This window comes from Camarhynchus parvulus, chromosome 20 (assembly GCF_901933205.1).
Source record: "Camarhynchus parvulus chromosome 20, STF_HiC, whole genome shotgun sequence".
Taxonomy (NCBI): Eukaryota; Metazoa; Chordata; class Aves; order Passeriformes; family Thraupidae; genus Camarhynchus; species Camarhynchus parvulus.
The window spans coordinates 6,906,479-6,973,519 of NC_044590.1; the positions used below are offsets into that span (position 1 = coordinate 6,906,479).

At 57.7% G+C, this 67,041-nt stretch overlaps 6 protein-coding genes across 8 annotated transcripts in view; 3 read left to right on the top strand and 3 right to left on the bottom strand.

The window, feature by feature from the left end:
• Positions 1-10,829: 10,829 nt before the first annotated feature.
• STK35 (serine/threonine kinase 35) lies at positions 10,830-27,517 on the bottom strand. Its single transcript, XM_030963567.1, has 4 exons — positions 27,108-27,517; positions 25,657-26,270; positions 19,643-20,389; positions 10,830-13,445 (listed from the first exon to the last, which is right to left on the bottom strand). Exons 1-3 carry the CDS (start codon positions 27,515-27,517, stop codon positions 19,677-19,679), a joined length of 1,737 nt encoding a protein of 578 aa, XP_030819427.1. The 3' UTR covers positions 10,830-13,445; positions 19,643-19,676.
• Positions 27,518-30,839: 3,322 nt separating this feature from the next.
• Positions 30,840-35,033, top strand: PDYN (prodynorphin). 2 transcript variants are annotated; one of them, XM_030963431.1, is made up of 3 exons: positions 30,840-30,985; positions 33,891-34,038; positions 34,282-35,033. In XM_030963431.1, exons 2-3 carry the CDS (start codon positions 33,910-33,912, stop codon positions 34,834-34,836), a joined length of 684 nt encoding a protein of 227 aa, XP_030819291.1. In that variant the 5' UTR covers positions 30,840-30,985; positions 33,891-33,909; the 3' UTR covers positions 34,837-35,033. The 2 variants fall into 2 exon arrangements, with proteins under 2 accessions (XP_030819291.1, XP_030819292.1); XM_030963432.1 differs by lacking the exon at positions 30,840-30,985 and adding an exon at positions 33,102-33,154.
• Positions 35,034-36,341: 1,308 nt separating this feature from the next.
• On the bottom strand, positions 36,342-47,610 carry LOC115912107 (tyrosine-protein phosphatase non-receptor type substrate 1-like). Its single transcript, XM_030963491.1, is given in 9 exon segments — positions 36,342-37,829; positions 38,482-38,521; positions 38,905-38,926; positions 39,344-39,442; positions 39,703-40,031; positions 40,033-40,051; positions 40,172-40,483; positions 40,692-41,051; positions 47,295-47,610. Coding segments are annotated over 9 exon segments (1,509 nt in total). The 5' UTR covers positions 47,368-47,610; the 3' UTR covers positions 36,342-37,574.
• Positions 47,611-60,215: 12,605 nt separating this feature from the next.
• LOC115912109 lies at positions 60,216-63,250 on the bottom strand. Of its 2 annotated transcripts, none has more exons than XM_030963493.1 (5): positions 63,042-63,250; positions 61,782-62,141; positions 61,453-61,654; positions 61,036-61,075; positions 60,216-60,707 (listed from the first exon to the last, which is right to left on the bottom strand). In XM_030963493.1, the coding sequence occupies exons 1-5, from the start codon at positions 63,223-63,225 to the stop codon at positions 60,582-60,584; spliced, it is 912 nt and encodes a 303-aa protein (XP_030819353.1). In that variant the 5' UTR covers positions 63,226-63,250; the 3' UTR covers positions 60,216-60,581. The 2 variants fall into 2 exon arrangements, with proteins under 2 accessions (XP_030819353.1, XP_030819352.1); XM_030963492.1 differs by having other exon boundaries at positions 60,216-60,710; positions 63,042-63,248.
• Positions 63,251-63,412: 162 nt separating this feature from the next.
• Positions 63,413-66,131, top strand: LOC115912160 (signal-regulatory protein beta-1-like). The gene is made up of 7 exons (XM_030963569.1): positions 63,413-63,520; positions 63,926-64,065; positions 64,391-64,507; positions 64,638-64,750; positions 64,960-65,271; positions 65,392-65,739; positions 65,893-66,131. Exons 1-7 carry the CDS (start codon positions 63,413-63,415, stop codon positions 66,009-66,011), a joined length of 1,257 nt encoding a protein of 418 aa, XP_030819429.1. The 3' UTR covers positions 66,012-66,131.
• A 683-nt stretch (positions 66,132-66,814) lies between these two features.
• Positions 66,815-67,041, top strand: part of NSFL1C (NSFL1 cofactor) — a 6,591-nt gene continuing 6,364 nt past the window's right edge. Inside the window, 1 exon segment of the mRNA XM_030963433.1 lies at positions 66,815-66,947. Coding sequence (XP_030819293.1) covers positions 66,846-66,947 — 102 coding nt within the window. The 5' untranslated portion in view covers positions 66,815-66,845.

The following is a 67,041-nucleotide window of genomic DNA, read 5'->3' on the forward strand; positions in this document are numbered from 1 at the left end:
GGTCCTTTCCAACTCAAACCATTCTGGGATGATTTTATATTTCATTTACTGGCAAAGATATGCCCTGCCTGATGGTGCCATCTGTGCCAAGGTGGAAGGTGTTTCTGTGTTGTGCTTTAGCTGAAGTGCCTGTGGCTCACACAGCTTATGTACCACAAACAGCAATTAGCTAAATAAATGCCTGTGTCCCTGTTGTCAGTGATACTGTAATGAAAACCCAGATGGATATTTAGGTGGCTTTCACAAGCTGAATACACTTGATTTGAAAACAAAATAAATATAGCATTCTGAAACCAAGATCTAATTGGGATCTCTTAATTCTTACATGCCCTGTAGAAGCTAGATGGTGAGATCTACTTAACAAAGCAATTTTTCTTGGCCTCATTTTCCCTAAATTCATAACAGAGCTAATAACACTTCCTCATAGGAATTCCAAGCATTTGTAAAGCTTTCAGCTGTCTGGCCCTGAGCTGCACCACAGTTTATAGTAAGTCATTCATTTGCAACTTTATCTTCCAAGAGAGCTGTCAACTGAAGAAAAACAAGCTGTATTTCCTTTTCACTTTTTTCTTTCCACAAAAAAAACCCGACCTAAACCAAAGCAGTGCCAGCTCCCGGCATCGTGTATGAAGCAGCAGGACCAGCACATGTGCCAGGTGACATTCCCCACTCTTGGAGGGATTTGGCTCTGCTGAGCAATGTGTTTGCCCACAGACCGAGCTGTCATTGTGCTTATTTTCCCTTGCCTTTCCCTATGTTTTCACATCCCTATTTTTTCCTCCCGCCAGGGAGGGCTGGCTGTGTTCCCTGCTGTTCTGTTTGCAGCCAGGAGGAGCTGCATCACCCAGGGAGGGGGCTCTGTGTTCACCCAGGCCGGGCTTTGGAGAGGTCTCAGGGGCACCAGGGGCTGCCCCCTCGGGCCCTGGCCCACCTTGTCACATCCCGAGAGCAGTGTCCAGTTGCTATTCACCCCCGGGAGCAGTGTCCAGGTGCTGTTGACACCCGGGAGCTGTGTCCAGGTGCCGTTCAGACCACGGGAGCAGACACTATTCAGATACTATGCCGTCCAGATACTATTCACACACCAGGAGCAGCGTCCAGTTGCTATTCACACACTGGGAGCAGTGTCCAGTTGCTATTCACCCCTGGGAGCTGTGTCCAGGTACTATTCACACTCCGGGAGCTGTGTCCAGGTGCCGTTCACCCCCGGGAGCTGTGTCTAGTTGCTATTCACCCCCGAGAGCAGTGTCTAGCTGCTATTCAGACCCCGGGATCTGTGTCCAGGCGCTCCGGTCCCGGCGCGGCCCGGCCGGATCCCCCCGCGGCCTGGCCCGGCCCGGCCCGGCCCCGCAGGTCGCGGCCGTTGCCACGGCGACCCCTCGACCTGGGGAGCTGCGGCCGAGCCGGGGCAACCCCTGGAATCGTTCGTACCCTCCCCTCCGTAATCCACGGAACCGTTCGGCTTGGAAAAATCATAAAGCTCATCCCGTCCCACGCCCCAGCCGTGGGTAACGATGGCAGTGAATCCCACTAATCTCCTTCCCAGCCGCTTCCCCCCCTGCCCGTCACCCGGACCTTCGGAGGGCTCAGGCTCGGTGACACCGGGCGTCGTGGGGAGAGCGGCTCTGCTCTGCCCGTGCAGCCGGATGTGTCCGCGGCGTCTGCGGAGCGGTGACACGGCGGAGACACGGGCCAGCACCGCGGCACTCGGTGCCCGCCGCTGCATCACAATGGCACCGATGGTGGAACCAGGGAAGGTGGAACGCTGCCTGATGGAACCGTGAAATCACAGGTTCACAGAAGGGCTTGGGCTGGAAGATCACCCTGTTCCATCCCCCTTCCCTGGGCAGGGACACCTTCCACTAACGCAGGTTGCTCTGTCGCCCTGATTTTTTAAGATTTTCTAAGCTTTCTGATATTTACATTCTTGTAGCAAACTTTCTCACACACTTTCTGTAAATAACTTATTGGTTTGCATTCTTTTATGGAGGAGGAGAAATTTGATGGACTGTTGGTTTGTCCAGTGTCATTGGAGAGGTGGCACCTTCACCCTCCAATGCACTGTCACTTTTGGAAAACTATAAATGTTGGAGTCAGAAAATAAACTTCCCTTTTCTTCACCTTGAGAGCAGCAGTGTATGGCTTGTGTTATTTTGTGTCCTATAGTGACATTGCTCCAAGGCCTGTCCAACCTGGCCTTGGATGCTTCCAGGGATGGAGCAGCCGCAGCTTTTCTGGGCAGTCTGTGCCAGGGCCTCCCCACCCTCACGGGGAAGAATTTCTTCCTAATATCCCATCTAAATCTCAGATGAAGCCCTCTGGGCTTTATGGCATTGCTGCAAATGGGGGCTTTTTGGGGGAGAATCTTGCAAAGTCCATCTCAGGCCAAACACCAGCGCTTCACTCTCCACAGTGAGACTGAGGCTGTTTCACAGTGTCAAGAGTTTTGTTAAACACATAATCCTTATGAAAGAGCTCTGTTGAAATAGGATATAAAATGCTCCATTAAGTGCAGCGAACTTCCTTCTGGGAAGGAAGGGATTTTCCTGCTCTGCTTTCCTGTGGGACCTGGCTGCCCAGTCAGCTGTGCTGCTGTGGAGAAGAGAGTGGCTGGTCTGGTTCAAGGTGGCAAGCTCCATACCACAACTGGTGAACTCATCAGCAAGCTGGTCAAGCCTCTGGGGCTGCAGGTGCCTTCGTACTCCCTGTTATTAAATCTTTGGGTCAGGGCTCAGCCTTAAGGCTGTCTGGTGTGCTCAGCTGGAGCATCTCTGCTAAGCTTTTTTAATTGAATGACAGGCAGGATTCATAACGCCAGCCCTGGGCTCCTGCTTGAACATCAAGGGAGGAGGTGATGTGTCATTTTAAGAAATCAATGCATCTTCTCAAGGCAGCCAGAGCTTACCGTTTCATTTCACAGCTGCCAAGAGATTAACTATACAACTGTCAGGTGTGATCCTCTAACAGGCAAGGGAGATAACAAATATGAGTGAAAGCAGCTTGGTAGCTTTGTTTGGAGAGGAGGAGCAGCAGAGATTAATATTTGATAATTACACAAAGTTTCTGTGGGAAAAGAATGTTCGTGCTCGTGTCGTGGGTCTTGATCCTGTTGGTTGGACTGTGTGTGCTGGGAAATGGAGCTGTCCCTTCCAATCAGCCTTGCTGGTCCAGCTTACCCTGACTCCTGTTTCAGCTGGGCCCTGTGCCAGATGCCCAAGGAGGAATCATGGAATCATAGAATCACAGGGTGGCTTGGTCTGGAAGGGGCCTTAATGCTCATCTCATTCCACCTGAGCACAGCACGGTGCATGTTTGAAATGGGCTTTATTGTACTGAGAGGCTTGCACTGAGCTTGCTTGTACTTCTATTGCCATAAGTACTAACCTGAATCCCAACTTTGGCGTGGAAAAAGGGAATCCCTTTGGCTGCCCCTACCCTGATCTGCTTCTTCGTTTTAGGGATGGTAGAATAAACCTGCTTAGAGTCCAAAGCTGAAATTTTAGTGTTTTCCATCCCTTTGCAACAGGGATCAATTCAGGTATAGGATTTTATAGCATTCTATGAATCTCTTTGAATGAATACACATACAAATGTGTTTGAAGCCTCCAATACCACGTAACCCTTTGCCCCCCTCATCAGCTGAGCTGTCTCTGTGACAGAGCTGACAGCCACTGTCACCCTTTTGTCGCTCTGCCTGTTCTGTCCACAGCATCAAAATAAAGAACTTGTTAGTCCTGTCTGAGATCAAGATATAAGCAGACAATTGATTTTCCTCCTTCCTCTCATTAGTGAGTTCTGACACTTAATAAAACATATATTTCCACACTCAGGGTAAGCAAAACATCCAGATAGTGCCTGTCAGAGAAGGCTGGGAGCAAGGATTAATCTTTATGGAAAATCAATAGCTGGAACAGAAAAATTGGCAGAACCCAAATTAAAAGTCACTGGCAATTTCTGTCTTCATATTTCACATCTGCATTTCTGAGAAAGAGATTTGCTGTAAAGGTAACAACCACAGAGGAAGGGAGGAGGGTAGACTTTGTACCTGGTGCCTCTTCTGCTGTTTCCAAGTGGTACCTGGCAGGTGGAGGTGGGTGCCAGGTTTGGAGCAGCTCTTTGGGCAGCACCTGGTTCAATGTGATCTTTGTTCCAGGACAGAGGGCTGTACAACACTGACCTTTCTGCTAGAGGTTGTGTCCCAATGGCAGCACTGACATTAAATCTCCCAACACTACCTCCTCCAGGGTGCCTGAGTTATCCCTGCAGCCCCAAATTTTACCCATCCTTCATGATATTCACCTGGCTGCGTGGAAGCAGGATTTTCAGAGCAACATAAAGGCTCCAGCCCCCATCATCACAAGGGTATGACTGATTTACTCACTGCTCGCTACCAGTTTCACTGGTGCCTCAGATACCTGAAATAAATTATACATTCCAAATATATTCCAACTATAAATCACAGCCACACATCAGTGAACTCGTGGCGTTCGTCAGACTCTGATTCAGAGGCTCACTTTGAGAAGGAAGAGGAATTGAAGTTTTCTAAAGAACCCGGGGGAAGGAAGGAGGGAATTGCTCTTGTGGGATGCAAAAGCCCCAGCTGGACCAGGACAGGAAAGAGTTAATTGTGTCCCCGAGGCAGCAATTATCTCCAGCTCATTACACCCACTAATGGCACCCGAGGAGGGAGCCCCAAAGCCTGGACGTGCCAGAGTTTGTAGTGGCTGTTTGTCAATAAATTTGGGGGTTTGAAGGCTGGTTTGGGACAAAAATCTTCTTTGGTCTGAGCCCCGCGATCACGCAGGGCCGAGACCCCGGATTTCCTCAGCAGCAGTTGCCTCATAGGCTCTGCTTTCCTCCCCTGCTGATGGATGGACAGCCCGGACAAGTCTTGGCACCAAAGGGGACCCCTGGGGTGGACGCCCCCTCCTTCTCCCGCGGTGACATTAATTTAAACACGTGTGGACATGAGAGTGGAGAGCCCGTCTGAGCCGCAGGCTGCAGCGGGGCTGGGTTATTGATGATCTTGCTCAGGGAGATGGAGCGGGGTCAGGGGAGCTCCTTTATCTTGCTGAAAGCTCATCAAAAGCCCGTTCGGATCTCTTTGTGCTGTGCTGAGTTTTGCAAGACAGACGCCCTTGAGCGTGAGTTCAAGGCAGGATTTCCTGTCCCAGATCCCATGAGAGATCCCTTGCTGGCAGCCTCATCCCAGCAGTGACTGTGATTCCCCTTTTTCCAGGAAACTTCCCGGGGTGGGTCACATTTCCTTGGACGTGGGAGAGCAAAGTGGGAAGTGGGAGGCTTGCTCAGCTTTGTCCCCATGTCACTGCTCGGGTGCAGCACGCCTGGGGAGCTGAATGCCTGCCCTCCCCAGGGAATGGGACATGGACACAGCTCCGGGCTCGAGCATTGATCCCGCTGGGATCGCGCTGCCGGCACAGCAGGCTGAGCTGCCCTGCTGTGATTTATCGCCCGGCTGGGCTTGCGCTCCCTCCCATCTGTCTGGGCTGCCGTGTCCCGTGGATAAATCAGCCTGAAGCGTTTGATCCCACAACAGCCTACAAGCAAGGGGGACTGCAAACTGCCAGGGCAGGGGCAGGGCAGGGGCTTTTATCTCCTGAATGCTACAGTGGTTTGAGGAACATTTGTCTGTGTGAAGGGCCAGGACTGGGGCATGTCTGTGCCTCAAGGAGGGATTGAGGCTCACAGAGAGAGAATGACCTGCTTGGGTTTGTGGAGAAGGGGAGGTGAACTCTGCACAGCCAGTTTAGTGCCCTCACTGATTCCCAGAAAGCTTTTCAGGGGGGCATGAGCATCTTTCACACGAGAACAGACACTGGCCCTTCCTGGGTTAACAGGAGTGACTGTGGGGCTGGATCTGTGCAGAGGGAGCAGAGTCAGAGCTTGGAGTGATGTTGGGCTTTGATGTTGTCCTGTTGCTCACAGGGATGCTCTCCCCAGGGCCTCAGCTGGGGCAGGAGCTGTAGCACTCCATAGCTCTGGTCTGGGGGTTGATCCAGGGGGGCTGGAAGGGCTGCAGCACAGAGCCAGAGCAGGGGGGTCCCTCTGGGAATCCTGACAGCCCCTGGCTCCAGCAGCAGGACAGAAGGGTGAAATCATGCCCATGTCATCCCATCCATCTCTGCCTCTTGCAGGCTGGTCCCGGGGGAAGTGCAGGCTTTGGCAGCTCTAAGTGGGGTTGGAGGCGGATGCAATTCTGGAGAATAAGATTCCGTTGCAAAACCTGTAAAATAAAAAAAAAATTAAAGTTCTTGGCTGAGAAGCTTGTTTAGAGATCTTATCTCTGGCAGAGGAAATAGTTCTTAATTCCCTCCCTTGCTGCCTCCCAGCAATTTCTGGGTCCCCAGAGGGGTACAGGCCATCAGCTCTGTCAGGAAACGAGCTGGGGAAGCAGCTTTTGTTCACGGAACTGAGACTGACCCGAAGTGGCTCTGGGTGAAGCTGCTGCTGCTGCCACGTGCAGTCCCTACTGTGGGGAGAGGCAGGTGGAGTGTGCGTGGGGTAGGCAGACTGCACAATGCATTTGAGACAGATTGCAGGCAAAAATTACATTTTTTGAAGCCTGGGGTGGAATCAGGAGGTGGTTTGGGCGATGCTGCTCCCCCGTGCTCCATCCCCAGGGTCCCCTGGGCAGGGCTGCCTGGATTCTGCAGAAGGAGGATCAGGGGTCATGGCCATTCCACACACATTGGGGCTGCACTGCTCCTGTCTGAGTGGGTGAACTGCTGGGACATTGTGTACAATGGGATGGAATGTATTTAAGCTTGGTGCCACACGCAGCCTCGTCTGCCATCTGCCGTGGGGCTGGGCTGTCCGAGGACCCTCGTGACTGTCCTGCCATTGAACAGGGGGACAGAGGCTGAGGAGGGTCCAGGCTTCTGCCTCACAATGGGTCAGTGGGGAGAGCAGAGTCCCTGCTCACTCAGCTTCTGTCCCTTGTGTTCATTGTCACCTCCACCCGCACCGCACCGAGAGCCTGCTCTGAGTCATCTCCCGCTCAATGGAGTGTGTGGGCTTAGTGCAGCTTTAGCTGTTCATCCTCTGCTGTGCTGGAGCCTGACACGGACAAGTGGAGCAATTAATCAGTGTGGGGATGAGGCAAATGAATGTCCTTTGCCGATACAATGGACCTTGCTCTCCTCCCACCAGCTCAAGCAGCAGCTTCCATCTGAGCTGGTGTCGCTCTGGCCCAGCGAGCGCTGCTGAAGTGGATGCTGCTTGAGGAGCCCAGGAGATCTTAAAAGAAGTACGGACTTACGTTTTATGATGAATGACTTAGTGCTTCAGCTGTAAAACACATCCTCTGTGGAGAGGAGGCTCTTGAAAATGTTCCTGTGTGCAAGCAGAGGGAAGGAGAGCACAGCCATGGCTGCAGCAGCACCTCACCTTACTCTGAGGTTTAATCCTGCCAGGTGAGGTTGGTGCTGGCACTCAGGACTGTGACTGGCCTCACGGCCATACTGGCTGCCAGGGCTGTCCTTGCCTTCCCCACCCTGGCCCTGCTGCCTGGCTGTGGCCTTTGCCACGTGCAGTTCTGCCCCAGCACGTGCCCCACTCCTGCTCCCTGAGGAGCACAGGGCTGGTGGCTCCTGGGAGATTCTGTCAGCTGTCAAATGCTTGAAGCACCTTTGTGGAGTTCAGCAAACCTCTTTGCATATGAAATAGCAGGTCTCCAGAGAGCAAATCCAGAGTGAAACATCCAGAGTGAAACATCTCTCCTGGTGATTGACATCAACTTCCTCATTAATGGTGCTTTTCTGCTGTGCTATGTGGTCACCTGCCCTTACTGGCTCCTCACCTGCAGCACACGTGAGAGGTGAGCCAGGCTCCAAGCCCAAGCTCCTACTGGGGTTCAGTTTCATCCCATTTGCAAGAGCTGACCTGGGAGTCAGGGGCTGTGCGGCTCATGGAGCACATTTTGTGTCTGGTCACAGAGACGAGTGAGATGCCATGAGCCTGGAGTAAACCTGATCCTTGTCACCTGTGTAGCTTAAACCAGGGGGAAGTCACAAGAGCAGAAGTGTTTTTGGAGGTGCCACAGCATTTGTGACAGAGGTTTGGGGGTGCCTGCATTTGGTGGGGAGCAGCAGTGTAGCACAGCAGTCTCTGCAGCTGCACTTCACCAGGACAGGGACAGTCTTGGGGCTTGTCCCACAATGGGAGCCAGTGTGACTGGAGCCAATGCAGCCCCTTCCCTGCGTGCCTGGGGATGTTTGAGCCCCCCAGGCTGCCCCTCACAGTGGGTGCCGCGCAGTCAGTGCCCGAGGTAACCCAGCAGGAAGCAGGAGGAAGCTCAGCTTGGGGCCCCCTCGTCAGCCCCTCGGCATCGCTCCGGCTGCGGTGGAGCAGCCTCGCTGCGGCCCCACTGGGCTGAAAACATCCATTTTAGGTGCCTGTCGGCAGCGATTAAGGCGCACAATGCTGACGGCCGTGCGGGGGGAGCCCACGGCCACGCGGCCGGCGGCGCTGGGGCTGCCGCAGGGGGAGCCGAGGGAGGGAGGACTGGCTGCCCTGCACGTCCCAGCGTGGCTGCCGCGGGTCGTGCGAGGCTGCGGGGCTGTTACGCAAGGGCTGAGGGTGCCGGGACATCCTGTGTCCCATGCCGGCTCGGGGTGGCCCCAGGCTGCTGGACTCCTGTGGGCATCACCCACAGGAAAACTTCCCGTGGCTGCAGGATGCAGCTCAGCCTCGTGATGCTTTTCTCATTGTGACACCAGAGGCTCCCAGCTGCTGTGACCAGCTTGGGCATCTGGGATTTGGGGCAGAGGATCTGTGCAAAGGGAGAAACCCATTGTGGCTACTCAAGTGGCAGTTCTGCTGGGCATTCTCCTTGTGGGGTTTGCAGGCACCTCCAAGAGTGGGCAGCAAGCTGGGTGAGGGGCTGCTGGTCCTTTCTGGCTCCTGAACCATGCGGCTGCCAGCTTGTGGCAGGATGGGGAGGTGTTTCTGTAAGGGCAGAGGCCAAGCTTGCCTGTCCTGCTAATCACAATGTCCTACTTGGTGTCTGCATCAAGAACGGGGCTAATCCTAATCCAGGGCAAGGATAAAGGGCCACAAGTGCCGCATGCCAGGGAGCCACGTTCTGGTTGGCACTGGCCAGGATGCCTTGGTTTAGTGCCCTAAGCCCCATGGTCAGTGCAGCTAGCCCAGTTCCAGCTCAGGCTTAGCTGGACCTGCCCTCCAGGATGGAGCCAGAGCTACTTTAGGGCCTTGGTCTGCCCACTGCTGCCAGGGACGCCCTTTCAACCCCACTGCTGTCAGCACAGCACAGGACAAACACACAGAGCTCACGTTTCAAGTTGTGTGTGGCTTTTCAACCCCATCAAATAGCTTTATTCACACAAACGTCCCTTAATTTACAAAGCCTCTGCCATTCATACACATCAGGGGATCCACAGTGTTCAAAAAACTTAAATAGAACGTTTCATACCAACCCAAGGAAACCAAGTACAAAAAATATTTATATAAAGTTGTTCACACATAGGTCCTAGATAACCAGCTTCTGTGCAAAAAAAAGGAAAAAAAAAGAAAAATACAGATTCATTTACTAATATTATCTTTAGTTTGGAGTCTGGGTTTAAGCCTTCTGCTCTTGCTAGCTCAGCACAGGAGCTGTGAGGAGTGGGGAGAGCCCTCAGCAGGGCTGGGGCAGCCATGAGCCCCCGTCCTGGGGCTCACCCAGAACCCCTCTGGTGTGGTAGTGAAGCAGCTCACCCTGCAAAGCTCCTCCTTTCTGCTGGGTGAGTGAGCTGAAGGTCCATGCTGGCCTGGGCAGCTGCTGGGAATAGGTGCCAGGCTGGGGCCACCAGGCACTCCTGTGTGGCCTCTGTGAGCTCTTCCAGCAGCCTAGACACCCTCAGGGCTAAATGCATTTGTGCAGGCTACAGAGAAATGATCTGGCAGATCACAGCTGGAAGAGAGCAGCTCCCTGCACTTCCCTTCCAGCTACACCCACCAGACAGCCTGCCCTGAAGTGAGAAATGCTTTTGGACATCAAGGGCCCACACGCTGGACGTGCCTGTAACCAGCTGCAGAGCACAGGAGCCACTGGCACAACTCCTCCCACAGCAGTGGCACAAACATTGGCTGCACCCCTGTTCAAAGGAAATGGGGCTCTGCTTTCCCACTGGCTGATGGGATGGGGGCTGTGAGGAGTGGAGCACTGAGCTCTCCTCACCCATCCCATGCCAGCATTGCCAGAAAGGGGATCAGGAGCACCCTTGCCCTGGGCAGCTGTAGTGTGAGGCTTGGGCAGCACAGGCCTGGGCTAAGGATGGAAAGCAGCAGCATTTCCCTGTTCTCCCGACCTGCAGAGAGCCCAGGGAAACAAATCCCAGTTTATGGCCTGCAGCAGCTCCCCTGTGATGCTTGGCAGGCTTAAACCCAGACTCGTACTGCATACGGAGGAGACAGACACTGCACACAACGGAGGATTTCCACGACGATGGTAACGCTTGGTTTACATCTTATTGCTCCAGAAAGGCTCTGGGAGCCTGTGATATGTGAAGGAGCTGGGTCCTGAGGAGTAGAGGAAGACCACAGGGGTAACTCTTATCTGTCACTAGCACTGCTGAACCTCAAACACAGCAGCAAGGGGATATAGGGGAGCTAATCTAACCCCTCTAGGCTACAGCCACCTCTGCTTTCCTCCCCATGGACCAAAGCTGGCCGGGAGATCCCCGTGACACCTGCAAGATGCCGGTGGTGTCGGCCTTGCTGCAGGCTGGTGCAGATAACACAGTTCCCAATCCTCTTGAGGCTTGGCTTGTTCCCCCCACCCACCCCACATCCCTCTTGTAAACAGCAAAATCAGAAGTAAACAGTTTCATACAATCACTCCCCTGGCACGGGCACCATCTGGGGCCAACGAGCCCAGAGAGTTCTGCAAGGGGGGCTTGGCTCCCCCCACACTAACCAGCTACCCCCAGCACCTGGATGCTCAGCTTCACTGCAGCCAGGAAGAGACAGACAGCATGGCCCTGGGCTGGGAAATGGGCCACAGCCTCGAGGCTGCTTTCTTAAACTTGGATTTTCCCAGCAGTGCATCCTGGTGCCAAACTTCCACAGCAGAGGAAGAAGTTTGGCCTGCAGGAGCTGGGCAGGTGAGGCCCAAAAGACCCACCTGGGAAAAGACTAAACATTCTCCATCATCCCACAGCATATGCAGGTTTGAGCTGTTCCCACCTTGTTCTAGAGGGAGTGCTGGTCTGGGCCAAAGTAACTGAAGGAGAGATGTGGGGAGCTGTAAACACAAGGCAGGTTCCTATATAGTCTGGGGAATTGAGCACAAACAGCAGCAAAATCAGAGAGAAATGCTCTTAAAAGGACAAACTAATCAGGGAAACATCCATGTTGGCCAAAGGCTAGCAGCCCTAGGACTCCTCCTTGGAAGTGTTTGCTAATCCTAAATAAGGCACTACGGTCTAGCTCACTAACATCAAGCTGCTTGAAAAACACATCTGCAATGCAAAAGCTGAGGTGGAGACATGTGGTTTGAAGATGGCCTGAAACAGCAGTGGACCAAGAGGGCTGACCCTCCCAAGGCCTGCTGGACTCACTCCTGTTCTGAGAAGAACAGGGCAATCCACTCACTGCCTTCCAGCTTCATCTCCTGCCCTCTTACTGCACCCGTTCAGGCCAGGGTTCGCTTAGAACAGCTGTGACAGTCAGGAGCAAAGGCTCTGCCAGGTGGAGGAAGGATGGTCCAGTGATCAGGGCACTAACACTGCACTTGTGAGCTAAATGGTTCACTCTCCCCTTCCTGTGGGATGCAGTACAGGAAGCTGCAGGAATCCCACCCAGCTGCAGCCCATAGAAGCATCCCTAGGGACAAACATAAGCACAGTGTGAGAACAAGGGCTTGGCAGTGCATTTGTGCTGTCCTAAGCTTCACAAGTCACAGACAGCCAGTCTGGAGCCTCCTGGTCCTCCTAAGAAGGACCAGGCCTTTCTGCAGCCACAGCTTTAGCTTTGTGTCCTGGAAAAGATGGAAGAAAAGAAAGAAGCCCCTCCACCCTTTCCCTGCTCTGCCTGAGCCCACCTGAATTTCCTCCATTTCTGTTAATTCCTGTGAGCTCAGCTCAGTACACTGAGGAGATACATGGAGGTGCTGCCAGTTAGGAACCTTCCAGTGATGGCAGAGGAAAGCTGCAGGCAAGGAGCAGTTCCCACAGCCAGGGATGAGGGGACCAGGGGGACCCTGTCCTGCTCGTGGCCATGGCCAGCTCCAGACTGAGCACCCTGGGTCAGACCAGCCACTTCCCAAACCACTGCTGGTGATTTCACCTGCTGAGAAGCATTTTAAGTGGTTCAGAAGCTGCAGGGTGGAGAAGAGGTGGTGCTTTACATTGCATTTACAGTGAACAAAGTCTAAAGATCAACACAGGGCAGCCCCAGAAATTGAGTTTTGCTTTAAATATAGGCAAGGAAATAGAGTTTTAAGTGCTCAGCCTGAGGTTCCAATCTCCTGACCTGAGCTGTACTATACTGTAGCCTATCCTGAATAGCAGCATTGCCTTTTGCTTCCTGGAGATCATTAGCTAGCAAGGAAAAGTGTCCTGTGGGAGGCTAAAAAATCCAGCCCTTGACCCATTAGGCCAAACCTCCTTCTCTCCACAGCATTGTTCCTATTGACTGAAGTTTGGCATTAAATGCATCAGAGCAGTGGACTGCTTTCTGTTTCTCTTGTACTCAGATGATGTCAACCTGAAAATGTACTCAGCAGCTCCCCAGCTCCCTCTGTATAGAAAGACAGTAACAAAGATGATCATAAAATCCAGCTTGGGAAGACCTGCTTTGCCAAATGGCTTTCCAGCTTGTTTATCCTACTCTATCCTAATGTCAGCTGCTCATAAGCCTGGGCAGCATCACCTATTCAGGAGCTGCCTGGCTATGAAGTTATTTAGCTGCTTGCAATATGTGGCCCAAGAGATTCATTTTTCCTAAAGCACTGCACTCCCAATGCCAACCTACCCACCACTTTGCTCCCATTTTCCCTAGGCAAAATCAATAGCTTTGAACCCAAAACTGTGCCCAGCTGGACTTAGAGCTGGTGCCTGGCAGTACACCTCACCATCAGGCTGCTGATTCCCACTTCCTTACGGAACCACATCCCTAGGAACATCTAATGAGTCAAACAGCAGCACAGGAGACACGGGGAGGGCTGGGCAAGGGCAGCTCTGCTCTCTGGATCTTGTTTCAAAGTTTTGTGAGTGACAGCTGCCAGCTTGTGTTCTTCCACAGGCACCTGCAGCCCCCTCCCACACCCCCACAACACCCTTCCCAACACAAAAAAATAACACCCAAATATTTCACATTGCCAGAGATCCTGTAGACCAGGGATCTTCTGTATCATCATCTTCCCTTATCTTTGACTTCCTTCTTGCACATAAATAATGGAGATTATGGGTCCCTGGTAAATAAATCTGCAAGAAAAAACAAGAGAGGAGAAAGAGAGGTCAGGTTTGCCAGTGGTTTGTCTCAGTTACTACATGGTGACTGCAGGCATTGGCTCCTGGATGGAAGGGTGTAGGACACCACTCCTGCCACCTGCCCACTTACTCCAGTTAGCCCAAAACGGGTGCTGCCACATCTCTCTACTGCCCAGTGCTTTGCTTATTGATCCAGACAGGGACTGGGCTCAGTTTACAGTCAGATTTTTTCCCAGAAGGACTCAGACAGCAGTGCATGGAGCACACTGCCAAGGACAGCACACATCCAGCTGCCCCAGGGACAGGCTGGCTGGGGCTGAGCATCTCCTCACACCCCCACACACAGCCCCATCCCACACAGCTCCCCACAGTGACACTCCTGCTGGAACAAGGACAAGTGTTCCCACAGCAGAGCCTGGCCTTGAGAGTCCATGTGATGTGTCTGTGAGTGCTGGCTCCATGCACTCCACCAGGAAAGGTGGAACAAGCTGCAAGCCCAGAGATGCCCTGCACCACTCATCTGCTGCGTCAGCAGCAGCTCGGGCAGCACAAGTGGCTCTGCAAAAGGTGAGTAAAATCCAGGCTGGTGCAACTGCAAGCAGAGCAGGAGAGGTCCTGAGAGCAGGAGCAGCTCAGCCCACAAGGATGCTCAGTGCCAGGGATTTTAAGAGTTTGGAGTCAGATTTGCTGCATCAATCCTTGCTTTGGCCAAAGCCTCAACACACAACAACCCCCATGGTCCCTGAAGCAGCAGTGGTGCTGCACCCATTCATCCACAGCCCTGGCACCCTCCTGTCCTCTGAGCTCAGACACATAGGAATGCTCAATGCTGCACATAAGCCACCAGCATTTTCCACACAGTTTGTCTGCAACCCAGAAAATTCCCCGTGGACAGCAGAAGAACAGCACACCTACATACACATAATGTCACTTCCGTACTGAAAATCCATCCTTTAGGATGTCCCAAACTCAAGGAGGCACCAGCAGAGCTGAGGGCAGTGGTTGTGCTGGGTAACAGTGGGGGTGGTTCATGAGCTCTAAACTCAGATAGTTAGATGGGAAAAAAATGAGGGGGGTGGATTTAGCTCCCCCATTCAGCAGGGGCAGGTCCCAGCCCACCAGGGATGGGTGAGGGGCTCTGCAGAGACACCAGGGGAGCAGTGGGAAAGACCTGCTGCGGAAAAAAATGCTACTGCCCAGCAAATTACTCCAATACCTTAGCCCTAGGAAATCTCATTAAAGAAATCCCTGCCTGAGGAACACATTTCTAAAGGACAAGGCTGCTCACAGCAGAAGGCAAGGTCATGGGCGCACTCCTTTCCACGAGAGGTTAACCAAAGGGGTGCCACTTTTGCAGGCTGCCATCGGAATAAAGCCTTTCTGTTTGAGGAGGCGAGAGGCACACAGACATCAGGTCAGGGCAAACACACAAGGATTCTTCTGGAAGGTTTCTCCTATTATGCAGCTTTGTTAGCAAGTAGGGCAGGGTTTCTGTTTGTGCTTCCCTGGAGTAGGAACATTATCAGGGAAGGAGCTTGCTTGAGCAGCCCTGAGCTCACTGCTCTGAGACAGGAGAGCTCGCCCCACTGACGCACGTTTTTGCAGGGGCTTGTTCAAGAGCTTTTAATCCCTCCACTGATGCCACTTATAGCTTTAATCAGCTCGAATGTTCATTTGGCATCAGCAGGATGTGAGCCAGCAGCCCATGGAGCCCTCACCCAGCACACAAGATGACACCAATGTGTGGGTCACACAGAGGGGCAGTGGCAGCGGGGTCTGCATGGCAGAGAGGACTCAGTGCAGAGGAGGGAGAGACAACCCAGCAGCTCCTCGTGTTAACCATGTCATCTGCCCCTGGGTGGGAACACAGAGTGCAAGGGAACAGAGCTGAGTGCCTGATTTATCTCCTGAGCCTTCCCTCATGCTCTGCACTTATACTTGTGATGCATTCCTTGGGTGCATCCTTAAATCCAACTGCAGTGACCTCCCCCAGAGGGCAAAGCAGAGGTGACAGCAAGCAAACACAAGAGCCAGAGCTGACATGGTCCAGGTCACCCTCAGGGCTTCATTTCACCCCAGGCAGAATCAACACTTCCAAGAAGGGTGCCACCACTCCATGGGGTGACCACTGTGATGCTGCATTCACTGCTATGGCTAAGAGGAACTGACCTTGCTTTTACTGTCCTGTGGCTTTTGTCCATGCCAAGATCCACAAACCACACTGAAAACAGTCCAGAGTCAAAACCAACATTGTTTTAGGAATGAAATTGCTGTCCTTTAGCAGGCCAGTGAGTAAAACTTGAGCTGAGTGACACCAACAGCCAAGATCTAGCTTGATGCAGCAGTCCCTGCTCAATGACAGCTCTCAGAGCTGCTGCCGTGACCCTGATCCCTGTCCTTCCTTCAGCTCTGAAATTCCACAGGGCAGCAGTTTATCAGCAGTGCTGGGGGTGGCTGGGCACAGCACCAGAGAGCTCTGGCCAGGGTAGACACCATCATGCAGGGTGAGCAGATAAGCTTGTTCAGCATCAGCTCCTGGTGCACGTGTAAAATGCAAAGAGCAGAACAATGCAAATACAAACAGCCACTTTCAGCTGAAACTGGAATAATCAAACCCAGTGAGAGAGGAGTGCTGGAGAGAACCAGACTGGCCACAGCTATTGAACACCTACCTGCTCATGACAGCCCCTGAGATGCTGCAGCCTGCACAGATTCTTGCCATTCATCTTGAGCATCCACCCAAAATCAGACCAACTGTTTTATCCACAGTGAAAATACCATGGAATACAAAACAACCAGAACAAGCTGCCTCTACACTGATCACAACCATTGTAGTTTCATGTCCTGTGTGAATCAAAACTGCAAAGTTTGTTAAACACATAACTGTCAGTGGTGGGTGATGCTGTACTCGCCCTTTGTGTTTCTGTGGCCAAGGCTCCTGTGTCATTGCAGGGAGCAGCAAAAGGCCACACTGCCACTGTACCTTTTCCCTCTACAACCTGTCTAAGGGCTGCACAAAGCCACCCCATCAGAGGATCCCACCAGAGCAGAGCAGCATCTCCGGGAGGTCCCTCACCATCCCCAGGGAATCTGGAGGGCAACTACAAAAGTGACATAGAAATAAGTTCAAACTGCAGGAAAGGAGAATCATTCCAGCTTTCCAGTACTGGGAAGGAAGGGTGAAATACTCCCCAGTGGGCAGTGCAGTTAGTGCTGGGCTGTCACAGGAAGAGACCCATCAGCAGATACCCAGCACAACCCAGCCACTCCCTAATTGTAGTAAGAAAGGTTTTTGTCCTCTTTGCCCAAAAGGCAGCTTTTGCCAAGAACTCTAGAGAGCTGTAGATAAACTTGGCTTTATCTAAACATTTGCAGAAGGTAGGGAAGAAGTGTTCAAATCAAAAAGAGAATACCTTTGTTGTTCCCACAGAAATGCTGCCCACCTCTGCTGGAACTATTTGCACCAGTGCCACTAGCAGTGGGAAAAGCAAGGAGATAATGAGCTATCTCCACCTCAGGGAGCCCAGCGCCCAGCATAAACCAAGCAAAAAACACCTTACTTTCTGAGAACTGACATTTCCTATCTGCATTTTGAAGGGTAACAGAGCATGAAGCTCTCAGGTGTGTGCAGCATCCGTGGCAGAACTGAAGCCGAAGCTGCTGAGACATGAAGCAAAGAATCTGAAGAGGTCAGTGGCATAGCAAAGAATAAGCAAAAATCCGATTCCCTGGGTCAGGAAGGGTTACAGTTTTCCAGGTTATGACATGAACCAAGGCTGAGCAGGTCTGAACTGTCCTGGGAAAGAACCTGCTGCATGACCCAGCACAGCAAAGCTACACGCCAGTGCCACAAATAAGTTGGAAGAGGTTACGTGAGTTTCTCGGTCAACTAAAATTACCTGAGAGCAGAATTCAGGCTCTGCTCTAAATCCCATTTTAAGCTTCTCAAGCAGGTTTCCAAGTTAAGATTTGCATTTAATAGCAGCTAGAAGAAGGCTGATTTGAATACACAAGTACACCAGGAAAAGCATACAGCAAAGTGCACCATATATATTGTGGCTGCCCCACGAGTGAGGCAGAGGAACACTCTGGGTTTGCAGGGACATATGGCTGGTGCTGGGCTCTATCTGGGCCAGGCAACCACGCTCCATGTGCCAGGTTGGGTTATGTAAGAGCATCCCTGGCTGCTGCAGCTGTGTCACGACGGAGCCATCGGTGCAGACTCACGGATGGACTGGGGCGGGGAGGGGGGCTGCAGAAGGCAGCTGGGTTTGAGCAAACAGCCGCGGGGTAGGACTGTCCCCTCGGTGTTTGTTATCCCTTCATGTACTATTCCGCAGATCTGCGCAGGATGAATTTCCCCCGAGGGCAGGGGCCGGTTGCATAACGCAGCAGCACCGTGTCAGCACAGAGCCAGCGCAGATGGCAGAGCCCGGCCTGACCCTCCACGTGCGGCAGAGCTGCTCCCACAGCCCCACGCCTCACCCCGGGGCACGGGGCAGGGTGTCTGCTCCTGCCCCGGGGCTGGAGCACACCCATCTTAAGGGCTCTCATTTCCACAGATTCAATCCCCCACCCTAATCCCCAGCCCACACTTGCACTGGGACCCGTATCCAGCCCCAGGCAGCAGTGCCTGAATCAGTTACTCGCACTTGAGATGGGTGTTAAACATTTTGTGGGTGGAAGAGTGCAGAGGGGATGGTCTGTGGACCAGTTCGGACAGACTAACAGAGAAGAACAAGACCCACCCAATGGGTTTTTTCATTTCCATCCCTATTTCTCTACAAACAGCACAGAGTGTACCTGACCACACAAAGAGAGGGGGTTCAGGCCCCACAGCATTTTCCATAAGCATGAGGAACCTTCAGGTGGCAGCAATGAGGGGATTCAGCAAAACCTGCCAAAATACCTCCACCTTCCCCACTGCCTGCTGCTGGGGGCTTGCTCTCAGAGCTGGACAGGCACACAGCCATCAGCTGAGGGCTGGTGCATGCTGGCCAGGGACATGATTTCCTCCTTCTGTACCCTCTTGCATCCATGGTCAGCTCCAGTGCAGCTGGCTGTGTGTGGTTTTGGGGTGAGGTGAGGGCTGGGCCCAAGCTGTGATGCCAGCACCTGACACAGGCAGGCTGTCAAAGATCTCCTGGGACCAGTGATGGGCAGGCAGCTCTGCAGGAGCCTGAGAAAGGATGTGGCCTGGAAAGATGTCAACCTCACCCCTGGTAATCTGTAATTCTTCAGTTTCATTGAAATGTTTGGCTGGGAGAATCCCTAGTAACAGCTTCTGTTTACAGACAGCTTTGCCATGTAGGCAACACCTCCCAGTCCTTCTGTGTCACTGGTGAGGGACACTGCCAGCTAAACCACATCCCTGGGGTCCTTCCAGACCATGTGTGACCACCCAGGCCTCAGGATCAGGACCTCTGAGCTTGAGACTGTTTAGCAGGGGGGGAGAAGGGAGGGGACTCTGGACAGAGCTGAGCTCAGTCTGAGCAGAGCTGTTTTTAAGCTTCCTTCCTTAACAGACACAGGTCTACAAACACAGATGCTGGAGACCAAAGCATCTCCTGGGTTTGGGCACTGATGTTCACACCAAAGGGAAGTCCTGCCTTTAATAGGGAAATGAAACAGAGCCACAGGATGGACCCATGTGCCTCGTAGGTGAAAGCAAAGAGTTCTGTGCCAAGACAGATGTGCCACTTGGTGCTACTCACTGAGCCAGCTGGGCCCTGAGGTGTCCTGTCCAAGTGTCATAGGGGAGGGGGAGGGTGCTAGACAGGGAGCTCCAGCACAGACTGAAAATTACATCACACAGCAGAGGAGGCAGAACTGGCAGATCCCTCCCTGACCCTGAGAGAGACAGATGTCACCAAAGCTTATACCAAGTGCTTGCAGGTGTCTCTGCTGTGCCTGTCTGAGCCACCAGCCAGGACCTCTGAGGAGCAAGGCTCCAGCCCAGCCCTTCCAGCTCCACTGGGCCCTTGGGCAGTGACAGGATGTGCAGCTGCTAATTCTATTTCTCACCTCTATTTTTGCAGTAGAATAGGTGAAAACAACCTCAGAAGCAGTGCTCTGATGAGTCACTATAGAAATAGCTCTAAGAACATAAAAGACTCCTTTGTGTCACTACAAAGTGCACTATTGGGCCAGTACAGGCGACAGAAATAAGACAAAAAATGCGAATCACTTACCCAGCTGCAAAGCACAGCGGTGCCCTGCCTGAATTTAAGCAGCACATGTAACCTGGTCCATTCTGGTTTCAAGCTCAAAGGCATCAGGTCGATCCTGTGGGTTAGCAGCCAACATGTCTTTCAAGAGCTGCTTGATCCCCTCAGACATGGAAGTCCTGCGTTTCTGAGGGATGTGCAGCTCCATCTTTGGGTTTTCTAGCAGCGCTTCCCCGACGGGCACAATCTCGGTCCCCTGCTTGATGTAAGTCCCCAGCAGCTCCTTCTTGGTCTCAGCATCAATGAAGGTGATCCTCTCAATCATGGCCCAGATGATGATGCCGAGGGCAAAGATGTCAGCCTTGGCAGTGTAGTGTCCCTCCCACACCTCGGGTGCCATGTAGAAATCAGAGCCACAGGCTGAGGACAGCCAGTACTTGTTCACATTCACATTTTTGTTCTCATGCCCACCCTCCTTGCCCCGAGCAGTCAGGCCAGCACAGACCTTGCTCAGCCCAAAGTCAGCCACCTTGAGCACAGGGGTGCCAGATTTCTCAGTTATCAGGATGTTGTCTGGCTTCAGGTCCCGGTGGACAATGTGGTTCTTGTGCAGGAAGGCAATGGCACTGGTCAGCTGCAGCATGAAGCTCTTGTTGGTGGCAGGGTCGGGCCTTCGGGACAGCACGTACTGGTTGAGGTCTCCCCCTTCACAGAACTCCATGACAAACCACAGGTAGCAAGGCTCCTCTGCATAGCCCAGGATCCTCTCACCTGACCAAAAGGGATAAAAGAGTGGGTTTTACAGACACATTTTAAAGTCCACACTAAGCTAGGATGGCTGAGGAACAGGTCTGGTTTATGTGGATAACAAAAATTTTGGGAATGTGACTGGGACCTATTGCACTGCAGGGCACCAGCAGTGATGCTGGCACTGCTGTGGCTTCAAGTGCTTTGGGATCCTGTTGAGCAGGACACACCAGCACCATGTTTATCCAAACCCACTGCTGGGAACCAGCTCAGGGACCTCCTCCTCCCAGCAAAGTGCAGAGAACACATCATCTTCAGTCCTACCAGCAGGCCATTCTCCCCAGGCTCTGACAGCCAAAGCAGCAGAGGCTAAAAGCATTATTAGCAGTGAGTCTACAGGAAAAAAAAAAATCACTTCTGTGAATGCCTCCTCTCCCACCTCAGCTGTGCTGCAGGAGGCAAAGGCTGGCTCACTCCATACACTTTACTGGAACTGCACACAGGGAGTAAATCACAGCCCTTAACACTGCCAGCACAGACCTGCCAAGAGTGGTCACACCAGTGTCCAAGCCCTATGGCCCACTGGGTCTTCCCAGAACAAATTTGTGCATTTAAGGATTGCATTTGTGCTGGGGAAACTCTGCCACTTCATCCAGTTTTCATTAAGTGCCAACAAGTCTCTAATGAGAGGAAAACCGGAGGTCCAAGCTGCAAAATGTTTGCTGAGTGTAATCTCAGCCACACTGTGACTGTAAATACTCCTACCACTCAGTATTACACCCCAAACAGCTTCTTCCTTCACCAGACATCAAACTGAGCTCCTCAAGCTCAGAGCATCTCAGGTTTACTCCATAAAACTCCTGCCTAAGGAAGGACTCTCTTGCACATCAATTAGACATGTGAAGAACACAGCAGCATCATATCAGCTAATGGAGCCAGGTCTGCCACTGGTGCTCCCCAGGGATGCCAGGATGCCCCAGGGAGCATTGGCAACAGACCCATCCCCATTAGCTGATGCCAGGAATGCAAACCCCAGGGTCAGACCCCAAGTCTCCTCCAGAGAGCACCCAGGTGATTGGCAGAGCCTGCACACACCACCAGAGCATCATTTTGCTCTAGAAATTGGTTTTCTTATCATCAAGCACCATAAGAGAGAAGCTGGAGGATACCACTCACCTCTGCCACAGCTAAAAAGTCCCACAGCTGAACTCAAGTGTTTTTGAAAGCAGTTAAATAACTCCACCCATTTGACAAAGTTGGGTTTTGTTTGAGCAAAGCCCTAGAGAGCATCTGGGAAAGCAAAAAACTTCCAGCAGCAGGTAAAGCCAAGGACTACCAGGGCCACCCAGCCCTGGGCTGCACTGGTCAGCAGTCAGTGTGGGTGGGAATATTGGTTATTTGCACAAACAGTCTGTATCCATGGCTACTGCTATGGAAATGGAAATCTGCACAACAGAAGGATTTGGCTGCACCTCCCCATCCTCAGCAATCTTTTGCTGAGATTAGGTCTGAAGGTTAGACCTAGGGGATGAAAGAACAGGGTGGAGTTACACAGGGTTCTGGGTGCACTCTGGGGGTCTCATCTGGCTGGAAGGAGGCTCACCATGAAAGCCCAAGGACCAGCTGGGAGCAGCACAGGACAGCTTGGCTCTGGAGACTGAAATGCTGACCAGGAAAAGCAGCTTCTCTGCTGCAAGCCACCTTTGACATGACAGCATGGGAGCAGAGACCCCAGCACAGCCAGAACAGCCCCAGCCCACACAGCTGCCACCACTTGGATTTATTAAATCTCAGAGACATCACAGCAGGACACAGGGTTTGGCTTTCCTGCTCCCCTCTGCAGCCATACAGCCCCAACACAGGGAGCAGGAGTGTCTGTCTCTTCTCTGCCAGGAATCAAACCCTGACAGGGAGCATGGCAGAGCCCCACATCGCTCACACACAGCCAGATGGGAGCATCCACACAGCACTGCTGGCAGCCCCTTCCCACAGGAAGTGGCTCAAACACGGGCTCAGCAGCAGCCAGGACCTGTTAGCTCTGACAAGCCAAGGTTTGTTTTTAGCATAAGGAAGGCTCTGACTTAAAACTTGGCCCCTGAACGTCAGCAAACGCAGGAAAGATGACGGGGATCCAGCAGTAGCTGTGAGCACCAGGCAGTTCACTTTGGGTGGAGCATTGTGAGTAGAGGCTTAAGCCAAAAGTAATATTTCCTCATTTTCTTTCTATAATCTGAAAGTGTTTTAGTTGTTAAGTCATCTTCCTGCCTTCAAAACAAACAGCTTTAAACATAAAGAGCTGGCAAGACGCTCCCTAAAGATGAGATGTTAGCAAACTGAAGACAAGCAGTCAAGAGCTGAGGAGATGCCAATGACAGGCTGGACCTGTTCTCTATCACCAAGCCAGCATCCCCATGTGCTCCCTGCCCAAACACAGCATGGCACACACTCACACTCCATCTTTCCAGCAGCACACACACACTTCCCCCACCCCATCCCAGGGAGCTCATTAACAGCATGCTAATTTGCTTAGCTGCACAGGGGAAATGAAAATCCAGTGAGAGCAGAAGCAGCATCACAGTGCCCACCAGCACACGTAACCTCTGACTCCCTCTGTGCAAGGAGGCTGCACCAGAGAGATGGGAGCTGGCAGCATGGAATTCCAGGCAGCTGGAATGATGGCAACACACATAGGTGACACCAGGGCAGCCCACGAGTGAGGCTGAGTGCTGGTGGCAGGTTGATGGCCCCACAGGTGACATGGGAGGAACAGGAAGCAATACCTTATACCTGTTCACTTAAGGCAGCTCTGTCACTGCTCTAGGTTAGGAATAAGAGGGGCATGTGATGTGCACAAGCGCTGGAGGTGCTCCTGTGACAGGGCTCTGAGCACATTGCATGGGTGCCTCTCCTCCAGCTCAGCACCGAGCTCCCACCTTCCTTTTCACACCCTGCCCTTAAATTTAATTACTCCACACTTCGTTAAAATGCTAAAGGTTCAGCCTCTGGCCGTAGCTGAGAGCAAACCCCGCCTGTATCCCGACAGTTGTGCTCCCAATTCAGAGTCTCGGATTAATCCTGGCCGTGCCCTGAGCCCCGGCACGTTGGCACAGCATCTGTGCTGGCCCGTAAATAGCCCAGCTGCGGTCGTGCAGAATGGCACGGAGCGCAGCGCCACGGCCACCGCCGCTGCTGCTGGCAGGGAGAGAGAGACCTGCAGGGCTCAACCAGTCCAGCCTTTTGTTGTGAAAATATTTATCCACACAGTCCAGGCAGATGGGAAGGAGAATGTGCTCCAGCTTGGTTTGGGGAGTCCAACTACTCCTGTCCAGGCTGGGGATGCAGAGCCCAGCTCTGCTCCCCTCTGAGGGGCTGCCGTGGGACCAGGGCAGGCAAAGCCCTCCGCACTGCTGGGAATTCAGAAGGCTCAAATCCCCCCAGAGATGGGGCATCTATGGGTCTCCTTCCCCACCTGCAGATGGGGCACCTCCAGCTACCCAAGGGCTCTCCCCAAGCCAAGCCAGCTCTCCTCAGGGTGTACAACATGACAGAGGGGGCAGGACCCCCCACTCCTGCTACAGCTGGACACACCCAAAGGGAAGAGCTGGCTCCTCTCCCGGGGAGCTGAGTGCCCTGGCTGTACAGGAATTTGGACACTGCCCTTCTCAGGGAGCCTCCCCTGGGTGGTTGTGTCAAGAGGAGCAGGAGCTGGGATGCACGGGGAGAGCCAGGCACGTTTGGACATGTCCATCCAGCAGGGACACAGAGAGGACAGGTAAGGCAGGGACAGTCAGAGCCACAGGTTTGCTCAGAGGATGGATCTCAGGAGCTTTGCATGAACTCTGTGCCTGGCACAGGGTGTGGGGGCTCAGGGAGACTGAGTACCCCAAGGAGCTGACAGGAATCCTGGCACACAGGTTTGGGGAAGGAGGGACTGGGGGCATTGGCTCTGCTCACAGCAGGCTGGGAGGCACAGGGGCAGCGAGGGCACAGGGCTCCTGTATTTTTCCACATCTTCACAGCACATTGGCAAAGCTGGGTCTGACAAGCAGCCAAGGGAGCAAAGGGAGGGAGGGAGGGAGGGAGCATTTTGGAGATGTCACCATCACAACTATCGACTGTGACAGGAGAAGGTGACCCCTGACAGCCCCGTGATGCTACTGAGGGACCCCAGGGGAAAATGGAGGTATCAGCCCAGGCTACAGGCATTAGTGCTTCCAGGGCTGTTCCCATAGAGCCAGCAATGGGGGGGGACACGGGGACAGTCCTAAAGCTGTGAGAGCTTGAGCCATAACAGGCTGCAGCCTTGGGGTGCTCAGAGATGGGACAGTACATTGGGCAGACAGGGGGAGATGCCCCCTTGGTGTGACTGCGGCACAGTCACAGGCTGTGAAGGTCCCCAAGGGGATGTGTGGGGGCTGTGGCACAGGCCCAGTTAGCACAGGGAGCCTCAGGATTTGGGGTGTAAGGGAGGACAAGTCAGTGCTGGCCGGGGATCCAGCACACAGGGATGTCTCCCAAGGGTTAGGTTTGAGCCTAGAGGTGGCAACAGGGCCCCTCAGGACTGGGGGTGGGACTGCAGGGCACATGGAGGGACCCCACTGGCACTGCTGCAAGACATGGGTGGGGCTTGGGGAATGGTTTCCTGGGAGCATCATACAGGAAAGGGAGAGAGGAGGGGATGGCACAGCATGGGGAGATAGAGCCCAGACCAAGGGGCCCTTAGGTGTGTTCAGGGTGAGTGGCAGCAGAGACCCTGTGGGGTCAGGATAGAGATGGGAGCAAGACTGGAGCAGATACCCCAGAGAGGACCCCAAGCGTGCAGGGGTGACGGGTGCTCAGGGGAGAGCCCAGGTGTGGTTACACTGGAAATGCAGTGAGGCAAGGTGGGAGGAAGGGCATTGTGAGAGCTGAGGGGAGCTCTGGGTGCTGTTAATCACAGGCAATGCCCAGGAAGGATTTGTGCAATACAGTGATGGGTAGCAAGCAGGGCAGCAGCAGTGCCTGAGGTGTGGGTACTGTGGAAGGATGTCCATGAAGAAAGGAGACAAACCCAGGATGTCCCGCCTGGGGCATCCCAGCAGCCACCTGCTCTGGGGGTGTAACCTGGGAGTGGGGCAGGAGGATCTGGGTGCGGGAGTCACCGAGGGCAGCAGGGAGGCGGCAGATCCAGGCGCTCAGGGGTGGGGATGGGTGACACGGGTGCCAGGGACAGGCCCCCGGGGGCCCCGGGCGGGTGAGGCGGCCCGGAGGGCGCAGGGGCCGAGCCGGGGCTGCCCCGGGGGTGCCGGTACCTTTGAGGGAGGTCTCGACGAGGCGCAGGTAGAGCTGGCTGCGCTTGTTGCCGTGGCTCATGCGCTGCCCCAGGCCGTGCCGCTGCAGGACGCACTCCTCGAAGCGCACCACGTTGGGGTGCTGCCGCCGGAGGCTCGTCAGGGCCCAGAACTCGGCCAGCGCCAGCTCCACGTTCTCGGGAGCGTCGCAGCGGATCCGCTTCACCGCCAGCCGGGCGCCGCTGCGGCCCGACACCGCCTCGTACACCACGCCGTAGGCGCCGCGGCCGATCTCGGCCAGCAGGCTGTACCGCGGGCTGCCGCCGCCGCCGATGCCCGGCCCCGCCGCCACCGCCGCCGCCATGGCCCCGCGCCGCGTCGCCCGCCGCCGCCGCCCCATCCTTTGTGTCCCGCGGCGGCCGCCGTCCATGGCCCCCGCCCCGCGTGCCGGGCAGCGCCGCGCGGGCGAGGGGGCACGCGCCGATGCCGCCGCCGCGCCGCGGGGCGGAAAAGCGCGCGCTGCCGGCCCCTTTAAGCGCTCGGCCAATCGCGGCCGCGCGGCACGAACCACCGCGGAGCCAGGGGGCAGCGGCCGCCGCGACGGGGCTCGGCCTCTCCCCGGTGCCGGCCCCGTACTCGGCAAGAGAGGTCCGGGTTTGCCGCCCCGGCCGCGGTAACCGGGTCGCGGCGCCGCCAGCGCGGCTCGGCGCGGCCAGGGCTCAGCGCGGCGGCAGGCCCCTCCCGCTCCCCCGCCAAGGTGGTACGCGCCGCGCCGGTGTAAACAGGCCGGTCATGGGGGCCCCGGCGTCCACCGCGGGTCTCCCCCGTCCGTCCCTTCCCTCCGGGCCTGGCCCGCGGGAGGCGGTGCGGGCTCGGGCCCGGCCCGCGGGGCTCACCTGGGGAGCGGCGGCGGCGGGGGCTCCGGGCCGGGCGCTGCGCGGCGGCGTGTGAATGGGCGGGGTGGGGAAGCGGCGGCGGCGGTGGGATAAGAGCGTGGCCGCGCGCCCTGACGTAACCCCTTATGTAACGGCGGGGGGTGACCCGCCCCCAGCAGCCCCCTCCCACCGCCCCGGGACGGGCGGCGCACCGCGGGGGCGGGACGCCCGGGATGGGTTGGGGGAGCGGTGCACCGGCGGTACAGGGGTGCACCGGGGAGGGCTGTGTGTGATGCCGCCGGCGGTGGGGGGTGATGCTCCGGGACACGGTGCACCGGGGAGGGGGGCGGTGCACACGTTGTAGGTGATGACCCGGCGGGGAGGTGATTCCCCGGGGAGGGGGTGGTGCCCCGGGACCCAATAAATCCTCAGCACCCGGTAAATCCCGGGACACGCTAAGCCGGCGGCAGCAGCGCGGTGCTGGATGCTCGGCGAGCTGCCGCTGTGCTGCCGCACCGGGAAGGGCGGGCATGCGGCTCGGGGCCGGTTTCACAGCTCCGGCAGCATTCGGGGGCCCCTCCCGGGCGCCGCGCTCACCCCGATGGTTCGACCCCACTGCCAGGGATCACCGGGGAGTTTCCAACTGGAAGTTCCCTGGAAAAGTGGCTGCGATCCCGAGAGGAGCCCTGCGAGCCCGGCCGAGGGTTTTGGGGCACCCCAGGGTAGCGCGGCACCCACCGGGTGTCCGCCTGGTGGAACGGGCCCTGGTCACCAAGAGCGGGACACGGCGACCGCCCTACGCCGGGACCCCGAGGGGCGGCGAGGGCCGGGGGAGACTGCGGGGCTGCAGTGTGTCCCCCCGGGATGGCCGTGTCCCCGCGGGGTTGAGTCTTGGCTGGTTTGGTGGCATTTCTCCTGCGAGCAGGTGGGGTAAACCACAGAGCCACAGAGGTCCCTGGCCCACGCACCGTCCCAAAATTGCTTTTCGCTCCCCGGGCCGTGGGCATCACCGGTATCCATCCACTCCGGGCTGCCCGGAGATCTCATCCCGTTCTTGGCGCTGCTGGTGGCTGGCAGCCCGCCGGGCTCGGGGCTTTGCACGCCGCCGTCCCGCTCCTCGGGAGGAGGTGGGAATATCTGGGGAGGGAATTGCGATCCAACCCAAATGAACTTTTCCAGCCGCCTCTCCCGCGTTCTCCTGCCCCCCGCGCGGTGCCGTTGGCAGCGGACACTGCTGCCGGTCAAAGACAGCGTCTGCAGAGACGGTTCCTGGGGGAGCTCTCAAAATTCCCGGATTTCTTGCCCCGCTGCTGAGCCGTGTGCCGCTGCCATCACGCAGCCCCAGCAGCTCCCGGCTGCGTCACGCCGGTGCCCCCGGGGAAGGGACGGCGACCCCCGGAGCCACCGGCGATGCTAATGCGGGGCTGCCCCGCGGTGTCACGGCGCCGGCTGCAGCTCCTGCAAGTGCTTTCACCTCAATTTGTTTTTAAATGGAGCCACTTCGCCTGCCGGGGAGGCTGCGGGGGTCGTGCCGCAGCCCCGCGCCCCCGGTGCCGCTCGGCAGCCCGGAGCGACGGTGGCAGCGGCGTGACTAGCCGTGTTTACGAGAGCGCCGCTTCTCGTACCGCCGTGGAGTGGCACTTGTGCCTCCTGCCCACGCAGGGAGGTCACCGTGTGCCCGCCTGGGCAGCGCTGGCCGCCCCCTGCTCGGTGTTCCCTTTGCCGGAGGCTCGCTCCGGTGCGGTCACGCTGGATCGGAGCTCCGCGAGCGCTTTGGAGCAGAACCCCCGGTGTTTCTCCCCATGCCCCGCAAAATGCGTCTGAACACCTCCCTCTCCTGCCTACGGCAAGGCCAGGCAGGAGTGCCAACGCTTTGGGAGTTTCTGGAAAAGCCGTGTCCCTGAACGGGATAAAGCTGACCGTGCTGGAGGACCCAGAGCGCAGCCACTGCCTGCCTGGGCGAGCTCCCGCGGGCAGCTCTGGGTCTCGGTCCCTCTGTCTGGGGACAGCCCCGGCGGCTGGCAGAGCTTGTTCCAGCTGCAGGGGCGATTTACCCCAGCCCAGGGCATGGGGAGCTCTGTCCGGTCCGGGGCAGGGTCCTTCGGGGGGCCCTGGGGGCTCAGGGGCAGAGTGGCAGCGCCGTGTGACGCGAGCTGGCATTAACTCCCACTGCTTCCGCGGCTGCCTGGCACGCTCGGCCCCCTCCTCGCCGAACGCGCCTTTCACTCATGTAGTTAGGAAAAGTTAACTTTTCTATTACCGCACATTTCACTTACCCAGGTACTTAATTACCATTGTCCCAGGGAAATGTCAGTGTGACTCAGAGACACTTTCCCATTAGGAAGAGACAGATTAATATTAAGTTGAGTTGCTGGTGGGTGGGCTGGCTTCCAACTCCTCTCCCGGGGGACCCTGTCACCCTCCGCGCCCTGGACCCGTGGAGGACCCTCTTACCCAGCTCAGTAGATCTGTGGCACTTTGCTCTGGGGACAGGAGTAATTCGACCTCCCACCCGGAGCAAAGGGAAGGAGCCTTATTCCAAACGACTTTTCCCTCTGCGTCCTGGGGATTTGTTCAATCTCTATCACATCTCCCTCGTGTGCAATTACCCTGTGCGGGGAGGTGACTGCACCCCAGGCCGCTGGGTGCGTATATACATATACACATATTCATATAAAAATAATGGCTTTGGTGTAGAAATGCTCCACCCCGCCGTGTCTGTGGTGCCCGCACGGCCATCAGTCCCAGCAGCAAGGGTTGAACTGCCCGAGGGCTGCCCACAGCCACTCGCCCGGGGTGTTGTGATCGTTTGCAGATGCGTTTTGTTCTTCTCAGCTTTGTTCTCCGCCTGCACAGCCCAGCACACCCCGACACAGCGAGGCGGGGCCGTGGCCGCCCTCTGCCCCTGCGGGGTCTGAGCTCCATCCGCCCTCGCTTCAGCCCCAGGGATGGAGGGGTGGGTTCCTCCCTTGGCCCTGAGGAGGATGCAGGGTCTGCCCTGCTCCCTTGGTCCCTCCATGTTGGCACAGCCCCAGCCTGGATGAGTTAAAATCCACCTCCAGACAAAAGCCGTGGGGTCCCGCCTGCTTTTCAAGGAGCGGGGGGATTCCGACGGACCTGATCGCCAGCCCTGAGGGAGGAGCACGGGCACAGGCTGCCGTGGCTGCCGGGCGCCCAGCAGAGGGTCCCAGCCGTGTCGATGGCCCCCACTTCCCTCAGCAGTGCTGGGAGGGCCGAGCAAGGGGGCACCAGGTCCAGCAGCTGGTGTTCGAGCTGGGAGAACAGCAGGTTGCTGGGAAACATCCCTCTTGAGCTCCGATAAAAATAGCTCCATCTTCAAGGCAAGAGGACTGGCTGCACTGCCAGCGACGCAGGGGATGTGTCTGCACCCTCCGGGGTGTGGGGCCGGTGCAGGATGTCCTGTGGGATCTGCACCTCGGACCCCCATCCCACATGTCTGTTGTGACATGGTGCAATGGGACAGAGCTGCAGGGGCTCAGGGATTGCCTGTCATTGCCCCGGTGCTGTTCTCCTTTTTCCCCAAATCAGACTTGGAAATGTGTGAGAACAGGAATCAGGGCTGAATGGGGAAAGTGGGGGTGTTTTTTCCCCCCCAGCCAACTCCGCCTGCCTCTTTTGCTCATCTCAGTGTTTGCCCTCATGAGGAGGGGGGTTCTGGCATTGCAGAGGTTGGGGGGTTTCTATGCAAAGGCTTTTTCACTGACAGCAGCTAGGCTGGGTGGGCTGGGACATCCCTTTCCCGGGGCATGAAGACCCTCTCTCCCTTCCCTGCAGCTCTGGATGGGCTCACTTCTCTCCCCAGCATCTCCACAAGAACGGTGCCTCTCTCTCCCCAGCCTGGGGAGCAGGGTGAGAGCAGGTCAGGGATTCACCTTTCCCCCTCCACCCTTCTTGGAAGCGATTTGAATTCACTATCCAGGGGATTCACACCCCCAGCAGCCAAACCCCTCTGGGACGCAGCTGTGTGGGAAGACGGACAGACCTCAGTCCTCTGCCACCTTCCTTGTTTGGGGCAGGCGTTTCAGCCCCGAGGACCGAGGCAGGGCACGACGGATGTCTCGAAGCGCTGCAGCCGCAGCTGTGGGATGCGCACCCCGATTCCCGGGGCTGCCGGGGGCTGCGGGGAGGCCTCGGCGGTGCGGGCGAGCCTGCTCGGGAGGTGGCGGGGATGCTGCGGGGCTGATTATTCACAGCTTCCCTCGCCCCGATTGGCTCTGCCGCCGCGCACAGCCGGGCCCCGCCGCAGGAGGAGACTCCGTGGCCATAAAAGCGGGGTGAGAGGCAGCCGGCGGCGAGTCCGGTGGGCAACCCGGGCAGCACCGTGGGGCCACCTGCCAGTGTGGCCTTGCCACCGATGCCTGGCGCAGCCTGACGCCCGTGGAGGGACAGCCATCAGCCACGAGCCGTCCTGACTTGGCGAAGCGGGTGCTCGGCGGGACGGGGAGCAGCGGCAGGTAGGGCTGCCGGGGTTGTCATCCCCCTTCCATTGCGTGGGCACCACCAGGGCATCGCTCTTGCTCCCCAAAAAGCAACAGTTTAAGAACACTGCTGAGAGTGGCTTGTGGTTGGACTTGTGTTATTTTGGGGAGCTTCCACATGGCTGCAGGTCCCTCTTGTCCCTTGAGTGGTTTCAGAGCCCGTGAGCAGCTGCCCAGAGCTCTGCTGGGGTTCATTTCCGTGCTGATGCTGTGCCTGCCATCCTGGCAGCAGAATCACCCAGGGCTTGGACGGGCAAAGGGAGTGGGCAGAGAGGATGGGGGGTTCTCTCTCCCCCTTCTTGGCTCAAGCAGCAGTGTGGCTGCAGTGTTGAGTTTTGAGTGATTCTATTCCAAAAGTTACCAGCTTTTTTTTCAGAAGCCTTGTCCTGATGGTGTTTCCAGGAAATTTTTGGAGGTGAGGAAAGGAGATGTTGGAAGGTTGATTGTTCTTCTCCACCAGAACTATGTGCAGGATCCAAACCTGTGGAGTTGGACCTGTGTGGGAGGAGGGATCTGCCCAGTCTGGGAGAGCTGTTCACATCCTTTGTTAAGTATAATCACAGGTTAGTCAATATGGGGCCAGTCTCTGCTGTCCAGCACACACAGTCCTGATTCCTCATCCCTCCTTGGGTCACCAGGTCTGTAAACTGGCCCCTGGGGTGCATGGATGCTGCTTGCGCGTTTTCCAAAGCAAAGCCTGGTATTTGAAGACTCAAGTGGAAATGGGACAGGAGGAAGGGACACTGGCAGGCACCGGGCACAGGTAGAATGTGCTGAGAGTGGCCACAGAGGCTGGGACTCAATGCTGGCATTGCCAGACCCTGCCACGGTCCTTCCAAGGTGTTCCTGCAGGAGGGATGGCTCCGGAGCCTTGGGTTCCTCCAGGTAATACAGGATTGAGCTCGAACTCTGCTTTTCTTCTTCCTCCCTTTGTGTTCTTTTCGCTTTTTCCTCCACGCTGCTTCTTTCCTCTGTTGTCCGAAGCCCTTTGTTTTCTTCCCCTTTTCCTGCTCCCGTTTTGCCAGTCCTCCTTATCCCAGCTTCAGGAGCAGGCACAGCACTCCTGGGACATTTGTGGCACCACCTGCACACGGTACGTTTGCAGTGGGGTGTCCCAGGGTGTCCTTGGCCACGCCGTGCTCGGAGAACTGCAGCTCCCCCGAGTGCCGTGAAATCCCCCGTCGGCAGCAGGGTGCCAGGGATGGGACACACCGTGTCTGGAACGCCAGAGGTCTGAACTGTGCGGTGTCAGACAAACCAGCAGCCGTTCCCAGCATGGGAGCGTTCCCGGTGCTGTCCCTGTGTGCTGCTCTGGCGGCACCCACGGGGACACCGGCAGCGGAGGAGCAAGGGAGGGGAAGCAGGCGGGGAAAGGGAAAGAAAAGGTTCCCGGCGGGGCTCCTGCGAAGCAGTTGTCAGCTCTTTTTCGGAGCTTCATTCCCCATAGAGCTGCAGCTGGCACCTACCTGTGCGGCGGGCATGTCCTCGCTCCTCGGTGCGGTCTCGGTGGCTCTGATGCAATAAGGGACTGTCCCCGTGTCTCAGAGTCGAGGCTGGCTGAGGTCCCACCGTGCCCCTGCCGTCCTGGGCAGCTGCCATCCCGTTCCCTGCCACACTGCCAGGGCGCTGCAAGGATTCACGGAGCTGGTGGCTGTGCAGCCAAGGAATGCAGACAGCTCGACACACGATGGTGCAGATAATTTAAATTAAATTTTAATCTAGCATGAATTAATACTGTGGCATTAACAATTCTTCATCAGTACCAATTACAGTACATTAGCTGCTACTGCCGGAGAGCACAATAGTCTCTAATATGCGTCATTAATGTGTAACAGATCCCTCTGGGTCATGCCTTACCCACCCTAGATAAAAGCAGCAATGGAGGCGGGCAGGGGTTTGCAGCCAGTGCATCCCTTTGGGGCTGGCTCTTACTCCAGGGCTGTCATGGTCCCAGTGGCACCGTGATCCTGTGGCACTGCAGCTGGGGTTGGCAGTGGCCCCTCCAGCCTCACCCAGGGTCAGGTTTAGCACTGCCACCTGCAGAGCCCCTCTCCCAGCTGAGCACAGTGTCCTCGTCCATCCACAGAGGCCAGAGGCTCCATCACGGCTCTCAAACGTCTGCAGGATGGTGATGGTGGTCTGCAGGTAGGCTGGAACCCAGAGTTCTCCTTTTTCCCCTTCTGATGCACCAGCCCAGCAGACTTGGTGGGTGGGAGGGAGGGGAGATGAAGCTGCCCTGGTGTGGGGAACAGCAGCCTGGGGTGAGTCCACACTGGGCCACAGCATCACCCCATCCACCTGTCACCGCAGCTCCGCTTGCTGTGGTTCTTTTCCCCAAGGCCAAGGGGAAGAGCTGGTGATTCATCTGCCTGCGCCATGCAGACGTGGCAATCACAGAGAAACCCAGTGCTGGGGGAAAAAGGGACTTTTCCTTTTAATGGTATGGTAAGAGATGGAGAGGAACCGAGAGGAACTGAGATGAGATGAGATGAGATGAGATGAGATGAGATGAGATGAGATGAGATGAGATGAGATGAGATGAGATGAGATGAGATGAGATGAGATGAGATAAGAGATGAGATTCAATAGTGGTCCTGCCCACAGAGACTTGGTGGCCACCAGGGACTGGCAATGGCTCTGGGCTTGTGCCAAGGACCAGGCTGCAGCCAGGGTAAGGGGTCACATCTTATGGTGTCCTTGCTGGGAGCAGCACCCACAGGTGAGTCATGTGGGAATGGGCACAGGCACAGGTCCCTGTGTATGATCCCAGGAGCAGCTCACAGATGGAGGTGGTAGGTGCCCAGTGCCTCTGGAGTAGTGATGGCCCCCCAGAGCTGGCACAGGGATGGTGACAGGCTCTGTGCTGTCTTCCCATCTCCAGGCAGCGTCTGCAGGGCGAGATGGCACGGCGGGCACTGGCACTGGCACTCTGCCTGTCCCTGTCTGCGGTGGCATCTGCCGACTGTGTCACCCAGTGCTCCCTCTGCGCAGCCCAGACCCGCGGTGCCGAGAGCAGCGTCCAGCCCCTGGTGAGTGCTGGCCCCACAGGGACGTGAGCCAGGGAGCCACAGCAGTGGAGTGTCACGGGTGCAGAGGGGCAGAGCTGGGTGGTACCTGGTGTGCTGGTCATGGGCACCCCAGGGTGCTGGGGTTGTGCAAACTTGGGCTTCTCACCGAGCTGAGCAGCACAGTGGGCACAAACCCCTGGGCTCCGGGTGGGGTGGGAGGAAGGCAGGGGCTCACCCCGAGCACCTGTGGCCACTGTTTTACAGATGTGCCTGTGGGAATGCCAGGGCTCCTTGTCACCTGGCCCCGAGTGGGAGATGTGCAGGAAGGCACTGGCGCTCCTGGCCCCGCTGGTGGCCCTGGCCGAGGGGACAGAGCCGTCCCCACAGGAGGCGGAGGAGGATGAGGCGCAGCCAGAGCAGGCTCTGGGCGCTGCGGAGCTGCCGCCACCGGCCAAGCGCTATGGGGGCTTCATGAAGATGATGTCCAAGGCGAAGCTGCTGTCCCTGCTCCGCGAGAACGCTCACGCCAAGGGCAGCCTCAGCAAGAAGTCCGGGGGCTTCAGCCGCAAGCCGGGCGAGCGAGCGGCCCCCGAGGACTATCCGGGGCCGGCAGGGGACGGGGACGGGGATGAGGAGCCCACGGGGGCCGAGGGGCCGGAGCTGCACAAGCGCTACGGGGGCTTCCTGCGCCGCATCCGGCCCAAGCTCAAGTGGGACAATCAGAAGCGCTACGGGGGCTTCCTGCGCAGGCAGTTCAAGGTGACCACGCGGTCGGACGAGGATCCCAGCGCCTACTCAGGGGAGGTCTCAGACCTATAGAGCCAGGCGTGGCACGGCAGCACCGCGGTCCCCACACTGCCACTGCCCCCGACTGTGCCATCACCCCCAGCCCTGTCCCCTGCCCGGCCCGGTGTGACCCTTGCCTCATTCGCTCAGGGGGCCGTGAGTTCCATCCCATTGTCCCTCTCTGGTTCACCTGCCCATCCTGTGCCGGAGGGGACAGTGCCACTCCTCTGGCTGCTGGCGGTGTGGCTGTGGCCCAGCCCAGGGTTCCCGGGGGGGGATTGCTGGGGACACAGATCCTCCATCCTCCCGTGGCTGCTGGAGCACAGCAGGGTCTGCAAACCACCTGAGCTGAGGTACAGGGCAGGGGGCTCCGAGCACTGGGAAGGATGAACCAGGGCGGGATCAGGGAGGCCACGGGCAGAGGTGGCTGGTGGAACCACAGCACCATCACCAGGTGCTCAGGCAGTGCTGAGCCCAGCCCTCAGTCCCCTCCCCGAGCCTCTCACAGTGTCCCACAAATCCCAGCACCCACCTGGTGCCCCTAGGCTCCCCCTCCAAGAGCGACTCCAGAGGCAGGGTCAGCCCCATGCCCCACACCCAACTCCCCCCCGCAGTCAATAAAAGGCAGATGCCAATGAAGCTGAAGCCATGCTGGATGCTGAGTGTGCTCTGCAGGGCAGAGCAAGCACCCCAAACTGGGGTGCCCAACTGGGCCAAGGGTGCTGGCTGTGAGAGCTGCAGGCAGCACATGGTGGTATCCTTCCTGTGCCATGGGTGCCAAAAGGAATGTGGGACCCCACGCACCTCGGGAGCCATACCCTGAGGGTGACAGGGCCATCTCAGCTGAGCAAAGCATGCTCAGCCTGCTGCAGGGACGTGTAGGGTGCTGGCAAGGTACCTCCTGCAGCAGCAGGCAGGGGAGACTCCCTTGGGAATCACCACTGCTGCCCAGGTGGGAAGGGGCAGATGTGCTGAGGGCAGGGGGCAAACTGTCCCTTTTCTGCTCATATGTGACCCCTCCAGCAGCAGCTCAGTGCTGAGGAAGCCCAACCTGCAATTTCCCTTTTGAGTGTCTGTGTAGCCCCACATGGCAGTTCCTGACTCTGGTGAGACAGTTCATGCCCCAGACACAGCCCAGGCACCAGCTCCAGGTTGGGAAAGGGGGGAGGTCAATGCAGAGCACTGGAACACTCAGCTCACTCATTGCATGGGCTGGAGCCAGCAGCCAGCATGCCTGCACACCAGTCTGGGCACCCCAGCGCCAGCTCAGCTCCCTAAAGATGCAGCAGGGCCAGCCCCTGCTCAGTCCCTGCCCATGGGGTGCACTGCTCCCCTCCCTCATGGTGCCCAGGGGAATCAGCACCACAGCCCCCATCCCAACCTTGACCTCCTGCCTTCTCTTCCCTCCCTCCAGCACACACAACAGGGCTGTGCAGGATGAGCCCTCCTCTCCTCCTCCCTGCAGGACACACAGACCGCCAGCCCCACCCTGCAGCCCCAGTGCCAAGGTGACCCCCCTGAGCACAGGGACACACTGATGTGCGGGAGCAGCACAGGACTTTTCACTTTTATTATAAAAATATCTTGCAAGCAAAAGGAAAAAAAAAAAACCAACAACAAAAAATGAAGTCTGTACAAGCAGTCACATTGCTCCCAAAGCACCCCCAAGGACCCCAGGTGCCCTCAAGCCTCCTGCACTTCCACTGCTGCAGGAGCCAACAGAGGGTCAGACTCCACACAGTGGTCCAGGTAGGGAGCACAGGGAAGACGTTTGTCCCCATGGGTGGGCTGGGGGGAGCCTGCCTGGCCCCCAAGACAGAGCTGGGGTGGGGGGAGCATATAAGTCTCTTATAAACTCTGTAGGGTTTGGGGGATTCTTTACTGAGGCTTCGGTCTTAACTTTGCACATCTTATTCTAGTGTTAAGTACACAGCAGTACACCCACGTACAACACAAAACATTGGGGGTTTCAGCTCTAAAAATTAACAGTTACATGTCAAACAGTCAAAACATGTTACACGGTACCTGTGGGGAGCTCCCGGGGGGAGCCAGGCTGGGGGGGCCCTCGCACGCTTTGTACAAGCCCGGGGCAGCGCTGGTGGGTCCCAGGGCAGGGCAAGGCTGAGCACAGGAAGGTGATGATGATGATGATAAGGAGGATGCTTGGTGCTGAGGAGCCAGACCTGGAGCTCCCCTGGACGGCAGGGCAGGGGCCTTGGCTCATTGGCCTTCCAGCCTCTTGGCCTTGTGGCGAGACAGAGGTCCCGCAGAAGGGACACTTGGGAAGAGAGGTGGACACTCGGGTCCTTCCTTTAAAGCCAGAGTTTGGTGTCCAGGCATGGTGGCAGAGCCCCAGAAGGCAGTGTGGGGGCCCTGCTGGTCCTGGGGAGCCGCGGGCCAGGCAGTGGCATCCCCATGAGAGCTGGTGTGGAGGCACTGTACCTGTCCCCTCAGCCCAGCTGGAGCTTCCCAAGGAGCTGCTGCTCCGCTGGCTGACTCTGCTCGCGGGCAAACCCGGCACACTGAGATTGAGCAACCCTTGATGGGGGTCCTGAAGGGATGGAGCTGGTGGCCCCAGGACCAAACTGCCCCCAAAAATCATGTCTCTCTGGATGGGAGAAGACCCCCAACAAGTACTGTGGGCTCCATTTCCATCCTAAAACACAGGTACTGCAGCGCATCCTCACATCACTCCCGCTGCTTCCAAGAGAACAGTCTTAGGGAGGAGCAGAGCTATTCCCAGCAGGACAGGGGGTCCCAGCAGCCACTGCTCACTTCCTGGTGATCTGGACACTGGCATACTCCGAGCCAGCCTCCTCGGGGCGCGGGGCCGGCCGCTTGGGCGCCTTGCTGAGGTGCACCATGTCCAGGTCGGCGTAGGTGAGGTTGTCGTCGCTGTTGGGCGCCTGGTTGCTCTGGATGCAGGCGTACTCCGACTGCTGGCTCATCTCCACCATCCGCCGGATGCTCTTCCTCTCCTTGTCGAAGTTCAGGTCCGCGTAGGTCAGGTTGTTGGGGTCGGATTCCTGCGTGAGGCACCAAGAGTTCTTCCTCTGGGAAGATGCCCCTGGACCCACAGCCCTGTTCTGGAGTCAATCCCACTGCAGCTCAGCCTAGGGCACCTCAACCTTGCTTGTGTGGGGGAACAATGCCAGCAGCCACCACCCTGAAGCCATGTTCTACCCCGTGCTATAGCTTCACATCGTGAGCCACCCTGTCACCCTGCTCTGGCTTCAAAACCACTGCCACAATTCCAGAGCTGTCACTGAAGCCACTCCATCCCAGCAAGGCCAGACTGCCCAGTGATGCCCACGCGGGAGCTGGCAGAGCCTGGGTGGGACAGACAGATTGCTGCTGATCACGACTTCGCTCGTAGCTGCGTCACCAAATGCAAAATAACTCCACAAATAGCCTGGCTGGCTATCGCACAGCTGGTTCTCCAGGCAGCACCAACCCAGACTTTACTGGGAGGAGAAGGAGAAGGAGGAGGAGGTGGAGGAGGGAAGGTGAAGGCAGAAAAGATTCTGGGAAGTGGCTATCCACTTCCTGGGGCAGCCTCTCTTCCACCTCCGGCCACAGAGTGGAGACACTGAGATGTTTCACTGAGAACCACCACCCTCCCCTCCCATCTCCAGTGGCTCCTGACCACTCTCCCTCCCCAGTCCCAGGATGACCCACCTGGGTCGTGGCCTCGCTGCTCTTCTCTGGCTCATGTAACCTGGAAGGAGGGACAAAAACAGTCAGATGGATGGAGGGTCCTGTTGCCCTTTCCCTGGTGATGGAGCAGCTGGGGAGGTCAGAATCAAGCCAAGGTCCTTGCAGCTGCACCCAGCATGACAGGTCCTGAGCATTGGCTTGTGCTGGTCCAGCTGCCTCTCTGCTGGCCAGAGACCAGATCCCACCATCCTGCTCAGCCCCACCACAAGCAAAAAATCCCCAAAACCCCAGTTGCAGAGATGGACAGAGACTGTGCTCCTGCCTTCCCTTTCACAAGTTTTGGGGATACAGCTCTGTCCCAGTCCTGAGGGACTCTGTGGACTGGAGGTGTCCAGCTCAGAGTTCCCACAGGTTACCCAGGGACTATAAGAGATTTGCACTCACCTGGCAGATGGCGAGCTTTTACCTGCTGAAAGAGAAGGAAAAAATTAGGAAAAAAAGAATAGGGAAAAAAATAATTCAGGAAACAAGATAAACGCCCCATTTCCCTGGGCACAGAGATCACATGCAGAGACTGCTTCAAGGACAAGGACACATCTTTTCCCAGAGGCAAGTGCCTGCAATTCCCTGGAGTTTCAATCAATTTCATTCAAGATTGCTCCTGGGAGAGCACAGGAGGTGTAGGGCAGGATTTAGACCAGTCAGAGTTTTCCCTGCAGCCTGCAAACAACCTGGGCAGCTCTATCCATCACCCCACAGGGCAGGATCTGCAGCTGCACTGCCAGGAGTTATTGTCCAATGGGGCAATGTGAAACCCATGGGAAAGAGAGGAAAAATGGCGTTGGGAGTAGCTGCCTCCCTGCCCCACACTTAGCTCCCTTACCCTTGATCTGCTTGGTTCGGATCAGGTACAGAATGGCAGCCACCAGCAGGGCCAGCACGGTGCAGACAACACCCACCACGATGTAGATGAGCATATCATCTGAAACATCAATGAAAAGGTCACCATGGCTCAGGAACGTGGTACCTCCCAGTCCCTGCAGCCTCACAACTGGGACTGGCCCAGTGATGCATGAAGCACCAAGGAGGACAGCTCAGTGCCTGCCACCGTCACATCCCCCAGCCCCCTGATATGGAGATTTGGTCCTTCAACCAGATTTTGATTGGGGCTTTGAGCTTCCTCAGGGGGTGACACCACACAGCCACCCTGGCAGGCACCCCATCCCTGCAGCTCTGACGCACCCTTATTCATCTGGAACTCGTTGCTCAATCCCCCTTGGGTCGGGTTGGAGATCCACAGGACGGCTGAGTAGGTGGCAGGGGCCTGGGCATCGTGCACCACCATGCAGGTGATCGTGGACCCGTTCTTCTCCTCCGTCGCTTGCACCTCCACCCGGCTTCTCAGCTCAAACAAGCCCCGGGACACCTCCAGTGGCCTGGAGAGGTTCTGCCCCTTTATCTCAGCCCCATTCTCCAGCCAGGAAATGGACACTTTATCTGGGTAAAACTCCTTCAGGAGGCAGGTGAAGGCCACGGTCTTGTTCACCTCAACGGGGCTCGGCTCAGCGCCGCACGTCGACGCTGGGGGGAACTGGGAAGAGAGGCAGAGCTCGGTGTTTGCTGTGCCCGCTCTGCTGCCCACAGGGTGTCCTCCTCCCAGGGACCCCAGCCCCACAGAGCAGGACCCCCCATGTGAGCCCCCAGCCCTCACCTCTCAGGACCCTGCTGAGCTGGAAGCTCCCTCGCAGCGGGGCCGGCAGCGTGGAGTGCGACACCTCACAGGTGAGCTGCGAGCGGGCATCGTCCTTCTGCAGGGTCACCTGTGCTGTGCTGGACATGTTGTAGGTTTTCATCCTCCACTCAGTGACCTGGGGCGGCTGAGCCCCCATGGGGTTCTTGTTCTTGAACCATTTCACCTCAATCTTCTCAGGAAAGAACCCTCCAGTCGTGCAGGTGAAAGGCACCGACTCCTCCGGCCTCGCTCTCTGCTGAGGTCCGGACACGAGCGGGGGGCTGGGTTTGGCTGTGGGGAGAAGCACGGGGCCATCAGACCAGGCTCTGCCCCTGCCCAGCCCCGGGCCTGCCTGGAGCAGAGTCTCACACAAGGGCACGGCGATGGCCCATGGCATCCTCTCCTGGACCAGCCCTGAGCCCCTTCCCCATCCCTGCTCTAGCTGAGCAGAGCCCGCTGGGTGGTTCCCATCAGGAGCTGCTCCAGGAGCCCCACTCACCTTGCACGGACACCTCGGTGCCATCACCACGCTTAAACACCTCATCAGCACCAGTGATCCCCTTGACAAACTTCACACAGTAGTAGGTGCCCATGTCCTCAGGCTGAACGTTCCTGATGTGGATGGTGAAGTTTGTGTCAGACCCAGGCACTGCCATCGTCACACGGGAGGAGGGATCCTTGTTATTGGGGTCATAGACAGTCTTGTTCCCACTGCCCCAGCCCTTCAGCCACATCACAGGACCTGGTCCAGCAACTCCAGACGTGATGCAGTTCAGGGTGAGCGTCTCCCCCGCTGTCACCGCCACCTTGGGCTGGGGCTGCTGCAGAGTGAAGTCCTGACCTGCCTGGGCATCCACACCTAAAGAAAAAAGAGACCAAGTCTTGCCTGGTACCACACATCCCAACTCCTGATGGTTCTCCCAGCCCTGGGACAGCCTGAGCACCCCAGGTGATGGGCTGTGGCCATGGGCACACTGCTCTGCCTGCAGTGGAGCTGGACAGAACTTTGCTTGGTGACTGTGCTGAGCTCTGTATAGATGGAGCACATCCCAGCTGCCTGTGTCTCCAGCATGCTGGGCTGCCTCCCACAGCCACCTGGCTTTGTCAGCCAGGAGAAAAAAGCGCACAAAACGAGGTGCTCCAAAGAGCCAGCTCCCATCACCAATGTGACACTGCATTTTCTATCCTGAATCTGTCCCATTTCTGCATGGAATCCCAGCCCCGGTGATCCCAGCAGGGCACAGCCAATCCCCCACCAATGCCAGCCAAGCAGGCACTGCTCCTGCTCAGCACCAAGCAAAGGGAGACATCACCTTTGGAGCATCTCCATACCACTGGTCCCTAACCCAGTCACTTGTGCCATACCTCCCTGCACAGACAGACAGACAGAAACATCGCAGATAACCCTCACTACACACCCATGGGTTACCCAGGGGTTAATTTTGTCAGTGCTTCCTATGCCAATATAGTTATTGCAACCAAATTCACACAACATTTCAATCCTGGTCACTGCTTAAAGGATCATTTTTTTAAGCTACATGGGGAGAGAAGTGGGGGAACCACTTAGATCCACCTGCTGGTAAGAGGTGGCTGTGGCACCCAGAGCCAGTGTCATGGTCACACAGAGACTTTTGTGTTTGAGCAGGTGATGCTGAGCAGCATGGGGAGCACATGGACCAGCACCCCACATCCCTCACAGCAGAATCATGGAATCACAGAACCATTTAGGCTGGAAAAGCCCTAAGATCGCTGAGCCCAACCATTAAGCCAGCACTGCCAAGCCCCTGACCAAACCACGACCCCAAGCACCACATCCACACATCTTTTAAATCCCTCCAGGGATGGTGACCCCACCACTGCCCCGGACAGCTCTCTTACCTTTTCAGTGAAGAACTCTTCCCAAATATCTAACCTAAACCTCCCCTGTACAACTTGAAGCCTCCTGTCCTGTTGTTTGTTATTTGGGAGAGGAGAATGACCTCCACCTGGCTACAGCCTCCTTTCAGGGAAATCCAGGACAGCAACTCGTGCCAAGGCTTCCCTTGGGACCCAGCAGGATAATCTCTGGCTGGATGTTCCCAGGAGGACCTGCTGCAGGACAAGCTGCTCTGACCCCTCTGGCCACAGCTGGCTGTCACAGAGACCAGAGCTGATTTTTGGCAGCTGTTAATCCCTCCTGACTCTCAGTGGTATGTGCTGTACCCACAGATGTTTTCACTGTTCCACTGTGTGTGGAATTACTCAATCTCCATGGCCAGAATTACCAGGAGCAGTTTCTCCAGACTGCCCCAGTTAAAGGCTTTTTGCCCAGGGCATCAGTCCACAGCATCCTCAGCCAAAACCTTCAGGCCTTGGTGTTTCCCTTTGAAGCCACATCAGGGTTAACACACCAGCAGCATTCAACATGAGAACAAGTTTTTCCCACAAAACAAGCACAGAGGGACAGAGTTGGTTTGTGTCACATCCAGATGAGTCATTCACTGTGAGCCTTGGTCCTGCACCTGAGCAGGGGTGCCCTGGGCACATGCAAGGCAGCCCTGTGTTTTTCAGATGACACCAAAATCATGGGGAGCAGCCCTGGAGCAGAGGCCTCGCGCACTCCATGTGCTGAACGCAGCACTGACACGGGGCAAACACCACTAGGTCTGCTTCTGTGGCAGCTCCTGAACTTCTCCATCTCCTGCGGCCAAGAGACCTTTTGCAAGAAATGGTTGAGAAACACCCAGAGGAAGTTCACAAGCACAGAAGCATCATCGCATCATCTGTCTCTCGCCAACCCACTGCACGTGGATGTGACACAGGCAGGACCAGGCTGCCACGGACACAGAGACTGGCACTCCCAGCCCTTCCAGGTACCCTGGGGGCCACAACACCAAGTACTGGCTCCACCAAAGTGGGCAAACAAAGCTCATTAGCAGGCAGCACTCAGCACAGCAAGGCACACGTCCCATATGTGGCCACAGGAGCAGGAAGCCAGGGCCACCCCCACCACACACTCTGTGCCCTGTGATGAGTGAGTTACTCACTGCTCCCCTCTGCAAAACGACTTCTATGGAGTGGTTATCCCCATGAGGGTCCCCTGCACTGGGTAGAATTGCCTGCACCGCCCCACACAGCCCAACCTGAGCCAGCCGAGCGCCTCCTCCTCATCCTCCCTCTCTCCATCTGCCCATCTCCCCATGAGGCACGTGGTGTGCTGAGGGGGAGAGCTGGGCAAATGCCTGCTTTGGGGCCCCAGAGCTGACCCCAACACCAAAGAGTGTCAGGGTGGGCACTGCTCAACCCCAAAGTTCACAGAAGCACTGTGACATTGAGCTGAGCGTGGCTGGGTGCCCTGCCCTGTGGCTGGCTGCCATGCCTGGTGTGCAGCAAGGGCTCCCCACCACCTTGGCACAAGGGTCCTGCCTTCCTGCAGCCACAGGGATTTACCCCTGCAAGCAGCAGGGATCTCTCCCAGGGTCCAGATTTGCAGCCACAAGGGGATGGTCTGTATGCATCCCACAGCCCCGAGCTCACATTCCCTCCTCACCGGGGCAGCAGCGTGCCCGCCTCCCCTGCCCAGGGATTAGCAGGCACAGAGCATGCTGTCGTCCAGGGATAGCATGCAAGGTGCTTTCCTGCTTTCCTGACTGCTACTGCTCCCAGAGGATCGAAGGGAAAAGGGCTCCACGCTGCCGGCAGCGCCGCCTGCCCAGAGGCTTCACTGGCAGCTCTTGGTCGCTGCACAAGAGTCACACCGTGAGGCTCCAGACAGCCCCTGAGACAGGACTGAAATGGGGCTTTGGGGTGTTTTCCCACATGTTCTGCTCTGCTGCCTCAGAGACCCTCACCCACCTCTGCTCAGATCACCCTGTTCAGGGTTTCTGGTCTGTGACACACAAGCTCCAGCCAGATCCACCACAGAACACCCCAACAAGGACCAGCTGCTGGCTGAGGAGCAGGAGTCCCAGCCAGACCTGGCTTCTCCACTTCCTGCCTGCATCCATCACCCCACACCAGGACCAACCTGACCCCTTCCTGCTCAGAACGACCCCAACCCCCTGCAGCAGCTCAGAGCGATGCCCCCACCCCTCCACCCCAAATGGAAAACACAAAGGGGAAGTCGGCAGAAAACCCCAGAATACGCAAGTTAGAAAATGCAAAGTTTCCACCAAAGCTTCTTTCCTCTTTCTCCCTGAACACAGCTTCTCCTCACATGCAGCTGATCCCTCTCCTTCCCCTTTTGAGGTGCTCACCCAGTGGGAGTGGGAGTGAGAGCCCAGCCAAGCTCCCTCCCAGCAGCTCACGATGTGCTTGTGCACCAGGAGTGGGACATTCAGGGCTTCAGGCCACAAAAACATGACACCCCACAATTTCTCACTGTTTCCCTGCTTCTGCCCTGCTGCCTGATGACACTTTTATCCTTAGACTTGGATTTCAAACCACCAGGGATTGGAACACGATCCTCTTGCCCCCAAGATCATGGGGAACTTAGGTGCTCTGACCCTGTAATCTGTTCTATCCTACACTCCAGAATTAGCCAAGGGTTTTAGAGCCCTGAAAAGCATCACCTGACAGCTCCCACGTAGGTGGGAGCACCCTCACAGTGCAGACCCAGAGCACTTCCAGCCCAGAGCAGAGGCAGGAGCACGATCTAGCAGAGCCTGCCTCCTTCCCGTTATTCAGTTTAATTTGGGAGCAAAATAATCCCAGCTCTTGCTGCAGTGCAAGTTTTCCATGTCGGTGACACATTTTTTTCTATATTCCACCTTTTGAAGTATTTGATATTGAACAGATTGCAAGAGGCCGGGGTTTAATTCAGGAGAGGCTGCTTGGATGCTTCCTGGTAAAAATAGATTTTTTCCCTCAGAAGGAGCTGGGTAAGGAGCTCCGGGATGGCTGTGTGCTCCAGAAATGACGTGCAGCTGGTCACCGGCATCCCAAGCCCCACAGTCACTCACTGAAGGAGCAGGCCAACGGGCAAGGGAACCCCAAAATAATCCTGCTGGAATTTCACCTGCAGCAGGGCTGCCAGGGGCGGAAACTAACAGGTGCTGCCTATAAAAGGCCTGGAATCTGCTGTTTAAGGAAGGCAAGGAGAGCCCTGGGCATAGCTGCTGAGCTCCGAGCAGACCCCAAGGCGCTCAGGGAGGGTTGTAGTAAAGGCTGTGCTTCACATCCGTGACATCAGAGGAAGCCTCAGCTCCCAGGCAGCCACCATTTCCAAGCTCCCCTCCTCCAGCATCAGCAGAAATTCATCCCAAGAGCCAGAGCCCCAGCAAGAAACTGAATTCCCCTTTGGAAGAGGCTCTGTGAAGCACAGCTGAAACCCTCTGTGGGGACAGACCAGCGTGGAAGGGCTCTGCAGGGCAGTTCTTCAATGGGGCTTTGCTGTTTGGTTCCCCACATCTCGCTGCCTTTGCCCCACAGGAAGGTCTCCTCCAGGACCTTTCCTTTTCCCCCTTCACTTCTGCAGAAGCTGTCAGAACAGCCGGCAGTGGGAGCCTGGGCCAACTCTGCTGGAGTTCAGCTCAGTTTGAGCCACGGCCCAGGAGGGATTCGCCATATGGAAAAAAAGACGTGCACGTTTGCACCTAAAATCAGGGATGCAAACCACTTCAAAACACCAGGGTGTTTTTTTCCCATGGCTGGCTCAAAGAAATGGGGTTCTTACTCCAAGACCACATTTAATTAAGTTCAGGAGCTTTGCTGGAGCTATTCTTTCACGCAGGAAATCGCAGTGGCTCACTGGGAAGCCGCGCTCACCGCCAAAGCCTTCTTGGCTCTCAGCAGCCGGAGTTTTCAGTTTGGGGCCAACACTTCTCAGTTGTGATCAGGCGACTCAAAGCAAGGAGCGTTGTGCTGAAAGCATTTGCTTTCTACCCAAGTTTGCATCCAACTCTTTGCCCAAGTAAAGCTTTGATGGTAACTATTTCAATGGGCTTGGGAGAATGTGGGTTTCCCCCGCGGAACCTGGGCTGGGCTGTTTGTAGTGGGATCTGGCTGGAAGCGACGGGGTTGGAATTGAGCAAAAAGCTCAGCAGCGAGATGCTCCTGAAGATGCATCGTTATTGCTGCAGGTTTGCCTCAAAAACCCTGTCCCTCCCTTGGCAGGGAGAGCAATTCCTTCGAAATCACCCAAAACGAAACACCCTAAAAAGGAAACATCCTTGAAAGCAGCAGTCACCACAGGGCTTGGTTCCTGGTGGGATGAGAGACTTCCCGCTGCCGGCAAGAGAAACAGCCAAGAGTGGCACACTTTGACTGGTCCTTTGCAGTGCCCCCCAGCTTTTATAAGGGACTGGTGGAGCCATGAGCCTGTGGGAGGTCTGGGGCACCCTGAGGCGACACGGGACTACATGCACAGGGTGCCCAGAGGTGTTGCAATTCCATCGCTTCAGTGCCCAACAGCCGAGTAGAGAGAGAGCCCACAGTGGGGTGAAGCAGGAGGGCAGCAAGAAAAACAAGTTCTTGGCAGAGAAGACAGGCAGCCCTCACCGAGCCTCCCCATGCCTTCTCCACTACCATCTCCAAGTGGGAATTCGGGCTGCTCGCTGAGTTTTGCCTCACCCATAGCTGGCAGGGGGTGCTCGCAAATGGGTGGGAACAACATGCCTCTTCATGCCCCTGCCGAATTCCCTGCCTCGCTGGAAAAGGGCTTGTCTGCCTGCCTTGAAGTTGGGCTTGGGAAGAACCAAGGGCCCCGCGGGAGCCCCTCGGCCACCGCCGCTCTCTAGGTCACCGCAGAAAGGTCAAAGCAACCGTGCGCGGAGAGGCGGCGTCATGTCGGTACCGGAGGTGTGCGGGAGCGGGGAGAGGATCGGGGGAAAACGGGGGACAGGGCAGGGAGACAAGGGGGGGACAGGGCAGAGGAGAGGAGCAGGGTGGGAAAAGAGGGGAAAAGAGGGCAAGAGCAGGGAGAGGAGCTGTGTGGGAGGGAAAGGCGGAAAACAGGACAGAGGAGGCAGGAGCAGGGTGGAAAAAAGGGGGAAAACGGGGCAAAGCAGAGGAGAGGAGGAGTGAGAAACGGGAGGACGGGGCAGAGCAGGGCAGCAGGGTGGGAGGGAAAGGGGGGAATGGGGCTCGGAAAGGAGCAGGAAGGCAGGCAGAAGCCATGGCTTACCGGGCAGGGCGAGCAGCAGCAGGCACGGCAATGCCCAGGCGGTGCGGCCGGGATCCCGGGGATGCGGCTCCATCGGTGCGGGGAGCGGAGCCCGCGGCTTCACAGCGCGGCCCCGCGCCCGGCTCGGCAGCTGGGTTTGATAAATAAAACAAATTAAAAAAAAAAAAAAAAAAAAAAAAAAAAAAAGGCAAGAAGCGCAGAACTGCAGCTGGCGAAGGAAATCGCCCTTCTCAGCCCCAAAATGAGGAAGGAGGCCGGGCTCCCCCCTTTCTCCCCCCGCGGCGGGCGGGCAGCGCACACGCACGCACCGACACGGACCCGCGGCCCCGCCGCGCCCGTGGGCACCGGAGCGGGCTCGGGGCCGCTGACGGGGCCGCCGCGGCGGGGCCCCGGGCGGGCGCGTGCCCCGGTGCCGCGCGGAGCCGCCTCCCCCCGCGCCGCGCCGCCTCCGTTGCCGTGGTACCGGGGAGGGACGGAGCCGGCCCCAGCTTCCAGACCCCCTCCGGCTCCCAGCAGCCCCGGTTCAGCGCCGCTTCCCCCCGTGGCGGGGGCGAAGCCAGCCCCGCCCGCCCCGGGGCAGAGTCCTCCGGTCAGCCCGGTGTGCGGCTGCCTTAAGGTGGGCTGGGAGGGCAGCCCCGGGACCGGCCGCCAGCAGCCCCGCCGTGCCCGGTCCCTGTCGGCCGGGGCAGAGGGAAGCGGATCCATGGCCTCAGGGGTGGGGGTTGGGGATCCGCTCGCTCGCCACAGGCTGCCGGCGTGGGCAGCGCTTGGGCACGGCCACAACACACAGCCCTGCATCCCTGAGCTGGGACTGGGGGCAGGAGCACACACAGCCCTGCATCCCTGAGCTGGGACTGGGGGCAGGAGCACACAGCCTTTGGGGTCCTGAACACCCAGGGACCACCTGGGCTGGGCCAGGACAGCCCGTGGCAGAGGCACAAACAGGACGTGTTCTTGGGGGTCCCAAGTGCCCTCCCAAGGGACACGCAGGGCCGAGCTGTGAGCCCGTGGCAGAGGCACGGGGGGTGTTTGCTGGTGCCACAGGGACAGGTCAGCTTGGCCCACGGGGCTCAGGGCCAGGAGTGGACACTGGTGCACCACAGACAGGCAGAGGGTGGATGGGGAGGGAGAGGAGATTCCTGCACAGCACGCTGGGAGAATGGGGACATGCCCATGATGTCCTCTCTGAGGGAGCTTGCAGCAGGGAGAAGCGAGAGCCTGAGGACAAAGCAGCTGTAGTGGTAGGCAGGGCAGAGGAAGAGGGTGCCGGGGTGTCAGCATCCATGGGATTCATGTCCCTGCACCGCTCTGCTTCTCCCTGACACAAAGTCCTTCCCAGGGGAGTCACAAGGACACATTCTCCACTGCCTGCACCTGTCACAGCTTCTCACACCGCCCAGGGGCACTTCAGCCAGGCCAGCCCAGGTACCTGGGATGCCAGGTGCAGTGCTGGCAGCTCCCAGCACCACCCCACTGTCCCCTCTGCCCTGGCAGGGATGGGGCAGGCGCTGCAGAGCAGGAGCTCCCAGCCCACCCAGCATCACCCCCAGCAGCACAGCTCACACCATCACCCTCCCACACTGGGCCGGGTCCCCGAGGACGGCGCTGGATGCCACACTGGAGGACCCGCTGCCGGCTCCCCCTCCTCCCCTCCCTCCCTCTGCAGGCAGCCGCCAGGGCTGTCGGTTTTATTTAGAGCCTCGCACAAACACAGCCGAGATATCTGAAGTGACTTGGCACCATCAATCTGCGCACGGCGTCCGCCCGCGCATCCCCGGCCCCGCCAGCCTCCCCCTCAGCCCCAGCTACGCCCATGGGGCACATCCAGCCTTAATTTAGCGCTGCTGGGACCGGGAACCACTCCCCAGGCTTCTGCACCCACCTCCCTCTGCAATGCCCTGGCAGCTGGAGGCTGCACTCAAATGTTGTGGCCAGTTCTGCTCCCACTGGAAAAACTTTTGTGGCCAGCAGCACTGGTCCTGGAAAGTCCAGTGCAGTCATCATTTCCCTTCACAGAGCTGGCCAGAGTGGCCAACAAGGAGCAGGGGTCCAGAGGAGCCCTTGGATTTGGCCTTTTGTGCATAGCAATAATTTCTTTGCTCAGGGATGGGACGCAGGGACACATTGCTACAAGAGGGACACTACATCTCAGAGGAAACAAAGGTGCTGAGCTCTGCTCTCTGACAACCAGTGATAAGACTCCAGGGAACTGCATGAAGCTCTGTCAGGGAAGTTTGAGGTTGGTATTAGGAAAAGGTTCTTCTACCACAGGGTGTTTGGGTACGGAAGAGGCTCCCCAGTCACAGCCCCAAGCCTGCCAGAGCTCAGAAAGCATTTGGACAATGCTCTTGGGCACAGGGTGGTGTCCTGTGCCAGGACAGGAGTTGGACTTCCTGATCCTTGTGGGTCACTTTCAACTCTGGATATTCCATGGATTAGCAGTGGAAACCCTGCAGCTACATCACCATGGGCAGTGCATCCCACCCAGCCCAAGTCCAGAAGCAGGGACCCTCAGGGCAAGTGGGTGCCCAGCATAAGGGCAAATGCCAGGGACACACTGCAGCCATTCACAGCCACCTTCCCTGGTTATTTTTACATGGAAGCACAAATCCTGGAGGCCTGGGATGTTCTGCTCGATGTGGAAGGTTCAGACAACCTGTTCTGAGGCGGTTTCAGAGCAGAGCCAGCCCGCACACAAGCAGCAGCCGCTGCAGAGCGCTCGGGAAGGGAAGTTAGAGCTTTAAAAAGCTCAGCAAGAGAAGGTACTGCACAGAGCAGATGGTGCGTCGCGAGCTTCCCGGGAAGAGCTGCTATTGCTCCCCATTAGGGAGCATATGGGCAGGCTCAGCTGCCTCTCCTCCTACCCGTGGCCCTTCCACTCTGCATCACAGGGGCCCTGCTCCAACACGAGAGGTTTGGAGGATTCACCTTGGCAGGGCAGCCCTTGCCCTGCACTGGGCAGGGAACCAGGGGGAGAGGAGCATTTGGTTCCTTGTGCACCTGAGACAGAGGGACAACGCAAAATTTTGGGAGTGCAACTCTGCCATCATCATCATCCTTCTGTACAGAACACCCACGGTGAGCAGGAGGCTGCAGCACTGCTTGGCAGGGCGGGCAGCACTGCCAGGCTCTCTGTGCTGCCAGCGGGCACCCAGGCTGTCCTCGCTCTGCAGCATCTCCCTGCTTCAGCTCAAAACCCCTGCTCCGGCAGGGAGGATTCCAGAAACCCCAGAGCTCGGCTCTCCCTGGCCCCAGGAGCTGAGCAGCAGCCAGCATGGGGACAGGGCAGTGTTTCAGGAGAGCTTTTCAAGAATAAGTTGATTTTCACAGCTTTGAGGCACAGTGAGGAACTCACATCACGCTGCTAGTGCCTGTTTGGGGAAGGCACGGGCTCCGTGTGGGCTGGGCCAGGCTCAGCCAACCCTGTAGGTTTGGGTGCTGGGCAGGCAGGGGTCTGCTCCCCTTCCCTATTCCCAGCCAGAACCACAGGCTCAATGTCCTTTTTGCCTTCCCTTGTTCCCAGCTGGGCAGCTCTGCAGGATTTGCTCCCTCCCCAGGGGAAGGTGGGGACCCATCCACGCACACAGGGACCCCCAGCCAGAGCAGCAGCACCCCATCTCTTGTCAGAGCCTGGCAGCATGCAGTGGGAACAATTACAGCCTTGCCTGAGCGATCCCAGTGGAAAGTCCTGCAGCACTGGTTTTGCCCAGACTGTTCTTTCATGCCTTAATCAGCTCCCTGTCTGATCCTCTCCCAGCCCCGACTGCCCCCGGGAACAGCGGTGCCTCCCCTGGCTGGAGGGGATTCACAGGGGATGGAGCTGGGAGAGGTTCCAGTCCCTGCCCTGCAGGGCCAAACCTGGGCCTGCTAATGAATCACATTTCACTGATGGAGGTGGCTGCAGTCTTTCTCTGCCTGGGACTTTGTCCCTCCTGGTCCCCACTCCAGCAATGGGGTGGCACAGTGGGCAAAGTACCAATAGCCTGAGTGGCCACATCACACCTGGACACAGCAGTTGTCCCAAAATGATCAGTCCAACCTTTAAAATCCAAACCAGCTTAGGGATACAGGAAAAAACCACCAATACTTTACACATCAGCCTGGAAAATACCCCAAATTCAGCATCCAGAGGTGCTGTTTTGGGGCTGTGGGCACAGAGCCATGCCCAAGCACCAGCGAGCAGCCAGCACTTATGGCAGCCCTCCACAATAATGACTCAATGATCTTAGAGGTCTTTTCCAACCTCAAAGATTCCTTGATAAACCAAAAAAACCCAGTGCCGCAGGGACTCACCACCCTGGGGAAACTCAGAGCCATCCTGGCCCAGTCCCAGCCACCAGCACCTCCCAGCCCAGCCCCTGAGAGGTGCTACTTTCACAGCTCACCACAACAAAACACCCTGTGGGACCACATCAGAGCACCAGGCCCACACAAGGTCTGTTCTGGCACCCACAAGACAGTGCAGCCTTCATACAGCTTCATGTTCCCCCCATCCATCCTCCAGCTTCAAAAACAAATTCCAAGCCCCCTCCAGCTTCAGATCCAGGTGGACACACCCCACAGCCCCCACAGCCTCCCCCCACCCCCACCTCTCAGCACCCAAAGAGAGCTTTCAACTGGGAGAGATGCACAAATGTCTCTTGAAGCGGGGAGCACCAATTACACTGCTGATATTTAGCGCTTCCAGCACAACAAATGGAGCTGCAGCTTCATTAGGTACCTTGCCAATTTAATCCGAGACATGCAGTACAGGGGAAGCTTAAATTAGTTTATCTCATGTTAACTTATAACAAGCAATATGTTAATGTGGGCATGGCTTTCATGGACTGTGACCCAGGGAAGGGGCACCCACAGCCCTCAAAAAGTGGATTTTAGAAGCAGGGCTATGTATCCTACCTCTGTCCTCATACTCCCGTGATAGCATTCACCACCATAAACACCTGCAGCTGGGGAGGAGGTGCACCACATCACCCCCTTATATGGGAGAGGTCCTGGAGAGGGTGATGAGCTGCAGGGGCCTCGTTAAGGCTGTGATTGCCAGGGGAAGGGTGGGGTAGGCTGTGGAGGATGCTCTGTGAGCAGCCTGTGCATGGGTTTGCTCCTCACCTCTTGAGGGGGCTCATGAGAATTGCCTGTAATTGGTTTAGCCGAGCTTTTATTGGGTGATTTAGGAGTTGCAGCTGAGTTATTTCAGCTCTCTCAGGTCTTTGTTAGGGCTCTGGGGCACAGTTGGTGTGGAGGGGATGTGTAGGGCATTTTCTGAGGAGCCCCGTCTGTGCACACTGCCTGGACCCCCTGTTTCTTCCCCCTCCTTAGGGCTTCAAATCACAGCCCACTTAATTTTAGTGTCCCTCTGCCACTGAATTAATCCCCAGCACTGCCAGGATCAGCTGGTTCTGAAATGACTTTCAGGGAGGATGAGGGAGGGATAGAGCTCTGCCTGCCCAGCTGGGCTCTGCTGGGTTGGGGTGATGCTCTGAGTGTCCCCCTGGCACTCACACTGTCACCCTGGGCTTCAGCAGTGGCAGCAGAGCCCAGTGTCAGCCCAGCCACCCCCATCAGAATGTTCACCATCTACAAGCAAGCAGGAAAACTCACAGGCTCCAGCAGGGACCGTATCCACAGGGCAGCTGAGCTATCCTGGGGCTGGGCTGTGCTCCCAGGCTGCTGCCACTGGCAGGGGTGCCCCCTGGGATGCTGCAGAGCAGTGAATTGCCCGGGCTTCCTTAATGCAGCCCAGCACAATCACACTGCTCACACTCTGGGGGAATTCCTCACGGCTGTGTCAGAGCAGGAAAGGTGGTTTATATCCTGTGCCTGGCCTGGAAACGGCCCTGGCTGACCTGAGGTGAGGGGTTTTAGGGTGAAACTGCTGACAGGCTGGGAAAACACAGCGGCAGTGTGGGCTGGAAGGACAGGGCTGGCAGTGCTGGCGCCTGTGCCCGCTGAGGTGCTGCGAGAGCTGGCAGGGCTGTGCTGACCTTTGCTGGCAAACAGGATCACTGCCCCTTGCCCCAGAGAAGGGTTTGCTCTCTGTGTGGGTCTGCAACACGTGCACAGCCCCGGGACTAAGCTGCACAGGAAGTGCTGCAGTGACCATCCCTGGGAGTGTTCGAAAAACATGTGGATGTGGCACCTGGGGGCATGGTGGGCTTGGCAGTGCTGGGGGAATGGTTGGACTCAGTGATCTCAGGGGTCTGTTCCAACCTTAACTGATGATAGGGATGGGGCACAAGAGAGACCCCGCTTGGGACAGTTCAGCAGGGACATAAGGTGACCCCAATCCCGCGCCCTTGGTGCAGGGGTTGCAAAACTGGGAGACATCTGTGCTGTCTGTACGGGGCATGACTGAGCTCACCCCAACTCTGATGGGCTCCAGAGCCACAGGGAGCCTTGGTGCCTGCCCTGGGACCCTGCCCCAGCCCCAGGAGCAGAAGTGCTGTGGAGGAGGAAGTGGCAGGGACAGGGGGGAGGGCAGGCAGGGTGCAGGCAGAGAGCTCCAGCCATGCAGGGACATTTCAGGGCTGGGTGTTAATCATTGATGGACTCCTGGGAGCTGTTTGAACTAAAGCCTCCCTCTCCCCTCTGGAGGGGGAAGTTCTGCACTGTGCCGGCTCCTGGGGATGTGGTGTCAGTGCCAGCACCCAGATGCCCAGCACACAGCCAGCCCTACGGAGCAATGCTGGAGAAGACCTTGATCTCCCCTTGGTGGTACCAGCAGGACTGTGGTAGAGCCTGGCCGAGGGAAGAGAGATATCATCTCAGTTTCCAATGCCAGTTGTTGGGGTTTTTTTCTGCATCCTCTCCAAGTTCTTTGTTGATTGCAAATCGTTATCATGAAAGTGCATCCGAGGCTGCAGCAGCAGATAACGCTGGAGCTCAGAGAGGCTGCACTGCCTGAGAGTCCTGCGGCAGCTGCGGATGGAAATAAAACTGCTAACGTGGGGGATTGATCATGTTCAGCCAGCTCAGCCCATTGCTTCCTGCTTGGCAGAGCCCTTGCTGTGAAGTGCTAAAATCCAGGCTCAGAGGTGGGATTTGTGCCGTGGAACCTGGCGTGTGGGCATGGCCCCAGGGATGCCCCACGGAAGGCTGAGACACACACATTGGGGTAGGAGACCTGGTATGACCCTGTGCCACTCTTTACTGCAAAGGAAGGTGCTGTGTCCAGCAGTGGGGACTTCATGGGGTCATTTGTGAAAGTGCTGGATCTGATGCCTCACAGTGGGAATGGCACGACTGCTGGGATGCAGGGGAGCTGCACCCCCTGAAACAGCCAGCCCTTGGAAGAGGACACTGACCAGCCCTCAGAGCCATCCCCAGCCCTCCTGCCAGGCTGTCCCTGTGTCACTGTCCCCGTGTTGTCTCCATGGCAGCCCCAAGGCTCAGGAGCCACATTCCAGACCTGTTGGCTCTTTATTTTGGCCCCGTTGAGACTCAGTGCTCTCAGCTCTATGGGGCTGGAGTTATTCTGGCCCTGCTGCTGGAGGCTGGATGGAGAAAAATGCTTCTCCGTGGGGTTTCTTTTGGTCTGTCCTTTTTTTTTTTTAAGTTGAAAGCAACAAAAATCTGGGGGATTATTTCTGGTCGGCAGCATCCACCACGCTCCCGGTGACTGCATCGCTCCAAGGGGCTGGCCCTGATAAGAAGCTGCAAATCCGAGCTGCCAAGTGCTGCCATCCCGCTGGAGCCTTGGAGGGGGATCAGGGATTTAGAGGGTCTGTGTGATGTCTAACAGGTTTAGAAAACATTGCCTGGGATTATCCACTCGCGGCGGTGACCAGAGACCGCTGAGCCGCGGCGGACGCCGGCCCCGGCTGATGTTTGCTGAGGGGGGTCCTGCGTGCTGAAATCTGATCTGAGTGTGCCCGTTCGCGTTCGTGGGCACGTTCCCTCGTGTGCACACGCGTGGATGTGCAGCAGCGGCGGCTCTGGGGCGGGATGGAGCTGTGAATGGGGCTGGTGCCCCCTGACACGGCGGGGCTGAGCCGTGTCCGACCCCCGCGGCTGCCAGCCCCGTGCGGGGTCTGGGGTGCCACAGGGGTGCTCCAGCCTTCGCCGTGCTGCAATCCTGTACGGGCAGTTCCTGACCGCCAGCGTTAATGATATCCACCCAATTAGCCCAGCCTAGCCCCAAGGATTAGCGGATGGAACCATCATCCCAAGGCGTAAGCAGTTAACGCTGCTAATTAACCATCGCGTGAATCCCAGCCCGAGCACAAAGCGCAGCGGCCGCGGTAGCCGCGGGCAAGGGGCGATGCCCACCCAGCCGGGCTCCGGGAGACGGGAGCTGTTTACGGAGAATTTGCCCGGCTCGGGGATCCGTTATTTTTACACGTTGCCATAGCTACTGATGCCATTATAAAATTAAGCCTGAACCATGTGGAAGAAATGGATCTGTCAGGAGGAATTATTTTCGGGAGCGCCTTGTGGGTCCGAGCCCAGCCGAGGGGTGATGGGGGTCCCCGCTGGAGGCAGCCGGCCTCCCGACCACGGGCACGTCCCTGGAACGAGGCGCCGGGCAGGCTGCGGAGCTCCGGGATCGCCGGGAGCCGCCGGCGCCAGCGCAGCCCCTCCGGGCTGGCAGCATCGCTGGGCACGTCCAGGGCGAACAAAAGCCCGCTGAGAGGGAGCTTTCAGGCCGTGCTGTGCTCCCTCCCGCAGCGCCTGCTTTCCCCCTTCTCCTGCCTCTCTCAATATTTTTCCCTTTCCCTGCACTTCTCTGCAGAGGGACACTTGTGCGGGCTCGGGGCAGCCAGCGCTGGGGACACGGCCAAGCACAGCCACACTTTAACCTCGCTCGGTGCCGGGAGGGGCAGGGAGCTCCAAGGACCCCACAGCATCCTGCCCTCGGCACAGGGAGCTCCAGGGACCCCACAGCATCCTGCCCTCGGCACAGGGAGCTCCAGGGACCCCACAGCATCCTGCCCTCGGCACAGGGAGCTCCTCAAAGAGTTTCCCTACCCTGAGCTCTTCTCGCTGGACAAAATCCCCTGGAGCATCCCCAGGAACATGCACGGCTCACTTCAGTGTACATGGGGATGCTGGAAGGACCAGGACCACACCAAGAGCTTATCCAGCATGAAGAGTCCCGGGAACTCCAGTGCAGGCAGGGCCCCTCTCCCACCCACTCTGGGACCCTCTCTCGGGCACTGTCAGGGCCCAGCCCTGCAGCTTGATCTGCCCTCCCGTGCCGGCTCCAGAGGGTGATTGTCTTTGGGCAATGTCCCGTCCAACACTGAAAGCACAATGTGAGTCTTTCTTAAGCACTGGATGTTTCTGTTTGTCCCATGGCCCTGGAAACCCCTCTTTAATCACTGCCAGAGCCTTGGCCTCACGGTGTCCTGCAGTGCAGGACCGCACGGGCCAAAGGAGTGCTGGGCACAAAGGATGTGCATGACACTTTTCAGTTTCACTGCCTACCCCCTCCCCTTGTGACTGAAGAGATGAGGAATGGTCCTAGGGCAGCCCCCCACCCACTCCACACCCCTTCACTCCAGGGATTTGATGAAAATTGTTCCAGATTGGCCAGAGAGGTTCCCAGCAGCAATAACTGCAACAGCACAACCTCCTACTGGGCACCAGAGAACACACAGGGAAAAGCAGCATCCTCCAAGCACCTTCAGCTCTTCTCAGCTAAAAGCCCTGGTCTGCAGCCTGGGGGTCCCAGTTTGCTTCGTGGGCCTGGCTGGGCAGTGCCTGGGAGTCCATGAACATCCCGAGTGTCCCAGTGCCATGGGGGGCTGCCCTGTACCCCAGCTGTCACTGGGGCTGTGCCTGGGGGCTGGAGATACCCCTGCTGTGCTGGCCAGAGCCCTCACTCTATCAGGAGGGGATGAGGCTGGCAGTGTGAGGCTGTGGCACAGAAACTGTTCCTATGACAACCCCAAATCCCAGACCTGTTTATCCCCTTTGGTGAAAATCCACAACAACCGTGAAAACAGGGAATAAGACTCAATAGTAAGACCTGAAATAAATCAGAACCAGTGTAAAGCATGTCACCATTTTACTCTGGCTTCGTTCCTTTCCAAGGAAAAGCCTGAGAAACAGGGAGCTGCAAAGGGGTGAGCTAACAGATTTGGAATTGGAGGGAGCAGGTTCCAACTGTGCAGCATCCCAGGACTTCTCCCTCCTGTTGTCGCTTCTGGCAGGGACCCAGCCCAGGCCAGCCAGCAGGCACAAACAAGACCCATGAGGCATTTTTGGGGGACAATAAAAGTGTCTCTGAGATTCTCTCACTCTCTCCAGCTCCCTCAAAGCACCCAGGTGCTCCTCCAGCTTCTGCTGGCATGCTGGCACAATGTCCCCATGGCTTTGCCTGGTTCCCTTGGTATCATGGGGTCCCTATGGCATCAGGAGGTCCCCAAACCATCACTGGATGCCTGTGGCTTTGTGAGGACCCTGTGGGGTCCCTGTGGCATCGGATGCTCTTAGACCTGACTGCATGACACCATGCTCCTGCTCGGTGTTAATTGATCCCTGTCCCCTCCCCTGGCTGCCCGGACCAGCCCCTGCCAGGCTACTTGCTCCCTGTCACTCTGTGCTCTCTGGGGGAGGCTCACACTCCCCCTGGCTCCGGGCACAGCCCACGCTTCCCACTCTGGATCCCTGGCACAGCGTGGAACAGCACAGCATGGCACACAGCATGGCACACACTGTGGCACAGACCAGGGCACACACCATGGCACACACCACAGCACACACCATGGCACACACTGTGGCACAGACCAGGGCACACACTGTGGCACACACCATGGCACACACCACTGCCTGGCAAGCCCTGACAGCCCTCTTGCCTTGGCACCTCCAGGGGATGTTTCCCACCTCTCAGCATCAGCAGTGGGTCAGATACCAGAGCAGCCCCCGAGCATCCCCTGGCTGCCCAGAAACCCATCAGAGTGCAGCCCAGATCTGCCTCCCCAGCCCTTTTCCTTGGCCTTGCCGTTACACGAGGTCCTGGCACTGGGCTCACGCACCATACTTGAGGAACAGCCAAGGTAAACCTGGCATGGCACCACCCCAGAGTGTCCACACACAGGGACACAGCCAAAACCTGCTTGAAGCCAGTGTGTCCTCTCCCCCTGGGACACCAACACTGTCCCAGTACCCATCCAAGCACCACCTCTGCTCTGCCCCAAAGTCCCCAGCTGTGGCAGCAGAAGCCTGGTGGGTGCCAGCCCCAACCCCAGCACTGCCCTGTGCCTCCCCCAGCAATGGCAGCTCCCGGCCTCCCACACACACCCTCAGACCAAGCAGGTCACTGAGTGGGATATGACAAACCAGCAGCACCAGGAAAGCAGCCTGGATGAACAGTGAACCATGACCCCAGCATTGCCTGATGCTGCTCCCTGATCCAGGCTCTGCCCCCCTGATCCAGGCTCTGCTCCCCAGCACGCTCCTACCTTGTGTCCGTGCCCAGGCGCTTGTTTGTGCTTTCACTGCCGGCACACCCCAGGCTGAAGGCTTAAAGGATTTTCCTTTAATAACCACTAAATCCCTCCCCTGGGCAGTAAGCTGCAGACCTGGGCCCTTTCCTAGGTGCAGAGCATTCTGCTGGTGCTCTGCTCGCTCCCTGCTTTGCATATGCTCCTATCGAACTGGATTTCCCCCCTCCTGATTCAGCCTCGTGCTTAAAAAGCCCTAAATCCCCTCGAATTTCATTTCCTCTGGTCCTCGAGGTCTATCCCCGGTTTCGGTCTCACCCACGTATTTTACATACTCGTGTTCACAGCCTTGATGTGAGATTTCTGCCAGTTTTGGTGCTGTCCCTGCACAGAGCCCGGGCAACCCAAGCCCTGCTCAGAGCAGCCACTGCCTCAGCTGGGAAATGATCCAGGGCCTGGCCATGGCTCCACTGGGGAACTGATGCTGGGAGAGGCTCCATCCCAACACCCCAACCCTCCCACTGAGGGAGCCAAGCTGAGACCAGTGCTGGATCCCTGACCTGGCAAACTCATCACCACCACCGTGCCTACAGGGTGCTGAGTGTCCCCTGAGAAAGGACTGGCTTCAAACTGTCCCCACTTCACATCCCCGGGGCAGGTGACTCACATTCAATCATGCAAATCAATTTCTGTAGTGGCTTTTCTCCCCACTGAGACAATTTTGTCCCCTCAAGGATCTCCCTGCCAGCCCCGCTCCCCTGGGTCACACTGTCTTGTTTCACTTCTCTTTTCTCACTTCACAGGAAAAAAGTAGATAAAGCTGAAAACTGGTGATTGTATCAGCTTTCAAGGTCACAGGCAGCGGTGCTGGCAGCAGGTTCCTCTGCCTGGAAAGTCTGTTTTGGCCTCAGTTCCTCCTGCCAAGGAGGTGCATGCTGGGGCCATATGTGGTGAGAGCTCAGCTGCCACATCTGGGACATCGTGGCTGTGGGGCTGTATGTGGTGCCTGCTGTTGCTGGGGGCTGCAGCAGTGCCCAGTGTGGAGTGTGACCTGCAGCTTCCTGCCATGGCCACCTTGCCCCTCTGGCTTCCTGCCCCTGGCCTGCTTCCCCTGGAGGTGGGCACCACCAACCATGTGGGCACAAAGCAGGGGATGTGCAGGAGCAGATGTGCATGGACTGGCTGGGACTGGAGCTGAAGATGTGCATGGACCAGGGGAAGGGGCAGAAGGGCCAGTGGTACCAGCTTCCCTGGCTTTAACAGCATCAGGAGCCCCTTGAGGAGGGCAGGGGAAGGTGGGTGAGGGCTGGGCCTCAGCCTGGAGCAGCAGCACAGGAGCTGTTCCTGAGAGCCTCCTGCTGCCTTGCCAGGAGCTGCAGGTTTTGTGGGACTGGGCAGGTTCCCTGCCTGGGGCAGGTGGGAGTTGGGAGCTGACCAAGGGGCTTGGCAGTAGCACAGGGGTGGCACACATCCCCCCAGGACCCCGCAGGACTGGCACTATTGCTCTTGCTCTGAGCACAGCAGGACTGGACAGAAGGCTGTTTGATGGCTTTAATGAGGCTGGTGAGAAGATGACACAAATTATGGACCTGTGGGCCAGGAAAGGGCTGGTGGAGGCCCATGCTGGTGGACATAGGTGTGTGTGAGATCCTCCTGGTGTTATCAGCACAAAACAGCTTGCACAAGGCAGAGGTGCTTGGCCTCGTGGTCTGATCCTGTGGTTGAGAAAGCTTCCAGGTCCCAGGAGAGCTCCCCTGAGATGCAAACATGGTGAGCATGGCGTGCCGAGCTGAGATCAGGGCGCGCCATGCAAACAGCTCCACTTCTTCTTTATGGTGCCCTGCAGAAACGTCCCTTCTGCCACCCTGACACTGCCTGGCCGTGCAGGCAGCAGTGCCAGGTGTCACTTGGCAGCTACCCTGAGGCTGGCATACTCGGTGGGGGCTGTGCCCAGGCTCCTGCCACGCCCTGGGGCCAGGGGCAGGGGCTGCAGGTCGGCGTAGTGGATGTTGTTCTCCTCCTTGCTGCTCTGCTGCAAAAGTGCACACAAATGGGGAATGCTGCCACAAGGAAAGTCTCGCAAAAATAACCCTAAATCAGAGTGTTGAGAGTTGGAAGTGACCCACAAGGATCACTGAGACCACCTCGTGGCCCTGCACAGGACAAGAACCAGGTTCAAGCCAGGCTGGGGATGCCACAGCTGCAGAGGTGGTGCCATGGTGCAGGGGGTGCAGGGACCACATGCAGGCAGCTGCTGCCCACCCAAGGTCCCCCCTGCCCCCAGAGTCTTGCAGGGCTCCTGCAAGCCAGGGCACCACCACGGGATGTCCTTCCCCATACTCACAGCTCACTCCTACCTGGCTGGGCAGGTGGGAGCTCTCTGCATCCAGGACTTCACTGTAGGGGGAAGGACAAGGATGGGCATCAGAACTAAAGGAAGCTGGGTCCTTTCCCCACCCAGCACAGCCCTCAATTCCCCTCCTGAATTTCAGCAGGATGCCCCTGTTGAAGGCAAAGAGGGACAAAGTGCTGACTGCACGTCTGGGCAGGGCTCAGACACACGGTGAGGGGCTGCAGGAGCTCCCTGGTACCGGGTGCTCCCTACCATGAAGTTTCCATGAAACACAGAAAGAACCAACAGAACAGTGCACCTGTAAGCAAAGGACCTTTTCTGGGGAAAGTTACAGCTCCAGACAAGAAAGGAAGCCAAGATAAAGCAGGTGGATAAGGCAGTTTGATCATTTAAGGGTGCAGAAGAGGTGCCGAGTACAAACCTGGGGGTGCTGGGGGTCCCTGCACAGCACTGCAGAGGGACAGATGAGAGGCTGCCCATGGCCACTGTCCTGGCTGGGCAGGGGCTGCCCACCCCACCTTGGCGCTTCCTCCTGTACATGCAAAGGGCCACGAAGAGGCCGAGGAGCAGGAGGAAGCAGAGCACTACAGCTGCAGCCACCATTCCAGGAACCAGGGCTGCCTCTGTGGAGACAGAGGCAGAGCAGGAGAGGGTGGTGGGTGTGGTGCAGAGCAGGACCTGGCTGTGGGCAGGGTGGGGGCTGTGGGATGGGCTCCCTGGGAGAGATGTCCCGTCAGGAGCCCCACTCACCTTGCACGGACACCTCGGTGCCATCACCACGCTTAAACACCTTGTCAACACCAGTGATCCCCTTGACAAACTTCACACAGTAGTAGGTGCCCATGTCCTCAGGCTGAACGTTCCTGATGTGGATGGTGAAGTCTGTGTCAGACCCAGGCACTGCTCTCATCACATGGGAGGAGGGATCCTCATTGTTCTGGTCATAGACAGTCTTGTTCCCACTGCCCCAGCCCTTCAGCCACATCACAGGACCTGCTCCACCAACTCCAGATGTGATGCAGTTCAGGATGAGTGTCTCCCCCACTGCCACTGACACCTTGGTCTGGGGCTGCTGCAGAGTGAAGCCCTGACCTGCCTGGGCATCCACACCTGGGCACAGAGACAGGAGGGTTCAGGGATGAGCGATGGGGCGAGGCAAGGGCAGCCTCACAGGCAGAGAAGTCCCAGTGTCCCCCAATTTGCAGCTGAGAGATATCCTGGGATGTGGCAGAGACAACATGCAGGCACTGGGAGGGAGGAAACCCTTCAAAAAACAGTTCAAAAGGAACAAGGGGCAAATCTGAAAAAAGAGCAGGCTGCCCACGGCAGTGGTGGAGTCACCACCCCTGGAGGGATTTAAATGACATGTAGACGTGGCAGTTGGTGACCTTTGCAGAGCTGGGTTAAGGGTTGGACACGAGAATTTCAGAGGGGTTTTGCAACCCAAACAGTTCTGCGATTCTGTGATAAATCTGCATCCTGTTCTGTCATTTGCAGGAGGTGCTGCAGCTGCCTGGAGGCCAGAGAGGTGCAGAGGGAGCCAAGGGGAACTCCTGGCAGGAAAAATTCCTGAGTGCTGTTAAACATTAACACCCTGGCTCTGCTCCATACCAGCCAGGATCACTCTGCGGATCTGGGAACTGGGGTTCACAGCCAGGAACCAGAGTTCCAGGAAGGGATGGGCAGCCCTGGAGCCCAGTACAGCCTCCAGACCTCTTCTTGTCCCAAAATCCCTCCTGCTCCCCAAAACCCCATCCGATCCCCAAACCTCTCCTGCCCACAGTCCCCACACGTATGGCAGCGGCTCGGCAGGGCTCAACCCGGCTGTGCCCAACCCCGGGGCGGGGGTGCTCTGCCAGCACGGTTTGGGCACGGTTTGACTCCCAAAAGGTGCTGGGGAAGGACCACCCTTCACCCCGCCCGGTGTTATCTTTGCCGCCCACTCGTGTTTATGGGGCAGACGGGGCAGGGGAGCTCCGGGGGGCTCTGGGGGGCCCCATTCCGACTCACCCGAGAGCTGCCGCAGGACGGGGCTTCGCTGCCCGGACAGGAACGGAGCTGCTGCCGCGGCCATGGGTTCTGCCCAAACTTTGGGAAGGAAAAGAGGAAGCGGGACAGGAAGTTGAAGAGAGCGGGTGGTTAACGCTTTGGTGTCTGCCCGGGGCGGGCGAGAGCCGGCAGAGCAGCCGGGCATCACCCCTGGCGGGCATCACCCTGCCGGGACCCCTCCGGGCATCACCCCCGGCGGGCATCACTCCCGGGACCCCTCCGGGCATCGCTCCCGGGCCACCCGGCACCCAGCGGCTGCTCCGGGCTCGGGACAGGGGGCGGCTTTGCGTCCTCCCCGCTTCGGTGAGGGGCAGGAGCAGCGGAGCTTCGGGATGCGGGACGCTCGGTGTATCCCGGGCACTGCTCTGCACCACCGACCCGTGGGAGAGCCCATCCCGCACCCCGATCCTGCTGGGAAGGGGGATCGCCGGATCCAGCAGGCTCCCCACACATGGCCAGCCTGTGGCTCAGCAGCTGGGGGTGCCAAGGGGACGCTTCCTGTTCCGCTTCCCCTTTTCCTTCCCAAAGTTTGGGCGTCCCCTTGGCACCCCAGGCTGCTGAGCCACAGGCTGGCCATGTGTGGGGGATCGTGCTGGATCCGGGGTCCCTCTTGCTGCCTGTGCCCGTGGCTGTGGCTGTGGCACACATCTGAGGGGAAAATGGGGTGGACATTGCCATTATGGACCAGCGCTGTGACAGGGGATGGTGTAGGCCTTGAGAAGCAAATGGGATGTGATTGCATGGAGGAACTGGGCTGGTGGTGCCTCTTTTCCTTCCCCTTTGCTGGGTAAGAGACCAGCACCCTGCTAAGATAAGCTCAGTCCAGCTGAGTCAGCTGAGCCCAGTGCAGCAGAGTCCCAGGGAGCCGAATCCAGCTGAGCAAAGCCCGGCCATCGGGGAGCAGAGCGTGGAATACCCATGGTTCTGGTGGCACAGGAACTGCCTCTCATGTGCCTGATGCTGCTCCTGCTCTGCAGAGAACCGGGTAAGTGGGCCCTGCACAGCCCCATCACATTTCCCATGCACGCTTTCCCACCCTGCAGGCCTGGCAGAGCTTCCCTGTGCGCGTGGGTACCCAGGGATCTCGTCTCACTGCCTCCCTTCCAGCTTGCTTCTATCTCCAGATGAAATTCAGTTTACTCCAGGAAGGGTCTGGCCTCTCCTCATCCTGCAGTCCCCAGCAGCCTGGGGGACAGGGGACAGGAATGTCTCTCTGTCCCTGCTCCAGGCTCAGGGGGATCTGATGATGCCTCGTGCTGTTCCACGGCCCTGGGGCCCATTGTCAATTCCAAACCTGTCTCTGTGCCCAGGTGTGGATGCCCAGGCAGGTCAGGACTTCACTCTGCAGCAGCCCCAGCCCAAGGTGGCGGTGACAGCGGGGGAGACGCTCACCCTGAACTGCATCACGTCTGGAGTTGCTGGACCAGGTCCTGTGATGTGGCTGAAGGGCTGGGGCAGTGGGAACAAGACTGTCTATGACCCCAATAACAAGGATCCCTCCTCCCATGTGATGAGAGCAGTGCCTGGGTCTGACACAAACTTCACCATCCACATCAGGAACGTTCAGCCTGAGGACATGGGCACCTACTACTGTGTGAAGTTTGTCAGGGGGATCACTGGTGCTGATGAGGTGTTTAAGCGTGGTGATGGCACCGAGGTGTCCGTGCAAGGTGAGTGGGGCTCCTGGAGCAGCTCCTGATGGGAACCACCCAGCGGGCTCTGCTCAGCTAGAGCAGGGATGGGGAAGGGGCTCAGGGCTGGTCCAGGAGAGGATGCCATGGGCCATCGCCGTGCCCTTGTGTGAGACTCTGCTCCAGGCAGGCCCGGGGCTGGGCAGGGGGCAGAGCCTGGTCTGATGGCCCCGTGCTTCTCCCCACAGCCAAACCCAGCCCCCCGCTCGTGTCCGGACCTCAGCAGAGAGCGAGGCCGGAGGAGTCGGTGCCTTTCACTTGCACGACTGGAGGGTTCTTTCCTGAGAAGATTGAGGTGAAATGGTTCAAGAACAAGAACCCCATGGGGGCTCAGCCGCCCCAGGTCACTGAGTGGAGGATGAAAACCTACAACATGTCCAGCACAGCGCAGGTGACCCTGCAGAAGGACGATGCCCGCTCGCAGCTCACCTGTGAGGTGTCGCACTCCACGCTGCCGGCCCCGCTGCGAGGGAGCTTCCAGCTCAGCAGGGTCCTGAGAGGTGAGGGCTGGGGGCTCACATGGGGGGTCCTGCTCTGTGGGGCTGGGGTCCCTGGGAGGAGGACACCCTGTGGGCAGCAGAGCGGGCACAGCAAACACCGAGCTCTGCCTCTCTTCCCAGTTCCCCCCAGCGTCGAAGTGCGCGCTGAGCCGAGCCCCGTTGAGGTGAACAAGACCGTGGCCTTCACCTGCCTCCTGAAGGAGTTTTACCCAGCTAAAGTGTCTGTTTCCTGGCTGGAGAATGGGGCTGAGATAAAGGGGCAGAACCTCTCCAGGCCACTGGAGGTGTCCCGGGGCTTGTTTGAGCTGAGAAGCCGGGTGGAGGTGCAAGCGACGGAGGAGAAGAACGGGTCCACGATCACCTGCATGGTGGTGCACGATGCCCAGGCCCCTGCCACCTACTCAGCCGTCCTGTGGATCTCCAACCCGACCCAAGGGGGATTGAGCAACGAGTTCCAGATGAATAAGGGTGCGTCAGAGCTGCGGGGATGGGGTGCCTGCCAGGGTGGCTGTGTGGTGTCACCCCCTGAGGAAGCTCGCAGTCCCAGGAAAGGCTCCCTGCGGGGTGTTGGGATGCCTCTCCCCGAGCCCTGGTCGCTCACATCCTCTGTCCCCACTGCAGGTACGAACCTTCTGTCCAGCCTCCTCCTCCTCCTGTGGATGGGTATCCTGCTGGAGAAGGGGCTCCTTGGGGCGCTCCTCTTCTTCCTCTTCAAGCACATGAAGAGAAAAGCATCGTAGATGTTTCCCTATCCTGTTTCACCGCAGTCCCTGTCTCCTGGAGCCGGGTCCCAGGCCTTGGCCACTGCCAGCAGCGACGTGTGAACCTGGAAATAAATGAGCCAGCACGCACAGGCTGCCGTGGGCTGCTCCGCGCCACCAGTCCCGGCCCCGCCTGGGGCCTTACACCCGCCCTGCTCCGGGGCTTGGCACTGCCCATCCCGGGGCTCCGTGCTGCACACCGGGGCTTGGCACTGCCCATCCCGGGGCTCCGTGCTGCACACCGGGGCTTGGCACTGCCCATCCCAGGGCTCCGTGCTGCACACCGGGGCCCGGTGCTGCCCGTCCCAGTGCTCAGTGCCCAGTGCTGCACACACGGTGCCCGGTGCTCGGTGCTGCCCGCTGTAGTGCTCAGTGCTGCCCATCCCAGAGCCAAGTGCTCGGGTCCCCCTGCCCGGTGTTCTGTACCCCGTCTCCAGTGCCCGGTGCTCGGTACCCCGCGCCCTGTGCCCGGTGCCCTGAACCCGGTGCCGGTGCCCTGTGCCCGGTACCCCGTGCTCGGTGCCCGGTACCCCAGGCCCTGTTCCTGGTGCCTGGTGCTTGGTACCTGATACCCGGTACCCCGTGCTTGGCGCCCGGTGCCCAGTGCTCAGTACCCGGTGCCCTGTGCCCGGTGCCCGGTGCTCACTCCGGGGTCGGTTGCGCTGCAGTGCCACCTCCTGGCCGGCAGGGGCCGCTGTTTGCGGGCTGGGCGCCGCGCGTCGCCCCGGGTGTTTCCGGCCGGGCGGGTTTGGCGGCGCACGCGGGGGCGGTGCGGGGCGGCCCGGCGCGGTTTGGGCGCTGCACCGCGGCAAGATGGCGGACAGGGAGGAGGCGTTGAGGGAGTTCGTGGCCGTGACCGGCGCCGAGGAGGAGCGAGCGCGGTTCTTCCTCGAGTCCGCCGGTTGGGACCTCCAGGTACCTTTGCCGCTTCCCTCCCCGGCCCCGGCGCGGAGATCGGCGGGGCCGCGGCTCAGGAGGCCGTGGCGCTGGCGGGGGGGCAGCGCTGGGC

Bases quoted from the DNA above. Each gene is read 5' to 3' on its own strand.
- LOC115912109 (XM_030963492.1), bottom strand. From the start codon at position 63,225: ATGCCCGGCTGCTCTGCCGGCTCTCGCCCGCCCCGGGCAGACACCAAA. The intron at 61,655-61,781 runs GTGAGTGGGGCT...CTGTCTCCACAG, and splicing joins CACCGAGGTGTCCGTGCAAG to AGGCAGCCCTGGTTCCTGGA. The intron at 61,076-61,452 runs GTTTGTACTCGG...TTCCCCCTACAG, and splicing joins GGGACCCCCAGCACCCCCAG to TGAAGTCCTGGATGCAGAGA.
- LOC115912160 (XM_030963569.1), top strand. From the start codon at position 63,413: ATGCGGGACGCTCGGTGTATCCCGGGCACTGCTCTGCACCACCGACCC. The intron at 64,508-64,637 runs GTCCTGTGATGT...CATCCACATCAG, and splicing joins GTCTGGAGTTGCTGGACCAG to GAACGTTCAGCCTGAGGACA. The intron at 65,740-65,892 runs GTGCGTCAGAGC...TCCCCACTGCAG, and splicing joins CGAGTTCCAGATGAATAAGG to GTACGAACCTTCTGTCCAGC.
- PDYN (XM_030963432.1), top strand. From the start codon at position 33,135: ATGGTGATGGTGGTCTGCAG. The intron at 33,155-33,890 runs GTAGGCTGGAAC...TCCCATCTCCAG, and splicing joins ATGGTGATGGTGGTCTGCAG to GCAGCGTCTGCAGGGCGAGA. The intron at 34,039-34,281 runs GTGAGTGCTGGC...ACTGTTTTACAG, and splicing joins AGAGCAGCGTCCAGCCCCTG to ATGTGCCTGTGGGAATGCCA.
- STK35 (XM_030963567.1), bottom strand. From the start codon at position 27,517: ATGCCCACGGCCCGGGGAGCGAAAAGCAATTTTGGGACGGTGCGTGGG. The intron at 26,271-27,107 runs GTGAGCGCGGCG...TCTCTTGCCGAG, and splicing joins AGTGGGGTCGAACCATCGGG to TACGGGGCCGGCACCGGGGA. The intron at 20,390-25,656 runs GTACCGGCACCC...CCTTTTGGTCAG, and splicing joins CGTCGAGACCTCCCTCAAAG to GTGAGAGGATCCTGGGCTAT.